The sequence below is a fragment of the Schistocerca cancellata genome, chromosome 2, assembly GCF_023864275.1.
Source record: "Schistocerca cancellata isolate TAMUIC-IGC-003103 chromosome 2, iqSchCanc2.1, whole genome shotgun sequence".
In the NCBI taxonomy this organism is placed as follows: domain Eukaryota; kingdom Metazoa; phylum Arthropoda; class Insecta; order Orthoptera; family Acrididae; genus Schistocerca; species Schistocerca cancellata.
The window spans coordinates 970,834,969-970,895,916 of record NC_064627.1 but is presented as its reverse complement, the minus strand read 5'-3'; the positions used below and the strand labels follow the sequence as shown (position 1 = coordinate 970,895,916).

Genomic DNA, 60,948 nt, shown 5'->3' with positions numbered 1-60,948 from the left:
GTGCCACCCAACGTGCTCTAGAAGGTGTAAGTCAACTACCCTGTCCAGCAAGATCTCCGGATCTGTCCCCCATTGAGCATGTTTGGGACTGGATGAAGCGTCGTCTCACGCGGTCTGCACGTCCAGCACGAACGCTGGTCCAACTGAGGCGCCAGGTGGAAATGGCATGGCAAGCCGTTCCACAGGACTACATCCAGCATCTCTACGATCGTCTCCATGGGAGAATAGCAGCCTGCATTGCTGCGAAAGGTGGATATACACTGTACTAGTGCCGACATTGTGCATGCTCTGTTGCCTGTGTCTATGTGCCTGTGGTTCTGTCAGTGTGATCATGTGATGTATCTGACCCCAGGAATGTGTCAATAAAGTTTCCCCTTCCTGGGACAATGAATTCACGGTGTTCTTATTTCAATTTCCAGGAGTGTATCTAATATAATCATGGCCCAATACCGATCTTCATTATGTTATTTTCCAGTGTGTTGCAAATGGTTTGTCTACATCAGTATAATCAAATGCGATCTTAAGTTTCCTCAATTATTCCACTCTTTTTACGAGAGCGTCGCACGTTGGAGGCTGGTATCTGGCTTGTTACGAGTTTGTTATGGTTCAAGTCTCGTTCACGTCGTGGTCGCTGGCTATGATCTTAGGCCGACGAATGTTTCCGTTTGTCAGTGCCACGACCGATGTGCTCTGCTTCAGGTGAAAGCTCGTAACAGGCTATTGTTTGCATATCTTGTTCCCTCCTCGTTATCGTACTTCGGGCTATCTTATCTGAGCTCTCCTTACGTCACGCAGTCGCAGTCTTAGGGAAGGGCTTTAGTATTCAGCAAGCGGCACAGCAGAAATGACGTGAGTAGACAGCTCTCGGGCTGTAGTGTGAGATTCAGCAGCCAATCTGACAATGTGTGCCTTATTTATCAGCCCGCATCTGCTACGTAAGTTTAAGCTCTTGCCGCGGATGGTTTCAATTGCTGACGTAAGAATGATGACGACGCCCACTCGATTGTTAACGGTATTCAGCAGTCAACTCACCTACTTATAGGTGTGTGAAGGAGCTATCACTCGGTTATGGAACTGAACGAGTTTCGTTACAGTCAGATGAATGACACAACGAGACACTGGAGGAGCTCATTCGTAGATATCATCGAAGCTTTTGTTATCAGAAGAGTGTATCTGAATGCTACTGATTTTCTTTTATCGTTGCTGTCGTTCTCATACCAGGAATAAAATTTCAGATAGCACATGAAGTGATCAACATGCTCTAGCATTTCGGGTCATAAATTTCCAGCGGGCAGTTAATCAAATTAGCAACGGGCAACATTCTGAACGAGGTGCATTGAATGTGTAATGCATCGTATTTTCTATTCTCGGCCAATTTCAGTTGAAAAAACGTGGAATTTGTTGTGAGACGTCGTCTAATGTGCCTGCTTCAGACCCTATAGTTTCGTGAGGTTCCGATAGGTCGTGGCGCTATGCGTATCCTTTAAAAAGGCTTTTGCAATGGAGGTGTGTTCCAAGCAGAGAGCTGCGAGTGAGTTTGTGCTGGCGGAAAACCGGAGCATCGTATATATTCATAGGCGCTTGCAGAAGCAGCAAGGTCGCGCAAACCTGTCGGATCTCCCGCGTACCTGCCAGCCACACACAGCTTCCTCTCCTGCCATGTTGGAACGTGCGGACTGTTGTGGGTTGGCAGGAGAGCCAACACCGCTGTGAGAGGAAGCCGAAAGGCACGCGTTTTAGCGCACTCAGGCTGGCGTGAGGTCTGCAACAGGACAAGGAAATTAGACTTTAGCAAAAAAGGACGTAGCTGTGGAATACTTAACTTTAACCCATATATGGTGAACGTCGCTCTTGACGGTACATGTTTTACAGTATCAAAAGTAAATGGTAATGGCGCCTTGCTAGGTCGTAGCAAATGACGTAGCTGAAGGCTATGCTAACTATCGTCTCGGCAAATGAGAGTGTATTTTGTCAGTGAACCATCGCTAGCAAAGTCGGTTGTACCACAGGGGCGAGTGCTAGGAAGTCTCTCTAGACCTGCCGTATAGCGGCGCTCGGTCTGCAATCACTGATAGTGGCGACACGCAGGTCCGACGTATACGAGGGCAGTTCAATAAGTAATGCAACACATTTTTTTTCTCGGCCAATTTTGGTTGAAAAAACCGGAATTTTCTTGTGGAATATTTTCAAACATTCCCGCTTCGTCTCGTATTGTTTCATTGTCTTCCGACAAGTGGCAGCGCTGTACGGAGCTGTTAAAATGGCGTCTGTAACGGATGTGCGTTGCAAACAACGGGCAGTGATCGAGTTTCTTTTGGCGGAAAACCAGGGCATCTCAGATATTCATAGGCGCTTGCAGAATGTCTACGGTGATCTGGCAGTGGACAAAAGCACGGTGAGTCGTTGGGCAAAGCGTGTGTCATCATCGCCGCAAGGTCAAGCAAGACTGTCTGATCTCCCGCGTGCGGGCCGGCCGTGCACAGCTGTGACTCCTGCAATGGCGGAGCGTGCGAACACACTCGTTCGAGATGATCGACGGATCACCATCAAACAACTCAGTGCTCAACTTGACGTCTCTGTTGGCAGTGCTGTCACAATTGTTCACCAGTTGGGATATTCAAAGGTTTGTTCCCGCTGGGTCCCTCGTTGTCTAACCGAACACCATAAAGAGCAAAGGAGAACCATCTGTGCGGAATTGCTTGCTCGTCATGTGGCTGAGGGTGACAATTTCTTGTCAAAGATTGTTACAGGCGATGAAACATGGGTTCATCAGTTCGAACCTGAAACAAAACGGCAATCAATGGAGTGGCGCCACACCCACTCCCCTACCAAGAAAAAGTTTAAAGCCATACCCTCAGCCGGTAAAGTCATGGTTACAGTCTTCTGGGACGCTGAAGGGGTTATTCTGTTCCATGTCCTTCCCCATGGTCAAACGATCAACTCTGAAGTGTATTGTGCTACTCTTCAGAAATTGAAGAAACGACTTCAGCGTGTTCGTAGGCACAAAAATCTGAACGAACTTCTCCTTCTTCATGACAACGCAAGACCTCACACAAGTCTTCGCACCCGAGAGGAGCTCACAAAACTTCAGTGGACTGTTCTTCCTCATGCACCCTACAGCCCCGATCTCGCACCGTCGGATTTCCATATGTTTGGCCCGATGAAGGACGCAATCCGTGGGAGGCACTACGCGGATGATGAAGAAGTTATTGATGCAGTACGACGTTGGCTCCGACATCGACCAGTGGAATGGTACCGTGCAGGCATAGAGGCCCTCATTTCAAGGTGGCGTAAGGCCGTAGCACTGAATGGAGATTACGTTGAAAAATAGTGTTGTGTAGCTAAAAGATTGGGGAATAACCTGGTGTATTTCAATGCTGAATAAAACAACCCCTGTTTCAGAAAAAAAGTGTGTTGCATTACTTTGAACTGCCCTCGTACTAACGGACCGCGGCCGATTTAAAGGCTACCATCTAGCAAGTGTGGTGTCTGGCGGTGACACCACACGGACACCCACGATTGAGGTGATCGACGCATCAGAATCAAACACCTCGCGCCACAAATGGACGTCTCTGTTGGCAGTGCTGACTTACTCGTCCATGAGTTGGGATCCTCAATGATGTGTAACCGCTGGATTCCTCGCCGCCTAACAGAAGACCATAAAGAACATTACGAGCCCGATCGGGCCAACTTTTTGTCGAACATCGTCAAAGGTGATAAAACATAACCGGAAAAAACTGCAGTCCATGAAGTGGCACCACAATACCCTTCCTCTGAAGGAAAAGTTGAAGGGCGTACCCTCAACTGGTAAAGTCATGACGATGGTCCTCTAGGACCTCGAGTGGGTCATTCTGTGTGATGCCCTCCCTCAATGTGCAACGATCTACTCGGGAGTGTAACGAGCTATCCTCAGAAAATTGAAGAAACGATTTCAGCGTGTTCCTCGCCATAAAATTGCAAACGAACTTCTTCTTCTCCAGAACAACGGACTGACACATGTCTGTGCAACCGAGAGGAGCTCAAAAACCTCCAATGGATATTCGTTCTTCATCCACCCTAAAGCCCTGTTCTCGCATCTTCCCACTCCCATCTCTTTGGCCCAGTGAAAGCCGTAGTCCGTGGGAAGCTGTACGTGGATGATGGGGAGGTTGGTGCTTCAGCAAGACGTTGGCTCCGACGTCGACCAGCAGGGTGCTATCTTGCAGGCATGCAAGCCCTCCCGGTTCCCGAGTTCGATTCCCGGCGGGGTCAGGGATTTTCTCTGCCTCGTGATGACTGGGCGTTGTGTGATGTCCTTAGGTTAGTTAGGTTTAAGTAGTTCTAAGTTCTAGGGGACTGATGACCATAGATGTTAAGTCCCATAGTGCTCAGAGCCATTTGAACCATTTTTTTTGCAAGCCCTCCCAGTAAGATGGCCGTCACACTGAATGGAGATTATGTTGAAAACTACGGTTCTGTAGCCAAAACAGTGTCGTATAATTTGGTGTATTAGAATCATGAATGAAATCAACCTGCTTTCAGGAAACAATGTGTTGCGTTACTCATTCAACGCACCTCGTTAGAAAGAGAATGCCGAGAGAGCAACCTGACTACTACTTGATAGCAATCTTATTAAAAACATTGTTCTTATCACATTTTATCGATAATATTTTAAAATAATTCTCTCTCAATTATCACAACGCCGGTGAAAACAAAAAAGGTTACATGAAGTATTAACGTTTTTTGTAGGCGGTGTTAAATAGCTTTAGTAGAAGTTAGGAACGGCATCGTGAAATAGAATGCTGAATTTTATTCTATTTTGACAATAGAATTCAGTCGCAGTCTGATCGCCCTCGTACCATCTGTACCAAGGTTACAGTTCTGTATTGAATGGTGCAGCTGCTAAAGTTTACGTATTATTTGGAAATTATTTCACACAAATTATGCGATGCGGACCTTTCTCTCTCTGCTGTTTCCTCACTTACATGAATCTGATTCCTTTCAACAATGCTTTCCGACGTCTTAGTTTCCTTTTTTCAGATGGGGCGTAACGCGTTCTTGACAGTGTTCTGTACCGGCGTAAAAAGTTATCACTTTAAAAAGAGCTGTAGTTTCATAACTTACAGTTCTTCGTTCAGTTTTCGTCACATTCGTCTTTGTACCATTCAGACATTACTGTCACAGTAAAAATACATACTGCTGAAGACAACGTTACGTGGCCTATGTATTACGTATCACGGTTTTTCACAATCTCCTGGACGTCGAGCTGTTCCTCAAAAAGCCTCATTTATATTAATGAAGTCTAGCGATAAGTTATTTTTGAACTAGCGAATAGTTACCCCTTCACAAACAAACGAAGTAAATAATGGGGGTTTGAATAACGAAGGCAGAAAGCAAAGAAAGGGGGAGGGTTAGAGGAAAGCTTCTGCCTGGAAAATCTGTACAAAATCTGTTAATATTTGTCTTTAATCTCGTTATAGTCATGGAACCTTAATGAGCAAGAGACCAAAGTGTATAAAGCGCAGAGAAAACTTAAAAAATCGAATTATTTTTAAATATATTATCTACAAATACACAACCCTCGCATCATTGTGTAAGACGTAATCACTTATGGCTCCCTCTCACAACTAGCAGACATTCAAGAAACTCTGAAGGCACAGCAGTACCTCACATACATCCTGCAATCCCCAGGTGTTACCTCCCATGAGACAACCGAGCCGTCCCCGACGGGATCGCGGCTCATCTAGTCTGTGAAGTGCCTGCGAGATGTTGGAAGTACGCCACATCTGTTTTCAATGGGATCTGTGTGCGACCAGCCTGGACGTCAACTCCATCCCTTTGTTAATGACAAGAATAAAGATGGCTAGTTACGAAAACTTACATCAGAAGGGGATGCAACCACTGTATGATCATCTTCCCAATAAGGCCTCTGGGTACATTCAGGCCCAAGAGAGTGAAACATCTCGTTGAAAACAGATCAGCGTTCGTACTGCCAATTTCGATATTCAATTACACTGCAGCGCCAAAGAAACTAGTACAGACAAGCGTATTCAAATACGGAGGTGTGTAAATATACGGCGTCGCGGTCGGCTCACTCATCTGGCGCACTCTTTAGATCGGTTACTGCTGCTGCAATGGCAGGTTATCAAGACTGAAGTGAACCGAACGTGGTGTTATAGTCGGCGCACGAGCGATGGGACACAGCATATCCGAGACAGCGATAAAGTTGGGATTTTTCCGTACGATCATTTAACGAGTTTATCGTGGATATGAGGCATCTGGTAATACAGCAAATCTCTGACATCGCTGCGGTCGGAAAAAAATATTGCAAGAATGGGAGCAACGACGACTGAAGAGAATCGTTCAACGTGATAGAAGTGCAACCCTCCCTCAAACTGCTGCAGATTTCAATGCTGAACCATCAACAATTGTCGGTGTACGAATCATTCAAAGAAATATCATCGATGTGGGCTTTCGGAGCCGAAGGTCCACTCGTATACCCTTGATGATTGCACGACACAAAGTTTTACGCCTCTTCTAGGCCCGTCAACACCGACATTGGACTGTTGGATGACTGGGAACATGCTATCTGGTCGGCCGAGTCTCGTTTCAAATTGTATCGAGCGGATGGAGGTGTACAGGTATGGAGACAACCTCATGGACCCTGTATGTCAGCAGGGGACGCTTCAAGCTGGTGGATGGTCTGTGATGGTGTGTGGCGTGTGCAGATGGAGTAATATGGAACCCCTGATACTTTTAATTATGCCTCTGACAGGTGACACGTACGTAAGCATCCTGTCTGATCACCTGCATCCATTCACGTCCATTGCGCATTCCGACGGACTTGGGGAATTCCAGCAGGACAATTCGACACGCCACAAGTCCAGAATTGCTACAGAGTGGCTCCAGAAACACTCTTACGAGTTTAAAGACTTCCGCTGGCCACCAGATACCCCAGACATGAACATTGTTGAGCTTCTCTGGGATGCCTTGCAACGTGCTGTTAAGATATCTCCACCTCTCGTACTCTTACGGATTTATGGACAGCCGTGCGGGATTCATGGTGTCAATTCCCTCCAGCACTGTTTCAGACATTAGTCGAGCCCATGCCACGTCGTGTTGCGGCACTTCTGCGTGCTCGCGGGGGCCCTGCATGGTATTAATCAGGTATACCAGTTTCCTTGGCTCTTCGATGTGGAAATGTAATGAGAAAGAGACCAAAGTGTATAAAGCAGAGAGAAAAATTTTAAAAAAAGTAGAATTATTCTTAAATATATTATCTGCAAATACACAACCTTCGCATCACTGTGTCAGGCGCCATCACGTATGGCTTCAGTTCAGAGCTAGCAGTCATTCAAGGAACTCTGAAGGCACAGCAGTACGTCACAGCCATCCTGCATTCCCACGTGTTACGTCTCATGACACTATTAAGCCGTCTCCCAAAGGCACCGCGGCACACTTGTCTGTGAAGAGCCTGCGACACGTCGGAAGTACTCCACATCTGTTCTCACTACAACCTGTGTGCGACCAGCTCCGACGTCAACTCCATCCGTGTGTTAATACCGAAGATAAGGATGGCTAGTTACGAAAACTGTGGGCCAGCTTACATCAGAAGGGGTTACGACCGCTGTATGACAATCTTCCCATTAAAATCACTGTGTACGTCCAAGCCCAAGAGATCGATACAGCTCGCTGAAAACAGACCGGCGTTCGTACCGCCAATTTCGATATTCATTTATCCCGATTTTGTGTTCAGTGCAATAAAATTACAAAAGTTCCATTTCACTTCCCCCACTTCCTCCCCTCACTTTATCGGTTATTATCTCCAATTTACATACATCTGACAAAATTACAGTTATCATTATTATTGGGTTGGCGCAAAATTCGTAGTTATTCCATAAGTTTAATCGACACGACAGATACAAGTAACAGAGACTTTCGTAATCAATAATATAGTCTCCTTCAGCATTTACAACCGTCTGCCAACGCTGGGGCAACTTTCCCGAGGCGAACTCGTCGAGACATGCTCTGAGAGCATTTTCATCCGGAAAGGAATGTCGTTGAAGGTTGTTCGACAGACAGCGGGGAACATGAAAATCTGAGGTCGCAAGATCAGGCGAATAAGGTGGGACCGGAATGATTTCCTAAATCATCTCCTATATAGTGACTTTTGTCAGTCTAGCAGGAAGCAGGCGAAAGTTATCGTGAAACAGCATCACTTCATGTGTCTTCCAGCTCGTTGTTCTTGGATTTCGTCTGTAAGTTGTCTCAGCTGCTCACAGTAAATGTCAGCAGTCATAGTTTCAGCACGTCGTCACTGTTCCACCAGATGCGTAACATTATCTTTAGTGTATGCGCGCATGTCTTCGTACAGGGAGTTGCTACTTTGTTTGCGATCAACCATTCCTTTAATTTCGTTACGTTAGCATAAATACACCATTTCTCGTCACCAGTGACGATACAGAGCAGGAATGGTCTGTGTTGTCAGGGGCGAAGTGATGATGAGCGAGCAGAGATGGATATTTGGCCACCTGTTGATCTTTGTAATTTTGACTTATAGCACCGGGTACCCATCAGTCCGATTTCTGTACCTTCCACATTGCACGCAGATGTCATTCGATGGTGGAATGATGATCAGAGTTCGTCACATTTGCCACTTTTCGAGTACACTGATATGGATCATTGTGGTTTAATATGTTTACACGATGTTCATCGAACCCCGAACCTCCTTCAACCGAGAAAACCACTTTCTTGCCGTGCTGCGTCTAATGGCGTTATCGCCACACACGGTGCATTTTTTTCTGACTGTCTTCATTGCTGTCACCCCTCCACTGAACTCAAAGAGAAGAATATGTCGGAATATTCCAATTTCTCTACGTGGCACTCCATTTTTCTAGCGTCCGTTGCTCCACTATCTCCAAAAGACAAACTTACTATATGTAAACTTAAATAGCCTTAGAGAACTACTAATGTAAAACAAAAACGCTATGAACTTATGCACCAACCTATTATTACTATTATTATTATTATTATTATTATTATTATTATTATTATCATTAACACGATCCATTACATAAAGTAATATTAAAAGTGTTGGTTTACTTTATTACAAAAAGAAAGTTTTTTAAGCGTTGCATAATTTCTCTTAAATGAGTGCTGCCTTAAATTAGTACAAATTTTGTTTTACAGTTGGTGATTCAAATTATATACTTATAAATTAGATTGGATTACAAAATTTATAGGACTACTTTAAGAAGCGTAGTATCTGTTCATTCTTGCTTGATGGCAAATTTCCGTCTTTATTATTACACTCTCCAATAGTATGTTCCCTTGCCTGTTCACGTTGCTCCAAGGTGCATCTGAAAAACCGTTGAATGGTCTCAGAGAACAAAGGAAACAAAAGTTACAAGCAAAATACCTTTAATGACTTTCGAAATAATCACCACTATCTGCAACACACTACTGGCTTCGGTTGTAAGGCTTTTGGAAACTGTCAGCATATTCATCTTCTTGAATCGCTCGTAGCACCGTCTGCGAAACTTAAGCTTTTCAGGGTTAATCTAAGGTGGGGAAAGAAAAACAAGTTTGCCAGCGCCAGATGTGGAGGGCAAGAAGGGTACTGAAGAACAGTCCCTTGCACTGACTGAGAAAGGTGAGCACGCAGACGTTGCGGATATACTACTTGTGTCCACGGTGCTTCTAGAGATTCCACAAGATGCGTTTGCTGGCAGTTTCCAACAGCTTTACAACCGACGTCAGAAGTGTACTGTAACTAATGGCGATTACTTTGAGACACAGTAAACGTATTTGTTTTCTGTCTCTTGTTTCCTTTATTTTCTGGGACAATACACAGAACTTTATAGGCGCACCTTGTACATTTCAGTGACGTCTGATTACCCCCAGTCCATGGCCACATGGCGCCTTTAGTTATTCTGAGTCGATGGTAGTAAGCCCGCCTTTAGTTATTCTGAGTCGATGGTAGTAAGCCTTTAGCTATCCTTTTCCCGTTAACATCTCTGTGGAATTAGGAGATATCGGTTATCTGATCGCCAGTCTTTGGTGCACCGTTGGAAAATATTCTTTTGTAATGATTCCTTTTGTAGTCTGTTGCCATTATTTCTCCCAGTCTTCCAGAGCTGCTTTCCGTGACATTTGTTTCACGAATATTTTGGGACGTTTGAGCCTGTGCGAGCTTTAATCCACATGAAGCCTATAACCCAGTTGTTCTTTTGCGACGCCGGCCGAAGTGGCCGTGCGGTTAAAGGCGCTGCAGTCTGGAACCGTAAGACCGCTACGGTCGCAGGTTCGAATCCTGCCGCGGGCATGGATGTTTGTGATGTCCTTAGGTTAGTTAGGTTTAACTAGTTCTAAGTTCTAGGGGACTAATGACCTCAGCAGTTGAGTCCCATAGTGCTCAGAGCCATTTGAACCATTTTTTTTCTTTTGCGACGTTCTCATCTGATTTCTTATTTCTTGAATTAGGCTGTTGTGATGGTTTGGGTTCCTCAAAGAATGCAATGTTTTAATGTCGGTCTCTATTAACGTCGTTCGTTCTAGTCCATTTAATGTCTTTAGCTTTTCTAGAGCCTTTAAAATGGCAAAGTACTCTGCTTGACTGTATCATAATTCATTTCCCAGTTTGTAATTCATAAGGTGTGTTGACTTCTTGTTAATGAAAACTGTAATACCTGATCCTTCGCCTGTCGGTGATTATCAAGCATTGCCTCTGTCTCCTGTTGTTTCTTTCGTTAAGAACCACAATATAATCCGGATGAAGACAGTCTTTTTTAGGAACAATGATTTCCGATATCTGTTAAGAATTTACGCTTTTAATTTCGTTGTGTACATTCACTGTTTCCTTTGATTTAATACTGATTAGTGTCAGTCCCGACAGAACAGAGAGCGCTTCGTTTGATATCGTTCTATAGGCTTTGGCAATCTTGATGTTAATGAAACGTTGAAATCATTTGTACTTTTTGCAGTTATACTGCCTCGTTATAGCGTCAACCCATACTGGAGATGCATATGACAACGTAGTTAATATTGCGCCTCTGAGTCTCGGAACCAAGTTCCGACTTAAGTTTTGACGATACCGATAATGCGTGTATTAACTTTTATATTTTAATTGGTCAACACTCTCTAACTGTTTATTGTTAAAGAAGACGCTGACTTTCTTTTTTATCTTTTTCCTTTCTTGTTATTACTAGGACTTCCGGTTTTTGCTAATTGAAACGAGTTTTGAAGTCATTCTTTGTTTTTTCACATTTCAATATTAGAAACGCTCTCAGTTGCAGAGGCGCTGCTTCCTTTCGTCATTATTACGAAAACATCACCGAACGTGATCGTTTGTTTTTCTGCTGAATAATCTCAGTCAAGCAATGAATTTTACTGTATGTTACACTAACCTGGCCCGCAACAGAAACCTTGGGGACAAAATGGATCTGAGCACTATGGGACTTAACATCTGAGGTCATCAGTCCCCTAGACTTAGAACTACTTAAACCTAAGTAACATAAGGACATCACACACACATCCATGTCCGAGGCAGGATTCGAACCTGCGACCATAGCGGTCGCGCGGTTCCGGACTGAAGCGCCTAGAACCGCTCGGCCACAACGGCCGGCTCCTTGGGGAGATTCTTTTGTTACTTTCATCTCATTCTTGGCACTGGTGACAGAAAAAATGCCATTCGATCATCAAAGTAAGTTTTCTCTTTTTAGGACACTGAATTCTTGTTGCGCAATGGTTGTTGTTGTTGTTGCGGTCTTCAGTCCTGAGACTGGTTTGATGCAGCTCTCTATGCTACTCTATCCTGTGCAAGCTGCTTCATCTCCCAGTACCTACTGCAACCTACATCCTACTGAATCTGCTTAGTGTAATCATCTCTTGGTCTCCCTCTACGATTTTTACCCTCCACGCTGCCCTCCAATACTAAATTGGTGATCCCTTGATGCCTCAGAACATGTCCTACCAACAGGTCCCTTCTTCTGGTCAAGTTGTGCCACAAACTCCTATTCTCCCCAATCCTATTCAATACTTCATCATTAGTTATCTGATCTACCCATCTAATCTTCAGCATTCTTCTGTAGCACCACATTTCGAAAGCTTCTATTCTCTTCTTGTCCAAACTATTTACCGTCCATGTTTCACTTCCATACATGGCTAAACTCCATACAAATACTTTCAGAAATGACTTCCTGACGCTTAAATCAATACTCGATGTTAACAAATTTCTCTTCTTCAGAAACGCTTTCCTTGCCATTGTCAGTCTACATTTTATATCCTCTCTACTTCGACCATCATCAGTTATTTTGCTCCCCAAATAGCAAAACTCCTTTACTACTTTAAGTGTCTCATTTCCTAATCTAATACCCTCAACTTTACCCGACTTAATTCGACTACATTCCATTATCCTCGTTTTGCTTTTGTTGATGTTCATCTTATATCCTCCCTTCAAGACACCATCCATTCCGTTCAACTGCTCTTCCAAGTCCTTTGCTGTCTCTGACAGAATTACAATGTCATCGGCGAACCTCAAAGTTTTTATTTCTTCTCCATGGATTTTAATACCTACTCCGAATTTTTCTTTTGTTTCCTTTACTGCTTGCTCAATATACAGATTGAATAACATCGGGGAGAGGCTACAACCCTGTCTTACTCCCTTCCCAACCACTGCTTCCCTTTCATGTCCCTCGACTCTTATAACTGCCATCTGGTTTCTGTACAAATTATAAATAGCCTTTCGCTCCCTGTATTTTACCCCTGCCACCTTTAGAATTTGAAAGAGAGTATTCCAGTCAACATTGTCAAAAGCTTTCTCTAAGTCTACAAATGCTAGAAACGTAGGTTTGCCTTTCCTTAATCTTTCTTCTAAGATAAGTCGTAAGGTCAGTATTGCCTCAGGTGTTCCAGTGTTTCTACGGAATCCAAACTGATCTTCCCCGAGGTCGGCTTCTACTAGTTTTTCCATTCGTCTGTAAAGAATTCGTGTTAGTATTTTGCAGCTGTGGCTTATTAAACTGATTTTTCGGTAATTTTCACATCTTTCAACACCTGCTTTCTTTGGGATTGGAATTATTATATCCTTCTTGAAGTCTGAGAGTATTTCGCCTGTCTCATACATCTTGCTCACCAGATGGTAGAGTTTTGTCAAGACTGGCTCTCTCAAGGCCGTCACTAGTTCCAATGGAATGTTGTCTACTCCGGGGGCCTTGTTTCGACTCAGGTCTTTCAGTGCTCTGTCAAACTCTTCACGCAGTATCGTATCTCCCATTTCATCTTCATCTACATCCTCTTCCATTTCCATAATATTGTCCTCAAGTATATCGCCCTTGTATAGACCCTCTATATACTCCGTCCACCTTTCTGCTTTCCCTTCTTTGCTTAGAACTGGGTTTCCATCTGAGCTCTTGACTTTCATACAAGTGGTTCTCTTATCTCCAAAGGTCTCTTTAATTTTCCTGTAGGCAGTATCTATCTTACCCCTAGTGAGATAAGCATCTACATCCTTACAGTTGCCTCTAGCCATCCCTGCTTAGCCATTTTGCACTTCCTGTCTATCTCATTTTTGAGACGTTTGTATTCATTTTTGCCTGCTTCATTTACTGCATTTTTAGATCTTCTCCTTACATCAATTAAATTCAATATTTCTTCTGTTACCCAAGGATTTCTACTAGCCCTCGTCTTTTTACCTACTTGATCCTCTGCTGCCTTCACTACTTCATCCCTGAGAGCTACCCATTCTTCTTCTACTGTATTTCTTTCCCCCATTCCTGTCAATTGTTCCCTTATGCTCTCCCTGAAACTCTGTACAACCTCTGGTTCTTTCAGTTTATACAGGTCCCATCTCCTTAAATTCCCACCTTTTTGCAGTTTCTTCAGTTTTAATCTATAGGTCATAACCAATAGATTGTGGTCAGAGTCCACATCTGCCCCTGGAAATGTCTTACAATTTAAAACCTGGTTCCTAAATCTCTGTCTTACCATTATATAGTCTATCTGATACCTTTTAGTATCTCCAGGGTTCTTCCATGTATTGCGCAATGGTTACCAAACGTTTTTATCTGTGCAGATTACGTATTCTGTAAAAAAAGTCTTGGAGGTCCAGTACCGAAATTACACATTAACGGTAAAACCTCGCAACACACAAGCAGGAGTTGTGCGTCACACACGAACGTTGGTGGGTGTATTTCTACATCTGAAAGACGATGTCTGCTCAAACTTCATGCCAGATGCATAAGAGTGGCGCTGGTTGTGCCATCTACAAGGATGCAATATCAGGTTTGCTTTAAATACACACTGTAAAGATCATGTGCGTTACTTACCTTTGAGATTAGAGGTAGTGAGTTGACGTTAAGGAAAGAATGCATATGAGACAATACATTCGCCGTTGTGAATACCTCACTGAGTTTGTATGCTGCCGTGTAATAGCGCTACGAGAATCTGGACATTCCTTCTGCGATACTGCAGAAATACTTGGCAGGAATGTACCCACTGTACGTGATTACTGACAGCGGTGGTCACGAGAATGTACAGCCACAAGAGGACCGGGCTCTGGACGGCTATGTGGCACTACCGAGAGGGAAGGTCACAGTGTTCGGCGTATGGCTCTGGCGCATCGTACTGCGTCTGCAATAACGATCAGAGCATCAGTCAGCACCACAGTGGCACAATGAACTGTAAGAAATCGGTTACTTAAAGCATATCTCCGAGTCAGACATCGTGTAGCATGCATTCCACTGATGCCAAATCACCGCCATTTGCGACTTCAGTGGTGTCAAGCGAGAGTTTATTACGGGGCGCGGTGGAGGTCTATTGTGTTTTCTCACGAAATCTGGTTCTGCCTCGGTGGAAATGATGGCCTTGTGTTGATTAGAAGGAGGTCAGTTGGGGGCCCGCATCCAACCTATCTGCGTGCTGCAAACACTGGTCCAAGGAATAGAAAAGCAACTGGAATCACTCAACAGAGGAAAGTCCACTGGACCTGACGGGATACCAATTCGATTCTACACAGAATACGCGAAAGAACTTGCCCCCCTTCTAACAGCCGTGTACCGCAAGTCTCTAGAGGAACAGAAGGTCCCAAATGATTGGAAAAGAGCACAGGTAGTCCCAGTCTTCAAGAAGGGTCGTCGAGCAGATGCGCAAAACTAGACCTATATCTCTGACGTCGATCTGTTGTAGAATTTTAGAACATGTGTTTTGCTCGAGTATCATGTCGTTTTTGGAAACTGAGAATCTACTATGTAGGAATCAACATGGATTCCGGAAACAGCGATCGTGTGAGACCCAACTCGCTTTATTTGTTCATGAGACCCAGAAAATATTAGATACAGGCTCCCAGGTAGATGCTATTTTTCTTGACTTCCGGAAGGCGTTCGATACAGTTCCGCACTGTCGCCTGATAAACAAAGTAAGAGCCTACGGAATATCAGACCAGCTGTGTGGCTGGATTGAAGAGTTTTTAGCAGACAGAACACAGCATGTTGTTATCAACGGAGAGACGTCTACAGACATTAAAGTAACCTCTGGCGTGCCACAGGGGAGTGTTATGGGACCATTGCTTTTCACAATATATATAAATGACCTAGTAGATAGTGTCGGAAGTTCCATGCGGCTTTTCGCGGATGATGCTGTAGTATACAGAGAAGTTGCAGCATTAGAAAATTGTAGCGAAATGCAGGAAGATCTGCAGCGGATAGGCACTTGGTGCAGGGAGTGGCAACTGACCCTTAACATAGACAAATGTAATGTATTGCGAATACATAGAAAGAAGGATCCTTTATTGTATGATTATATGATAGCAGAACAAACACTCGTAGCAGTTACTTCTGTAAAATATCTGGGAGTATGCGTGCGGAACGATTTGAAGTGGAATGATCATATAAAATTAATTGTTGGTAAGGCGGGTACCAGGTTGAGATTCATTGGGAGAGTCCTTAGAAAATGTAGTCCATCAACAAAGGAGGTGGCTTACAAAACACTCGTTCGACTTATACTTGAGTATTGCTCATCAGTGTGGGATCCGTACCAGGTCGGGTTGACGGAGGAGATAGAGAAGATCCAAAGAAGAGCGGCGCGTTTCGTCACAGGGTTATTTGGTAACCGTGGTGGCGTTACGGAGATGTTTAACAAACTCAAGTGGCAGACTCTGCAAGAGAGGCGCTCTGCATCGCGGTGTAGCTTGCTCGCCAGGTTTCGAGAGGGTGCGTTTCTGGATAAGGTATCGAATATATTGCTTCCCCCTACTTATACCTCCCGAGGAGATCACGAATGTAAAATTAGAGAGATTAGAGCGCGCACAGAGGCTTTCAGACAGTCGTTCTTCCCGCGAACCATACGCGAGTGGAACAGGAAAGGGAGGTAATGACAGTGGCACGTAAAGTGCCCTCCGCCACACACCGTTGGGTGGCTTGCGGAGTATAAATGTAGATGAAATGTAGATGTAGACCTACACCTGGAGCTATGGTCTGGGGTGCGATTTTGTATGACAGCAGGAGCACTCTCGTCGAAGTCCCACACACCATGACTGCAAATCTGTACGTGAGTCTGGTGATTCGACCTGCTGTGCTGCCGTATTTGAACAGCATTCAAGGGGGTGTTTTCCAACAGGATAACTCTAGCCCACATGCCATTGCTGTAACTGAACGTGCTCTACAGTGTTGACATGTTGCCTTGGCCTGAACAATCACCAGATCCGTCTCCAATCGAGCACATATGGGACATCATCGGAGGACAACTGCAGTGCCATCCACAAACAGCATTAACCATCCCTAAATTGAACGACCAAGCGCAACAGACACGGAGCTCCTTCCTACAAACGGACATCCAGCACTTGTTCGACACAAGGCATGCACGTTTGCATCCTTGCGCTCAGTATTCTGGCTGTTACACGGGTTATTAATGTACCAGCATTTCACATTGGCGATGGCTTATCTGGCGCTTACGATAACCTGTAATGCTGCAATGTTAAAGCACGTATATATGTTGCCTAGACAAACATATTCAAAAATTTCGTTACTCTACATCCATTATTTTTTGGCGCTGCGGTTATTTTCGTCAGTTTATACCACACGCACTTATATCAGTGGGCATAATTAGTAAAAGATGCTGTACAAGAAGTATTCAATAATATTGAATTAATTTTAGTCGTATTTTGCAAACGTGGCTGTATTCAATAAACTGGAATTATGATTTAAAAAACGCCTTCAGTCACAAATTTTCGTGTTTTAGTAAATACACGATACATAAGGCATAAGTTGTCTTAACGCACGATTTATTTTTGCTCTTGAACGATATCTGTGAAATGTTTGGAAAAATGTGTATGCAAATGTGCGTCCTGAGTGAAGTGATATGCATGAACAGGTTGGAGAAACCAATAAATGTATGACATGGTTAAAAAGTTAAAATCGCTTTTCTTGAATTATGTGGAACATGCATATCATCTCATTCAACAACAAAAATAAATGATATACACTGCCGTTTGTGAAAAGAGCAACACCGAGAAGGAATTACCCGAATAGCGCCACACTTGGTGGAAGTAGCGGCGGGTGTGCAAGCAATATGTGATACGTTTTGCAGCGAGATGGGGTACACTTAGGCCGAGCAGAGCCCTCTCGTGTCGGTCCGACCGGGTCGGTGTTGCGCCTAGTGTAGTCGGTGCAGAGCTGTCACACAAGGTGGAAGCAATACAGTGAGTGCCAGTATGCCTCGTCGATGTCAAAGGGAGCCACATCGGCATGTAAGAGAGCTCGAATGGGGCAGAATGATCGGTCTCCGGGAAACGGGGTTGTCATACCGTGACATTTTGGCTCGCACGGTGCATGCTGCCACGACAGTGATGCTTGTGTGGAAACAGTGGACACGGGAAGGTCGTACGCAGCGAAGAGCGGGAACGGGACCACGGAACATGATTACAGCATGGGATGACCGTCATCTTGTCCGCATGGCCATTACTGACCGTACAGCGTCGTCCACAGTGTCGGTTCGTCGCTGGGGCACTGCAACAGATGTGAACTTGACTGCATCGGCCGTTCGTCGCCTTCTGCTGCAGGTTGAACTGGTTGCACGCTTGCCATTACGTCGGCTTCCATTGTGCAGAAACCGCAAGCTCCTCCGACTGCAATTGGGCACGTGAACACCGTCACTGGGGTGCTGAGTGGCAGCATGAAACTTTTCGCACGAGTCCCGCTTCGACGTGTCCTACATTGATGGCCGCATACGTACCGTGGCGAGCGCAACCTGGAGGACTGCATTGTGGAGCGGCATTGCGGACAAACACCAGGTGTGATGGTTTGGGGCGCCATTGGTTACAACAACCGACCTCGCCTCGTACTTATTGCGGCCACTTTGAACAGCATGCGGTACCTAACGGAGGTTGTGAAGTCTGAGGTACTCCACCTGCTTCAGGCATCTCTACAGACCACATTTCAACAGGATAATGCCCGGTCACATATTGCGAGGAATGTACAGGCTTTCTTCGAAGAGCGACGCGTACCATTGCTTCCCTGGCCTGCACGTTCGCCCGTCGAACATGTCTGGGATATGGTTGGTCGGCACCTGGTGCATCACGGTTCTCCAGTAACTGGTGTCACGGATTTGTGGACTCAGATACAAACTGCGTGGAGGAAAATCCCTCAGGAACGTATTCAGAACCTTATTGATTCAATGCCACGGCGTATAGCAGCCGTAATCGCAGCGCATGGTGAGCACACGATATACTGAATAGTGGGGCTCAAAGGACATGTACAGATTTGAAAAGGTAATTATTTATTACTTGTCATATACCTAACCTGTGGTATTAAAGTAATTGAATTCATGCGTTTCCTTCTTGGTGTTGCAATTTCCATATATACAGGGTGAGTCACCTCACATTACCGCTGGGTATATTTCGTAAACCACATCAAATACTGACGAATCGATTCCACAGACCGAACGTGAGGAGAGGGGCTAGTGTAATTGGTTAATACAAACCATAAAAAAATGCACGGAAGTATGTTTTTTAACACAAACCTACGTTTTTTTTTAAATGGAACCCCGTTAGTTTTGTTAGCACATCTGAACATATAAACAAATACGTAATCAGTGCCGTTTGTTGCATTGTAAAATGTTAATTACATCCGGAGATATTGTAACCTAAAGTTGACGCTTGAGTACCAATCCTCCGCTGTTCCATCGTGTGTATCGGAGAGCACCAAATTACGTAGGGATCCAAAGGGAACGGTGATGGACTTTCGGTACAGAAGAGACTGGAACAACACATTACGTCCACATGCTAACACCTTTTTATTGGTCTTTTTCACTGACGCACATCTACATTACCATGAGGGGTGGGGTACACGTACACACGTGGTTTCCGTTTTCAACTACGGAGTGGAATAGAGTGTGTCCCGACATGTCAGGCCAATAGATGTTCAATGTGGTGGCCATCATTTGCCGCACACAATTGCAATCTCTGGCGTAATGAATGTCGTACACGCCGCAGTACATCTGCCTGTAACCCCAGAGGATATGAAACAACGCATTGTGGCAGCCTGCGGCGTTATTGCACCAGATGTACTGCGGCGTGTACGACATTCATTACACCAGAGATTGCAATTGTGTACATCAAATGATGGCCACCACATTGAACATCTATTGGCCTGACATGTCGGGACACACTCTATTCCACTCCGTAATTGAAAACGGAAACCACGTGTGTACGTGTACCTCACCCCTCATGGTAATGTACATGTGCGTCAGTGAAAAAGACCAATAAAAAGGTGTTAGCATGTGGCCGTAATGTGCTGTTCCAGTCTCTTCTGTACCTAAGGTCCATCACCGTTCCCTTTGGATCCCTACGTAATTCGGTGCTCTCCGATACACACGATCGAACAGCGGAGGAGTGGTACTCAAGCGTCAACTTTAGGTTACAATATCTCCGGTTGTAATTAACATTTTACAATGCAACAAACGGCATTGATTACGTATTTGTTTATATGTTCAGATGTGCTAACAAAACTAACGAGGTTCCATTTAAAAAAACGTAGGTTTGTGTTAAAAAACATACTACAGTGCATTTTTTTATGGTTTGTATTAACCAATTACACTAGCCCCTCTCCTCACGTTCGGTCTGTGGAATCGATTCGTCAGTATTTGGTGTGGTTTACGAAATATATCCAGCGGTAATGTTAGGTGACTCACCCTGTATATATATATATATATATATATATATATATATATATACAGGATTATTACAAATGATTGAAGCGATTTCACAGCTCTACAATAACTTTATTATTTGAGATATTTTCAAAATGCTTTGCACACACACACAAAAACTCAAAAAGTTTTTTTAGGCAATCACAAATGTTCGATATGTGCCCCTTTAGTGATTCGGCAGACATCAAGCCGATAATCAAGTTCCTCCCACACCCGGCGCAGCATGTCGCCATCAATGAGTTCGAAAGCATCGTTGATGCGAGCTCGCAGTTCTGGCACGTTTCTTGGTAGAGGAGGTTTAAACACTGAATCTTTCACATAACCCCACAGAAAGAAATCGCATGGGGTTAAGTCGGGAGAGCGTGGAGGCCATGACATGAATTGCTGATCATGATCTCCACCACGATCGATCCATCGGTTTTCCAATCTCCTGTTTAAGAAATGCCGAACATCATGATGGAAGTGCGGTGGAGCACCATCCTGTTGAAAGATGAAGTCGGCGCTGTCGGTCTCCAGTTATGGCATGAGCCAATTTTCCGCGGGCTACGCGTGAAACTTGTCCGCACGCGTTCAACCGTTTCTTCGCTCACTGCAGGCCGACCCGTTGATTTCCCCTTACAGAGGCATCCAGAAGCTTTAAACTGCGCATACCATCGCCGAATGGAGTTAGCAGTTGGTGGATCTTTGTTGAACTTCGTCCTGAAGTGTCGTTGCACTGTTATGACTGACTGATGTGAGTGCATTTCAAGCACGATATACGCTTTCTCGGCTCCTGTCACCATTTTGTCTCACTGCGCTCTCGAGCACTCTGACGGCAGAAACCTGAAGTGCGGCTTCAGCCGAACAAAACTTTATGAGTTTTTCTACGTATCTGTAGTGTGTCGTGACCATATGTCAATGAATGGAGCTACAATGAATTTCTGAAATCGCTTCAATCATTTGTAATAGCCCTATATATATATATATATATATATATATATATATATATATATATATATGTGTGTGTGTGTGTGTGTGTGTGTGTGTGTGTGTGGTGTGTAAAAAGGAAAGACTCTTACTGTATTCATTTAGCTGTCACAAGTATATGCGAAAACTCAAAACCGAGTGATCAACGTTAAATAACTCAGTTTGCCCTTTCTTCCCCCCCCCCCCCCCCCTTCCACACACACACACACGAGAGAACCAATATCTGGATTAAGTTTAGCCCCAAATTACTATCTATATTCAGTTTATTCCTGTAACTATTTTAAAAAAGTGAAGCTAGAAAGGCTCACTCCAAAAGAGTGATTTCGAATGCCCATCAAGTGTCTCTGTACAATTATAGCAATTGCTGGATACTCTTGCCGAATATTTACCCAAAATGAGACCAAAGGTGTTGTTCCAAAAAGCGATTTTAAAATCTGGCCACGTGATATTTCAATTAAAGCATCCTTCTTGGGAAGTAGTTCCTAAAAGAGACATGAATAGGCTTATATACTGCTCTAGTAAATCTTGTTAATTGACTGATGGGCATGAAGAATGAAATGCATAATCATAGCTAAAGATAAATAACTAAAATAAATTCTCATTCGTATTAAAAATCGTAGTGTTTGAGAAATTAACTGTTTTAAAATTACTGTTTAAAGGAAATTAGTGTTATTTACACTATTCTTTCTTATATCAGATCTTGCTCCACCTTTTGATCCCATCATTCAAATTTTGTTATCTTTGCTTTTGCTATCGTTGTTTCTACTTTGTCTTGCACAAAAATCTTATGAACGCCTCTAGCCTGCGGGGCTAAGCTGAGGAAGTTGACCTCACCAAAAATATGCACCAAATATGCCAACCGTGTGAACCCGTCTTTATCGGTCACACGCCCTAAGTAGGAAATTGTAAGTTTTACACTGTCTCCACCCATAAGTAAACTCCAGATAATACTTTACACGTCGATACCCACCGAACTTCTAACTCAAGTAGAAGCTGTGTGTGTTCACTGCCAAGTTCATCAAGCAAAGTCACGATTTCTTAGGCCTTGCTTTTAAAAATTTGGCGATTTCAACTGCATCCTCAGGTGCTTTTTGGGACATCCGTCCAAATGTTTAACTGAAAGCGCCTCTCAATGAATGCTGCAATGTGTCCATACCGGCGACTATGCGAGTATGAACAGCAAACACAGAGCGTGTCCCATCAGCGGTCTGATCCACATGCTGTGACCAATCTGCGAGGGCGTGCTGAAAAGTAATGCCTCGGAATTTTTTGTGCGAAATCCAAAGTTTTTTAAATAAAACAAACTTTATTAAAATTCTATAGCTTCGTTCTTCATGTCAATATATTTATTTGTCGACATAGTCATCCGGACGACGAACACATTTCTCCCAGCGTGACACCAGTTTATTGATACCGTAAATGCAAAATTTTTGGCACAGTTGGTGGAGGCACAGCCACATCCTCTGCTTGCACAGCTTCATCACTACCAAAGTGAAGTTCTCGAAGATGATCATTCAGTTTTGGAAACAGACGAAAATCGGATGGTGCCAAGTTGGGCCTGCATGGAGGTTGATCGACGACAGCGCTCATGTGTGGTGCCGCATTGTCATGCTGAAGGAGTGGATGCTTCATTTATGAATAGAAACTCGATTGAGGCTTTCTGTTTCTCATGCACCGACACGCCTCCGTGTTACACGCTACAATTCAGAGCCCTCGAGTTGCAGAGGCTTGGAGCTATCGCCAGCGAAGTGGGAAAGTCGACCGAGTAATATACGTGACATTTAATATCTCAACTGATACTGAGAACAGAATAAAAAAACTCGCAGGCATTACTTTCAGCGCGCCCTCGTATATGTGCATGCCCAAAGTTGAAATTCCCCATTGAGCGCCTGGCCCTTTCTGTGCTGTATGTTTGTTTGGTTTTAGGCTGATTAATCATTACCCATAGTATCTGTACTGTTGTTTTAGTTCTGTCACTGTGCTCTCTGTTGTGGTTGTTCTTCTGTTGAAAAATCATGCACATATCTGCGTTTGCTTTGCATCAGTCTTACATAAGGAAAGAAGTAATATTTGTAGGGAGATACAGAAACTGTTAGGAATGTAATACTGACTGTTTATGACATCTTCTATTCTAAAAGAAAAGGAAGATAAAATGATACACACACGGAAAGCGTCTAGGTATTCCACACGATTACATGTGTACACAATATGTCGAGGTTGAGCAACATTAAACCTATTACTGCTGTGGTTAATTGTGCCGGTATCTTAGTGAAGTTTGACACATATCAGAAAAACAACATTGTACATAAAATCAGCATACTTCTAAACAACAAATTACAAAACAAAAACAATGAAATAAGTTCACGGAAAAACCTGAATGCAAAATTAGTCACAAAACACTAGTCACAAAATCCGAAATATAAATGCGTTACAAGTACTTTATGATGGTCACATCTAGAAGGAATGTGTTTTCTTAGCGCACAAAATAACATCACGGACATGGGACCTAACGAAAATAATTTCTACCGAAAATACAATATATCAGTCTCTTAATATTCACAAAATAAGGAAACTAATATACCAATACATTGTGTTGAACCGTCATACATGTGTTCCCAAATTAGCTCATATCTAATAACAAAGAAATCTCGAACATTACAGTTATATATTAGTAAGTTCAGGAGACTGCCCTACAATTCCCAGTCAGGTTTTATACCAGAACTTCAAGGTAACGTAGGTTTTATGTAAGACCGCAAGTTTAATAAAGACGGTGTATACTTTAGAACAATCAATAAAGATTATTCTAATACTTTTTATTTCAGTCTACTGAAGCACATATTTTACAGCGTTTGGTATTGTCGTCCATCAGGAGCAATATGCTATAGTGAATGTACCCTGGTAATCAGGAACAAGTCCACTGAGTAAAATACAACACACTTCCTTGCTATTTGAGTCTGCACTATTTTGTTTGGCTGAAAGTCAACACAGACATTGCACTGGAATTTTCTTGACTGGAAATCTATCACTGACACAGAAGACCAGTTAGATGTTGAGCTCGTGGACAACTGAAGAGGAACTCCAGTGAGACGATGAACTCGAGGACAGTGAAGAGGTGTGGGCTTGACGATGGCTGAGATCAGATGCAACAGCGAAAGGACTCAAGGATTTCTTAGGCAAAGCCCACTGAGGCCTAGGCATGAGGATGTTTCAGAAGAATGCCAATGAGGCCTGGGCATGAAGACAGTTGAGGCAAGATCCAGCAAGGAGTTGGATCAGTGACTGTTGAGTCAAGGTCCAGTGAGGCCTCCACTCAAGGACAGATGATACAAGTCCAGTGAGGCCTGGGTGAGAGGATGGTTGAGTATAGGTCCAGTGAGGCCTGAGCACAAGGATGGTTGAGGCAGGGTGAAGGAAGCAGTAAGTTCAGTAACTGTTTAGACAAGATCCAACAAGGCCTGGGTGTGAGGACGGTTGAGACATGGACTGAGGATAGTTGATATGAGGTCCAATGAGATGTAGGCTCGAGGACAGCTGAGGCAAAGTCCAGTGAGATGTTGGCTCAAGAACAGTTGACACGAGGTCCACTGAGGCCTGGGTGCGAGCACAGCTGAGATAATGTTTAGTAAGATGTAGGCTTGAGGATAGCTCTGACAATATCCAGTGAGGAATGGGCTTCAGAACTGTAGAGACAAGGTCCTCGCATGTCTGGGAATGAGGTCTGTTGAGACAAGGTCCAGTGAGCCCTGAACAGAAGGATGTTTGAGCCAGGGTCCAATGAGGCCTGGGTGCAAGGACAGCTGAGACGGAGTCTGAAATTACCATAATAAATGCATGCTGTGTTTTACATAATAATGTGCCACAAAGAGACAGCAGTAGATTTGAAATGGAAATTCTCCAGATCCTATGAGCTGTCGAATTTCACCGTGAAATTTGTATCAGGGTGCAAGCAAGGTCTGGTAGCTTCGACAAGTGCACGGACTCTAAAGGTAGCCACATCCATTCTCCACAAGACAGCCTGCTAACAATAGGGAGCGCGGAGCCACAAAATCACAGCTGCGCAGTACGTGGGCTACAGTGCGCGTCATTTTTTATTGACTGTCTCAGACAGTATGCCTAGTGGTTTACAGCCCTTGCACTACCAACTCGGGCCCCTTCAGCTGTTTCTGCACCTACCAATACGTCTCTCCTCGCACTGCTAACGTGGTGCAGGAACTCTACGTAAGCATCTAACGATGAGAATGCAGCCAGCAAGTACTCACAATCGTCAATACCTTTCTTAGATTGCTGACACTGTCAGATATGCGTGTCTCCTTGATATAACTACGCAATTCATAGTTGTAGTGCTACAAAATGAGTGAACCACCAAAAACTCAGTGGTTCCTAACGATTGACAGTGAGTAAGCTTGCCATTAGAATGTGGAATAGTGTTTCGCTTCGACACCTGTCGATGCAGTGACATATAAATTTGAGATTCAAAAATTAAGGAGAGACACTGGTTTCGAGTATATAAGGAATTCGTAGTATTGGAGCACACTTGCAACTTGTGTATCATAAAAGCGTCAAGAGACGACTGGAAGAGATTTTCCGCCTTCCTACAGCAACTGCATTTATTGAAACAAAGTCTTATCCACTATTTAAAAACAAGGACTTCACATCTGTTGCTGTCCATGACCAAGGTAGGCTTACAAACTTCAGACATATAATGGACAAAGAAATGTCAAAGAAATCAGGTCATAAATTTAGAATGACATTATGACATAAAAAGAAAATTTCATTTGAAATATGATTTGAGAAGTGAAGTTCAAGTGGAGTTTCAACGAATTATTTGCCAAAAACTACAGTGGCATTGATTATTTCTCGGTTTTTTCTGAAGAAGGTCGTGAGCTGGAAGTCATACTTCGAAGTCATGATTGAAGCCGAATTTAGGAGTGCACTGCATATCTAGAACTTATTTTCTTTACTGTCACAATGATGAATCTCTGTAAATCAAATAAAGTTTCTGATGACACATTTCAAAAAAAGAGTTGTTCTTCACCTCTGTTGCTGTCCATGACCAAGGTAGGCCTACAAACTTCAGACATATAATGGACTAAGAAATGTCAAAGAAATCAGGTCATAAATTTAGAATGACATTATGACATAAAAAGAAAATTTCATTTGAAATATGATTTGAGAAGTGAAGTTCAAGTGGAGTTTCAACGAATTATTTGCCAAAAACTACAGTGGCATTGATTATTTCTCAGTTTTTTCTGAAGAAGGTCGTGAGCTGGAAGTCATACTTCGAAGTCATGATTAAAGCCGAATTTAGGAGTGCACTGCATATGTAGAACTTATTTTCTTTACTGTCACAATGATGAATCTCTGTAAATCAAATAAAGTTTCTGATGACACATTTCAAAAAAAGAGTTGTTCTGAAAAATAAGCTAAAAGAAACAGAAATTGCATTCGTTTAGTAAATGACAAAGAACTGAAGCATTAAATGCAATAGGTTTTCAAATTTATCTATTACTCTTAACATTTTTTTCGCATAAGATGAATAGGTGTTAGTATTCGTGTAAGTGTATAATGTTCCGCAGAATATTTGTTTTTCACGAATAACGAATAGTAAGTTATATCTGTAATCGTTATTTGTCATTCACATAAATTTCGCTCAAGTCTGGCGCTAAACGAAGCGCATCACGCATGCACTCAATGCAAATTCGCAACCTGTGTGCAAGTGAGTGCAGGGTCGTGAAACCCGCGTGGCTGCAGACAATCTCTCACGCGGCTGCGGTAGCCGCGTAGGGATGGTATACGCGTTCATGGGACTGTCATTAACACCAGTTATCTTCGGCAACTTTCGCCAACGTTCACAAAGCTTATTTATGCTCTTACTTGCACGCCGGAGGTGCATGCGAACCACATGGATAGTCCACGCGGTTGCAGGACTCTGCCTGAAACTGACAATGGTTCCAATACTGACATCAGAGAAACAAAACTGCTTTATCAATCACTGTCTATCTGTGTGAACTCAGAGGCTGCCTTCAGCACCTTGCTAAACAAAACTCATTTCACTTTCCTCGTGAGTAGCTGACAGCTACATCGGGACTCCTGTGATGTGGCCGTGTAGGAGGACGCCTCCACACTCAGTGAAACCCCCAAACGTTACCACGAGGTACGCCCAATCGGCTGACTAACAGCAGTACCGGCCGAGTTGTCCGTCCGTTTTCTGTACTAGCTACTGCCTCGCAGCTCGCCATTCACCCTCAAGGCACTGTGCCGGCGTCGACGTAGCCGTCGCGGAATTCAAATTTGCCCAGCGGGCACTCTCAGAACGGTGCTGTGTCCATCACATCACATGTATCTCAGATATTATCCTTGTTGCCTGCAAATGACATCCTGATTAGACCTACTGCCAGTTACATAGATGGCCTTTGGTATCTGCTAAATCAAAAACTGATTCAGAAAATTAAAAAGTAAATATTTCAGTTATGCTTTGCATATACATTGATGAAATGGTATATACCTTTCTGGAAGTCAGTTCAGCTTTTCCTCATCGGAAGTGAAAAGGTTAGGCTAAGTCAAGTATGGTGACGCAAAACATTATGGATTACTAGCATCAAGTTTAGTAAGAGATTTAGAATTAATTTGCTTCTAATGACTTTCTGAAGTTTTCAAAGTTCATACAAATGGTTCAAATGGCTCTGACCACTATGGAACTTAACATCTACGGTCATCAGTCCCCTAGAACTTAGAACTACTTAAACCTAACTAACCTAAGGACAGCACACAACACCCAGCCATCACGAGGCAGAGAAAATCCCTGACCCCGCCGGGAATCGAACCCGGGAACCCGGGCGTGGGAAGCGAGAACGCTACCGCACGACCACGAGATGCGGGCAAAGTTCATACAGTCACTGTCAACTGGCCTCCCATTTCTCCTGTGTTTCCGAATAGCTTTTAAATATTGAAATAGTTTCTCATGAATAACCCACTTTTTGCATTAGTAATTACTCTTAATTTGTGACTTTTCCATCTAAACACTAAATTAGTGATGACAGGCTCTGAGCACTATGGGACTTAACATCTGTGGTCATCAGTCCCCTAGAACTTAGAACTACTTAAACCTAACTAACCTAAGGACATCACACACATCCATGCCCGAGGCAGGATTCGAACCTGCGACCGTAGCAGTCGCGCGGTTCCGGACTGAGCGCCTAGAACCGCTAGACCACCGCGGCCGGCAGTGATGACAGATCCCAGTAATTGCCCGAAACGTTTACATCCTCCTTTAAAACTGCAAGCAGTTTTATGAAAATGGTATGTCATTTGCCAGTGATACATATACTGAAATAATTAATTTCAGTTTTGAGCGTCTTGCTAGAACGTTTCTTACTTGGTGTTGTAATTCACAGCTTCTTATTCAATCCCATAGCCCCTGCTCACAAAGTAACCAAACTGCCCATTGATAAGTGAGGAGCTTCAGCACTGCATGCTTTTCATATTAATAGACTGGTTTAGATCAGCTACGTTGTTCATGAATTTGTACGCATTTTATACAACTTCACGACTGTATGTATGATTTTCCTCCCATCGGTTTTCTTCGGCACTGAGTTAAGTGCGGTCGCGCTCAAACTTCATTTGATGTGTAGTGAAACAAACAACCTGCCTTTCCAGATAACCAGTGCGTAGAGTTAGCGTACCACCCCCAATTACGTGATCTCACTCACCGTAGCCAGGGGCGGTGGTGCACCTTTTCCTCCGCTGTTGGTTTCCTTTGAGCTACAGCAATACGCACTCTTTGAGTTAACAGTATGGAGTTTGTCGGGTCTGGTCTACAATATGGACGCAAATCGCGTGGTCGCATTTATGATCTGAAAGCGGATACAGCAAGTGAATTAACAGACAAGAGATGAAATTATGCTACGAATGATTTACGCAGAATTCATTTTACGTTGATTATTGCAAGTATCTATAGGAATTATAGCTGGTAATGGGCCTACATGTATCGAAGACAGAACTGTGATTTCAACGATGTTTGTGTGTGTGTGTGTGCGTGTGTGTGTGTGTGCGTGTGCGCCCGCTTAAGAGCTATAAGTAAGAGTGACTGATATTTAATAATAAATTACAGGAGTGTTGTAAAATTTGAACAGTTACTATTCAATGTCAGTAGTAGTACACACTCATGGCAATGACGTTAACAATAATCATATTGTTTCAAGCACATAGCCTTCATTAGAAATGAACACAACCAACGAATGGAAGCTCTACAACTAATTAAACATCTGATTGCTGTGGGTAAAGTGAACTGTTATAACAAGTTACTAATAGAGAGTTTCCAGTAGCTATTGCATATGGTGACATTGTAAATGATTCTGCATCTATCTTATTGAAGACAGTCGATCTCTGCATGAACAGATCGCTCGCACTTCACAGTGAGTATCGATAATAGGCTTACATCAGCATTTCTTCCCTCTGAGTGCTCTTTCTGGGACGTGACAAGCTGACTGGTTAGGTATTAACGTGAACCACAGCAGTTTATTTGGAGGTGAAACGTGAAATGGATAAGGATATAGGGATCTGGATGTTGTAAGCGAGTGAGCCCACTCTTAGAAGAAAACAAAGCTTCACAACTTTATTTAATACAAACAGATTACCTAAGGCACATGTAGGTAAACTAAGCACATTTAATTATTCAATTAACCAAACGTAAATAATTATTAATTTTGTGGCGGCGTTCGTAGCGACAAACACTTCGCTGTAGAAACGGCTTACGAAGTCACCGCCACACTTTTAATAGCGGGCCGACCGGTCCGCTGGAACTGTGAACAGAAAGATGAAAACCCAAACACTCTGATTAAATAAAAGTCGGTACTTATCTTTATTAACGAAGATACAGAAACACAGTAGTGAACTCCGTGTCTACAGAAATCTGTCTAGTTCGAGTCGGAGCGGCTAGGTCAGCGTCGGCTGACGACAAACAACAACTCTGCTGCGATGAACACACAACTGACTAGCAAGTACACAAATCGGTGGCGAGTATACAACTGAGCGGCGAATACAGAACTGTCCTAGCCCTCGCGACTCCAGCGCTTAAGAAGCCAGAAGCCAGCGGTGGCGCGCGCAGACTTGCAGCGATTTCCTGTATCGCTGGCGCTGCTTATGCGGACGGCGTCCGGACTTTGATGCTGCCAACCTTTTGGCAGCGGGCTCGGTTGGCATTACTGGCTAGGATATAACAATTAAACTATCTGCAATACATGAAACAGTATGCACGTACATTTGTCATTGTGTCAATAGTTGGGGCTGATGTGAATTGCTATATTATTCTGAAATATCAGGTACGCCAAGATCACTTGTAAATCATCAGATCCGATGATGACGGCTCAGAACCATCGAACCAGTACTCACTAAAAGATTTGCAAGCGATCCAGGAGTATCTGATATTTCAGAATAATACGGCAAATACATAAGCCACAGTTGCAAAATACTAACGCGAATTCTTTACAGACGAATGGAAAAACTGGTAGAAGCCGACCTCGGGGAAGATCAGTTTGGATTCCGTAGAAATGTTGGAACAAGTGAAGCAATACTGACCATACGACTTATCTTAGAAAATAGATTAAGGAACAGCAAACCTAAGTTTCTAGTACTTGCAGACTTAGAGAAAGCTTTTGACGATGTTGACTGGAATACTCTCTTTCAAATTCTGAAGGTGGCAAGGGTAAAATATGGGGAGCGAAAGCCTATTTACAATTTGTGCAGAAACCGGATTGCACTTATAAGAGTCGAGGGGCATGAAAGGGAAGCAGTACTTGGGAAGGGAGTGAGACAGGGTTGTAGGCTCTCCCTGAAGTTATTCAATCTGTATATTGAGCAAGCAGTAAAGGTAACAAAAGAAAAATTCGGAGTAGGAATTAAAATCCATCGAGAAGAAATAAAGACTTTGAGGTTCGCCGATGACATTGTAATTCTGTCATATACGGCAAGGACCTGGAGAAGCAGCTGAATGGAATGGACAGTGTATTGAAAGGAGGATATAAGATGAACATCAACAAAAGCAAAACGAGGATACTGGAATGTAGTCAAATTAAATCGGGTGATGCTGCAGGAATTAGATTAGGAAATGAGACACTTAAAGTAGTAAATGAATTTTGCTATTTGGGGAGCAAAATAAGTGATGATGGTCGAAGTAGAGAGGATATACAGTGTAGACTGACAATGGCAAGGAAAGCGTTTCTCAAGAACAGAAATTTTTTAACATAGAGTGTAGATTTAAGTGTCAGGAAGTCATTTCTGAAAGTATTTGTATGGAAGTGAAACGTGGACGATAAATAGTTTAGACAAAAGGAGAATAGAAGCTTTCGAAATGTGGTGCTACAGAAGAATGCTCGAGATTAGATAGGTAGTTCACGTGACTAATGAGGAGGTATTGAATAGGATTGGGGAGAAGAGAAATTTGTGGCACAACTTGACTGGAAGGAGGGATCGATTGGTAGGGCATATTCTGAGGCATCAAGGGATCACCAATTTAGCATTGGAGGGCAGCGTGGAGGGTAAAAATCGTAGAGGGAGACCAAGAGATGAATACAATAATCAGATTCAGAACGATGTAGTAGGTACTGGGAGATGAAGAAGCTTGCACAGGATAGAGTAGCATGGAGAGCTGCATCAAACCAGCCTCTGGACTGAAGACAACAACAACAACGGCAAATACTGTTGATAAGAAGAAAGTACGAACAAAAATCTCTGACAGCGTAACACCCTGTACATATTTACAACCTCACTAATAAAGAATTTACAATCGGCATCACTCGCAACAGGTCGTCCCGGCACTTTAACACAAATAGAAAGAAAAGAAACATTTAAGTTCTAGAGTGACGAAACAGAAGCAAATCATCTTACCACACGTAAAACAGCATCTTAAAACAGTTAAATATCATCCAAGAGAAGGAATTAGTTTTACACTTTGTCATCACTTAAAACATAAATGAATTTAGTAAATGAGTGATGAGTTACTAGATAATCGTTTTGACTGAGACGCACACATTTAACCGAGTGCCATCTCAAGCAGTTTATGACAGTATGCCACTCAGGCAACGTAATAAATACAAACGAAATCAAATCTCCCAAAACACACCCAAGTTACCGCTTGCACTCCAAGTGTAATGTGAAATAAAAGGGACATGTAAAGGGGGTGGCAGCAGAACTCCCACAATGACCAGTAAATTCACTCACCTTCGGCGCAACTCAGTTATTTCTCAATGCAGCAGACTGGAACTCACTATTACCTTCCATTACATTGATGGTAATAAATGCTACATTCTCCTGATCGTCTGTAAATTTTGTTCACAAACAGTGCTAATTGTTTCGCTCTCTCGTTGCCAATTGAAAAACGAAATTTGTGGTACCAATGACAGGTCTTCCTCTTGCAATGCTGAATTCCAGATAAAACTTGCGATCCACAATGAGCAGATGCTCATACCCTAATAGCGACACGATCTAAAAACGCTTCTAAACAAAATGCATTTTAGGTGAGATGGACAGTTGCCAACTAACAGGGTAGTATCTTCCTGCACATCTATAAGCAACGCCCTACAATCGGAGCATGTGGCACTTACGTCCCCAACTGTGCCCACGCTGATGTATACCAGCAGACTTAATTGGGTGCCGGACCGAGACTCGAACTCGGGACCTTCGCCTTTCACGGGCTAGTGCTCTACCATCAGAGCTACCCAAGCACGACTCACGGTCTCTTCTCACTGCTTTACTTCCGCCAGTACCTCTTCTCCTACTTTCCAAAGTATGGAAGGTACGAGACGAGGTACTGGCGGGAGAAAAACTTCGAGGACGGGTGTGCTGCGTGCTTGGTAGCTTGTCCTTGAAAGGGGGAAGTCCCAAGTTCGAGTCTCGATCCGGCACACAGTTTTAATCTGCCAGGAAGTTTCATGTCAGAGCACACTCCGCTACAGAGTGAAAATTTCATTCTGAAGACTTAACGCAGTCTGCAGCTGCTGGCATAAATCAGTGATGTTGCCCTACTCAGATTCGTTACGTACCCTTTAACTCATACTGAAAGCAATGTTTTTGGTAATGAGTCAGCTCCAACACACGTCTTGTCTCCATGGACGTATACTCTCCTAAAACAACTAAAACACTAGTTACTGGAAATATCACTTACTCACTACCAGGCGCAACTCCCATTCACCGAATAACCACACTCTGGTAGCAAAAAAATGGTTTACGATGTGGGTATCTCGAAGTGGTAACTCAGTAAACTCGAGCTTAACAGAAAAAAATTCACAGCTTTATTTAACACAAACGATTTACATAAGGCATATGCTGTCAATCTGAATACATTTAATTTTTCCATTAAACAAATGTAAATAATTAATAAACTATCTACAGTAGATCTAACACTGAACATGAAAAGGCGCCACTAAAAAGATCTGATAGTGTTACACCCAAACAAATATTTAAAAGCGGTTCTAATAAAAGCATCCATTTAGCAACAAAATCTATTTAAATCCCCAAGGATTTAAGCATAACATAAAAATTATTTCAAATGGCGCCAATAACACGATTAGATGTCCCTATACTTTACAGGCACCAATAAAAGGACCATTTAGCATTGGAAAAACCTTTAAAAAGACCAAAGGCCAAATAAACAATGCAATATCAAAATTTGTTTTACAGGCGCCAATAATTAGAACCAAAAATGTACCGGACTACATTCCACGAATTTAAATTTAGAACAAACACGCTTGCAATGACGCATCTTAAATTAGAATCTACATTTTATGCAGATGAAGAACATCAAGATCTCACCCTGAAAACTTTGCCTGGAAGCTGCCATTTACATTGGGAATCGATTTTTTTTTCACTAGCTGCTTCATTTTTATAAGCCACCGTGTAATTTCTTATGGTGGGTTGTATGTCGCCACTTAGCCGCAGTGACTGGGTCCGGGGTCTGGTGTGACTCAAAGTAACACCACACCGGCTCCCGTCCTCACTCACAGCGTAGCCCGTGTCCTGCCACGTGGAGGCGGGCTCTATTTGTTTGTAACTATTTAATATTTTTTATGCAGCATTTTAGAATCCTATAACTAATACAAAACAAGTGAGATATTTATAAACAAATACAAGATACAATAACAAAAACAAAACAGTTAAATATTGAAGAAGTAAAGAAAAGAATTGGTTAGAGAAGAGAGAGATATAATGTATTCCCGTCACCTGGTTGTGGGCGGCGGCCCGGGTCTTGGAACGACGCTCAAGACGCTGGCCGTCGCTCACCATTCCTTTACATCTACCATCCTAAAAACTAAATTAATAATAAGAGACAGAGGTATGGATAAACTAAAAACTATAAACTCCATGTATAGCCTGCTAACCTTCTTATGATGTGCAATGTGGAGGTAACTGATTTTATGATTTGGCTCAAATTTGCTAATGAAAGGGTGGTTGTGGTATCAGTAATAGACCTAAGTGAAGCTAACGGTTTATGTTGATCCTACAAGGCTCCTAATGAAGTACAATGCAGGTGCTAGCACCTCCCGGTGCCGCCGACTACACGACCTGAACGGTGGTTTTCCCCAATCTACCATTGGTATCCGTCGGGTTGGGCTCAAAAGAGAGGAACCACAATTAAGATCCTTCCATACAGGCCGTGCGCCGCCTCTTACCAGGAGGCGTAGGTCCCTTGAAGAGGTGCCTAGCTTTAAGCTCTTATTAATGGAGGTTCTGTTAACTATTTACATATCTACATTTGAGGTGCAATTAGTTTTTAGGATTGTATGTGACTTGTGCACCTCTTGTCGATTCTCCGGCTTTCTTTATCATACAGGCTGCCACTCTGGATCATCACTGTCATTGTTCAGGTCCGACTCTATATCTTCTTCTTGGCTGGAGATGTCAGAAGTATCGTCCAACCCGTGGCCACTCTGCCGTCTCTGTGTACCGACTTGCCTTCTGTATGCTCAGTTACGTAGGTATTCCCTGTATTTGGCCTTGGAGATTTCGTCAGTCAATGTATTAAGTTCTGTCCACTGTTGTGGGTCGCGAAGTATGGCATATAGTTCGTTCTGTGCGTTTTCAGATATGGGGTGATCTGTGGTACAATTTGTTTTAGTACTTCAGAGTGAATACCATCTGGACCAGGCGCCTTTTTATTTTTTTATTTCTGAGATCGCTATCGCCATTTCTTCCTGCGCAAAAGGACAGGTGACGGTTGGTGAGTTGTATGCAGTGTCGAGTTCACGTCTCAGTGCTGCTTGTTCTGGCGTATCTGTGAGTGCAATATCGTCAGGTAGGAGTTTGCCCAGCAGGAACTCCGCCGTGCGTCTCCAGCCCTAGGTCATCGCGCCGTCGTCCTGTCGTAGCGTTCCCAAAACCAGTGGGCTCATAATTTTTTCTGTCATGATCTTGCATGGTTCCCCCCAAATGTTTAACTGCGTTTGTGCTGCGACGTGTCTCTTCCAGTGGTCCTTTCTTGTCTTGTTCAGTTCTAGTCTATATCTGTCCTTGGCAAGCCGGTATTCGTTCAGTCGTATTTGTCTTTCTCTATCCGATATTGCTCTTTGATAGAGTTTTCGTTTGTGTTTTGTTTCGCGTTTTAGTCGCGTTAGCTGTGTGGTTCAGGGGGTGGTGTGACGTTTAGTGTTTATAGCTGTTGGTATACAAGTGTTCTGTGTGCGTGCAATCATGTCTGTTATGATGTGTGCTCTGTAATCAATGCTACCATTTATGTCTTGTAGTGCGTATTCTTCTATCTTTTGTCTTACCATGTCCCAATTTGTCTTGCCAAACAGCAGTCTCTTTGGTTGTGTCTCTATGTTGTTGTGGTGTGGGCTGTGTAAAGTTAATGTGATGATATTATGGTCGCTCGTAGTAATATGGTCGTGTATGGTCCAGTCTCGTACGTGTTTAATCGCTACGTTATTGGCGAGGGTGATGTCTATGTTAGATGCTGAGCCGTCATGTCCAGTGTAAGTTGGGTTTTGTCCCTCGGCGTTTAATACATGAAGTCCGTTATCATGAATGATGTTGTTAACCGTTCTACCTCTGTCATCTGTCCTGTCGGACTGCCATAGGGTGGATCTCGCGTTAATATCTGCGCAGATTAGTAATTTCTTATTTCCCGCGTATTGTGCGAGTTCTCTGATGAGATTTGCATATGGCCTTATACAGTGGTGTATTGTGCGTACAAGGACGCAATAATCCAGGGGGGAGGGGGTACACTCATATCACAGGATGTTGAAGCACCCGCTGACTGATGTGGTGGATCATCACACGCTTCCTCTATAGCCCTAATTTTAGTTTTCCTACGTGAGTGTGTGCAGTAGCATTCTCGCTTCCCACGCCCGGGTTCCCGGGTTCGATTCCCGGCGGGGTCAGGGATTTTCTCTGCCTCGTGATGACTGGGTGTTTTGTGTTGTCCTTAGGTTAGTTAGCTTTAAGTAGTTCTAAGTTCTAGGGGACTGATGACCATAGCTGTTAAATCCCATAGTGCTCAGAGCTATTTCAAGTATTTTTTTGAATCCTACGTGAGTGTAGTTTTCCAATAACAGTGATGAATCTGGTGTGTATTTTGCGCGATTTGTCTAGAGTGTGTTGTGGTGAGTTCTCTTTAACTTTACTATTATGTGATATTTGTTGTGTTTTCCTTGTCGACTTGTGGTCATTATTTGCAGCAGCTGTTACGTCACTTTGTTAGACGTTTTCAGTGTCAGCTGGCTTAGCAACTTGTACAGTGTCAACTGGTGTAGTGACCTGTACAGTGTGATCTGGCGTAGTGACGTGTTCAAGGTTGGTATTGATATTTAGGTGGTTATTGTTGTGCACACTGCAGTTGGTGGCGTAAGGGCAGCGGTAGTCATCGTCGTCTTCATCCATGGGTTGGCCACGGTGAGATATTTTGCGTTTTGATTGGTCATGGTCTTGAAGTGATGGGATCATTCAACTGTGTGTTTGTTTTCCTAGCTTGAGTATCGGGTATGTAAGACACCGCCGTATTCAGGGTCTCACCTTGAATGAACTGTACGGGTTTGATGCGTCCTTTGCTCTTACAGGTGTTGTAGGTTCGTCGCCGCACTGGAGAAGATGAACAGTCTGGGTTCCTTGCGACTCTCTTATGTGCAATTGCGGTGATTGGTCGTGTATATTATGATTCCTTTGTATATCAGCGTTTTGGGTGACAGTCTCAGAGTCTAATCTTAACAGTTCGTCTTCGGGCTCATCTCTTTATTCATTAGTGTCGTCTGAAACGTGACCCAGTACAGTATTTGTCTTTTTATGAGTCTAGCCGCGTCAGGTAACATTTGTCCTGTAATTGCAAGTTCGTCGATATATTCGGTTATTACATGGTGGCTATCTTCCAGGTTTGTGTTACGTATCAAGGCTGGAATATGGCCATTGCTGGGATAGTCGTCTGGTAGTAGTTTCTGCCTCTTACGCCATAATATTGCACGCAAATAGTTACGGTTTCTTGTCGAAGGTGACTTGTATGAATTGTACTGTCCGAGGTTGTGGTCTGGGGCATGTCAACTGTCACGTGGGAGCGTTCAGTTACCATAGTCGGTGCTGTCGATTAGTCTGTCGAGCAGTTGTTTATAAGTCTGGCAGGCACCACCTTTACTCTTGTTGCACCTGCAATTTCTGTTTCGACAGGGTATGTAATCAATGGGCTCTGAGGCTCTGCACTCAGCGCGTTTGGGGCTCTTCTTTCCACACCTTGAACAGGTTGCGCCTTTTTCTGTACACCATTTTGTAGCATGGCCTAAGTCGCAGCAGTTGTAACACAAACTAACTGCTGTGAATTCCCTAACAGTTTGGGACTGGTAATCTACGTGGACCCTCCCTTTTATCATCAGATACCAATAGAGTTTGGGCATTACTTCCAAGACTTGGTGGTTATACCCTTTGCCCTTTGGTCCTGTACGAAATCGGATCTTAACTTCTCTGTCGAACTCATCTTTCGTGAAGTCACTGCTTAAATTCTGTTCGTACAGGCACTCCAGAAATTCCTGGTCTGAGATTGAGTCTGTTACACGATATACAGCCAATGGTTTCCTCTTTCTAGGCCCTTCACACGCAATATTGTCAATGTCTTTTGTTTTTTCGATTATTCTACAGCAGTCTTCCTATGTCGCTCCTTCGACTATCGCTGCCGTTTTCGTGTTTCGGATCGACATAATGTGTAAGTTATCCCATCTGGGGTTAATGTGTTGAGTTAGTGTCTGTTTCACCGCTTTAGTGTCCTGGTTACTCGTTGACTTAATAAATAGGGTGGTCGCTTGCTTCTCTTTCGCAACCTCTATCCGTTTGTGTTCTTTGGGAGCAGTCGATAGTGCTGCAGCATATGTCAGGGTTTTGGCTTGCTGTTGCACCTGCTCCGTGACTTTCCCTGTCAACTCCCTAACTTGCTCGCTGAACTCATGGTTAATGTCACTGAGTTTTCTTTCATAGTGCTTCTTTGACGTATAGACTCAACAGCAGGGCGAAAGACTAAATCCCAGTCTTAGACCCTACGTTCTTGGTCTTCCACTCTTATTGTACCATCTTGGTTCACCTGTGTATTGAATTATCCCTCTTTTCCAATTGCTTAACCCTACTTCTCTCAGGACTTCGAACATCTTGTACCATTTTTTGCTGTCGAATGCTTTTTTCCAGATTCTTCAATCTTGCTTCCATTATCAACCATAACGTTAGAACTGCCTCTCTGTCTTCCCTAAAGACTAACTGATCGTCCTCTAACAAATCTTCAATTTTCTTTTCCATTCTCCTGTATATTATTCTGTCAGCCACTTGGATGCATGAGCTGTTAAGCTGACTGTGCGATAATTGTAACACTTGTTGGCTCTTGCAATCTTGGGAATTGTGTGGATGATGTTTTTCCGAAAATCTCGTGGTGTAACGTCAGTCTCAAGGCCCACCAAGTAGCCAAGGAATAAAACCCGTCTCCCTTCTGAACAACATCTACACAGCCCTGCACAACCTTCACATACTCTTAGCTGCTAGAAGACCTCTCCATATCCTGCTTACGCCCATAATCCTCATATCTGGTTTGGCATCGTTTTCAAAGGCGGCACTTTCGAAAATGGCATATCAAGGAAAGAAATGCATTCTAAATTAACAATGAATAGTGATGTATCATTTATTATAATTAGGTTGATATGTAAGTTCGTAGGGTTTTGCAAGTTGGTTCTCTGGTTGCTGTGGGTTTATTCATAGATTGTAATTTTTTATTTTTAGTTCACTGTTGCCATTTAAGTTTACATATTGTCATTTTGTCATTTGGAGATAGTGAGTGGAGCTGTGGATGCTAGAAAATTAAATGTCAAGTGGAGAAATCGGACAAAAAATGGTTCAAATGGCTCTGAGAACTATAGGACTTAACATCTGTGGTCATCAGTCCCCTAGAACTTAGAACTACTTAAACCTAACTAACATAAGAACGTCACACACATCCATGCCCAAGGCAGGATTCGAACCTGCAACCGCAGCAGTCATGCGGTTCCAGACTGAAGCGCCTAGAACCGCATGGCCACACTGGCTGGCAGAAATTGGACATTTCCGACATATTCTTGTGTTTGAGTTCAGTAGAGAGCTGAGAACTGCAGACACAGCCAGAAACATTTGCGCCCTGTACGTAGATAGTGCCATTAGACGGAGCACTGAAAGACAATGGTTTTCTCGTTTTAAGGAGGATCGTTTTGACTTCAGTGACTCTGTTCAGGAAGATCTTCAGCGTTTGATGAAGATCGTTTACATGCATTGATCCACAATTATCCACGTCAGTGTACTCGAGAAATGGTAAATGTGATGAGCCGTGATCATTCCACCATCGTGCAACATTTTCATGCAATGGGAAAGATGCGAAAATCGTGTGTATGGTTACGGCTTGTTCTAAGCCAAAATCACCAAACAAGGATCTCTGCTTGCTTGTCATTGTTTGTCTCGTAGACAATGCTGATCGCCGGCCACGGTGGCCGAGCGGTTCTAGGCGCTTCAGTCCGGAACCGCGTGACTGCTACTGTTGCAGGTTCGAATCCTGCCTTGGGCATGGATGTTTGTGGCATCCATAGGTTAGATAGGTTTAAGTAGTTCTAACTAAGTTCTAGGGGACTGATGACCTGAGATGTTAAGTCCCATACTGCTCAGAGCCATTTGAACGACGCTGATCATTCCCTATGCTGTGTCATGGCTGGTGACAAGAAATGTTGGTTTTTACTGACATAAGGGAAATAAGGCAATGGTTGAACCCATAGAGAACAAGATTTCACACACATTTGAACATTTTTTTGAACAGCGACGGTATTGTATACTAAGAATTGTTTCCCTGAGGTGTAACCATCACTGCTGACAATTGTTGTCAACAACTGAGATGTCTTGCAGATGCAGTCTAAGAACAACGACTCGGAAGACTGTGTGAAACAATGCTTCTCTACAATAACGCCCTCCCACATTCTGCTAGACTGAGATAAAAACCTATAGGATAGTTGGGTTGTGAAGTCATTCCACAGCTGCCTTATTCGCTTGATCTTGCAGGCCTCAAATTTTCACCTTTTCCACTCTCTATCGAACGACCTTGAAGGAATTTCCTTTCCGGATGAAAATGCACTCCGCTCATGGCTCTACGAGTTTTTCGCCTCAAATGGTTCAAATGGCTCTGAGCACTATGCGACTTAACTTCTGAGGGCATCAGTCGCCTAGAACTTAGAACTACTTAAACCTAACTAACCTAAGGACATCACACACATCCATGACCGCGGCAGGATTCGAACCTGCGACCGTAGCGGTCGCGCGGTTCCAGGCTGTAGCGCCTAGAACAGCTCGGCCTTCCGGCCGGCTTTCCGCCTCAAAAACATGTGTTTTCTATAGTCGCGGAATCCAAAAGCTACCCCAGTGAATAGTGAAGGAGAATATGACACCTAAAGTCTCTGTTACGAGTATCTATTGTGTTTACTAAACTTACGAAAAATCGCCATGAACTTATGCTGAAACCTAATACATTTCAGGAATTCCGGCGTGATGGAAGTGCTGGAGAAGAAGCTGCCGACCAAAGAGATACTGAAGTGGAGTCCACTGCGCTTCGCCGAAGAAACTCACGCTTGGGGATGGGTGGAAATTCTGCTGCAAGGAGGCTTACCTCGGAAGCACCTGGAAGTTACGAGAGCCAAGCTGAGTGACCCCGAGCACGCCGCCGGCATCATGGAGCAGCTGTGCGAGTGCGGGCACCTGCAGCTGCTGCAGTTCGCCATCTCCGTGGACCCGGCCCTGGCGAACGTCACGCTGCAGGGGGGCGGCCGCAGCCCGCTGCACGTGGCGGCGGCGCGCCGGCGCGACGCGGCGGTGCGGCTGCTGGTGGAGGCGGGGGCCGACGTGGGCGCCAGGGACGGCCGCGGCCGCACCGCGCTGCACGCCGCCGTGGCGCACGGCGCCGTCGACGCCACGCGCATCCTGCTGCACGCCGGCGCCGACGCCTGCGTGCGCGACGCCGACGGCAGGACGGCGCGCGAGCTGGCGCGCAGGAACGAGCAGGTGGCGACGGTGCAGGTTCTCGAGGAGCTGGCCGGCGACGTGCACTGGCCGCTGCGGCGCCTCATCCTGGCGGCCGAGGCCTCCAACGTGCCCGCGGTGCGCCAGCTGCTGGCCGCCAGGCGCGGGCCTCCGAAGGGCAGGTGGACGCACCTGCACTGGGCGTCGCTCAAGGGCACCGCCACGGTTGTCAGGTAGAGGCGCCAAACTTGACTGTAGTATTTTTGCAATACGCGAGGGGCATTCAGCAAGTAATTCAACATCTTTCCTACAGAAATCTCGACGGTTTCATTAAGAATTCGAATACATTATATTATTCCGCACTCTTTCGGTTAAAAAACTCCATTTTTCCTCAAAGTCTCCGTTCAATGCGACGACCTTACGTCGCCTTATAGGCAGAGTCTGCATGCGTGATACCACTCTACTGGTCGACATCAGAGCCAACGCCTTGCTGCATCAATGACCTCCCCATCATCCACATGCTCCTTCCCCCGGACATACGGCGGTAGGGTGCATCAACATCTACGTCCACATCCATACTACGCAAGCCACCTGACGGTGTGTGGCGGAGGGTACATTGAGTACCTTTATCGGTTCTCCCTTCTATTCCAGTCTCATATTGTTCGTGGAAAGAAAGATTGTCGGTATGCCTCTGTGTGGGCTCTAATCTGATTTCATCCACGTGGTCTCTTCGTGAGATATGCTTTGGAGGAAGCAATATACTGCTTGACTCCTCGGTGAGGGAATGTTCTCGAAACTTCAACAAAAGCTACTGAGCATCTCTCCTGCAGAGTGTTCCACTGGAGTTTATGTCTCATCTCCTTTACACTTTCGCAATTACTAAATGATTCTGTAACTAAGCGCACTGCTCTCCGTTGGTTCTTCCCTATCACTTCTATCAACCCTATCTGGTACAGATCCCACACCGGTCAACAGTATTCAAGCAGTGGGCGAAAAAGTTTACTGTAACCTACTTCTTTTGTTTTTGGACTGCATTTCCTTAGGATTCTTCCAATGAATCTCAGTCTGGCATCTGCTTTACTGGCTATTGATTTTACATGGTCATTCCATTTTAAATCACTCGTAATGCCTACTCCCAGATAATTTATGGAATTAACCACTTCTAGTTGCTGACCTCCTATATTGTAGCTAAATGATAAAGGATCTTTCTTTCTATGTATTTGCAGCACATTACACTTGTCTACATTGAGATTCAATTGCCATTCCCTGCACCACGCGTCAATTAGTTGCAGATCCTCCTGCATTTAGGACAATTTTCCATTGTTACAACCTCTTGATACACTACAGCATCATCCGCAAAAAGCCTCAGTGAACTTCCGATGTTATCCACAAGGCCATTTATGTATATTTTGAATAGCAACGATCCTACGACACTCCCCTGCGGCACACCTGAAATCACTCTTACTTCAGAAGACTTCTCTCCATTGAGAATGACATACTGCTTTCTGTTATCGAGGAACTCTTCAATCCAATCACACAATTGGTCTGATAGTCCTTATGCTCTTACTTTGTTCATTAAACAACTGTGGGGAACTGTACCAAACGCCTTGTGGAAGTCAAGAAACACAGCATCTACTTGGGAACCCATGTCTATGGCCCTCTGAGTCTCGTGGAGAATAGCGCGAGCTGGGTTTCATACGATTGTCTTTTTTGACACCCATGCTGATTCCTACAGAGTAGGTTTCCTGACTCCAGAAAAGTTATTATACTCGATCATAAAACGTGTTCCAAAATTCTGTAACTGATCGACGTTAGAGATATAGGTCTATAGTTCTGCACATCTGTTTGATGTCCCTTCTTGAAGACGGCGATGACCTGTGCCCTTTTCCAATCTTTTGGAACGCTACGCTCTTCTAGGGACCTACGGTCACTGCTGCAAGAAGGGGGGCAAGTTCCTTCGTGTACTCTGTGTAAAATCGAACTGCTATCCCATCAGGTCCAGCGGCCTTTCCTCTTTTGAGCGATTTTAATTGTTTTTCTATCCCTCTGTCGTCTATGTCGATATCTACCATTTTGTCATCTGTGCAACAATCTAGAGAAGGAACTACAGTGCAGTCTTCCTCTGTGAAACAGATTTGCATGAGGAAGAACTATCCAATGAAGATTTATGAGCTCTTCTCGAGTGCACGAGGCCTTATGTTGTCACAGAGAAGGAGACGTTCGTTGGCATTATGGTGGCGACGAACTCACTAAAGCCGTTTCTTCAGTTTTGCGAGGGTAGCACAATACACCTCACAGTTTATCACTGCACCTTGTGGGAGGACATCGAACAGAATAACCCCTTCAGAGTCTCAAAGACCGTCACCATGACCTTACAGGGTGAGGTTGCGGCTTTGAGCTTATACTTCAGAGGTGAGGTGGTGTGGAGCCACTCCATGGATTACCATTTAGTTTACGGTTTGAAATGATGAACCCTTGTTTCAGCGCCTGTGAAGATTTTCGATAAAATATTGACACAGAAGCAATTCTGCGCAGATGGTCCTTCCTTGCCTTTACGGTCTTCTGTTAGGCTGTTAGGCAGTGAGGAACGAAGAGGGTAGCCAAATTCATGGATAAGTGTCTCAGCACTATCAGTAGAGTGTCCAGTTGAGCAGCAAGCTGCCTGATTGTGATCCGTCTATCACCTCGATTAAGAGGTGCCTACATCTACGAGGGTGAGTCAAATAAAAACCTTAAATATTTTTTAAATACTATTTATTGTGCAGAAGTGGTACAAAGCTGTATCACCTTTCACCATAATCTCCCCCAGGCTCAATGCAAGTCCTCCAGCCCTTACAAAGTGCATCAACTCCCTTAGAAAAAAATTCTTTTGGTAGTCCGTGCAACCACTCATGCACCGCGTGGCGTACCTCTTCATCAGAACGGAACTTCTACCCTCCCATTGCATCTTGGAGTGGGCCAAACATATGGAAATCACTTGCGGCAAGGTCTGGTGAGTATGGTGGATGAGGAAGACACTCAAATTGCAGGTCTGTGATTGTTGCAACTGTTGTATGGGCAGTGTGGGACCTTACATTGTCATGTTGCAAAAGGACACCTGCTGACAGCAGTCCACGTCGCTTTGGTTTGATTGCAGGCCGCAGATGATTTTTTAGGAGATGTGTGTATGATTCACTGGTGACAGTGGTCCCTCTAGGCATGTAATGCTCCAAAATGACACCTTTTTCATCCCAAAAGAGAGTGAGCATAACCTTCCCTGCAGATGGTTCTGTTCGAAACTTCTATGTTTTTGGTGATGAGGAATGGCGCCATTCCTTGCTCGCTCTCTTCATTTCCGGTTGGCGGGAGTGAACCCAGGTTTCGCCCCCGGTAACGATTCTTGCAAGGAAGCCATCACCTTCTCGTTCAAAGCGCTGAAGAAGTTCTTCACAAGCATCAACACGTCGTTCTCTCATTTCAGGAGTAAGCTGCCGTGGCACCCATCTGCAGACACTTTGTGAAACTGGAGAACATCATGCACAATGTGGTGTGCTGGCCCATGACTAAACTGTAAACATGCTGCAATGTCATTCCGTGTCAGTCAGCGGTTTTCCTTCACTATGGCTTCAACTGGTGCAATGTTCTGTGGAGTCACAACTCGTTGTGCCTGACCTGGACGAGGAGCATCTTCCACTGAAGTCACACCATTTGCGAACTTCCTACTCCATTCGTAGACATGCTGCTGTGACAAACATGCATCACGCATCAACCTTCATTCGTCGATGAATTTCGATAGGTTTCACACCTTCACTACGCAAAAACCGAATAACACAATGCTGTTCTTCCCTGGTGCAAGTCGCAAGTGGGGCGGCCATCTTTGTACTGATACTGCGAAGGTATGTGTGCGCCTGCACTGTGCTGCCACCTACAGGCCATTCTGCACGCTGTTTGTAGCACACTTACCAACTTACAGGATAATGACGCGAAATTTCAATTTGTTATTACAGATTTAAGGTTTTCATTTGACCCACCCTCCTACATACACACTCTGCAAGCCACTGTATGGTGCGTGGCAGAGGATACCCTGTTCCACTACTGGTTGTTCCAGTAGTGTTGGCTGAAGAGTCAACACCATGTTACTAAAGGAGGCCGAAATGCACGCGTTTTAGCTCACGCACGCTGGCATGAGGAGGGAAGAACTATACTCACGTGAGGTCTGGAACATGAAAAGGAATTAGAAATCAGAAAGCGGACGGAATTTGATACTTAACTTTAATCCATTAATGATGAACGTCGCTCTTGACGGTACATGATTCACAATATTGTCTGTTCAGAATTCATTCTAATTACTGAATATGGCGCTTTGCTAAGTCGTAGCAAATGACGTCTCGGCAATTGAGAGCGTATGTAGACAGTGAACCATCGCCAGCAAAGTCGGCTGTCCAACTGGGGCGAGTGCTAGGGAGTCTCTCTAGACTAGACCTGCCTTGTGGTGTCGCTCGGTCTGCAATCACTGATAGTGGTGACACGCGGGTCCGACGTATACTAACGGACTGCGCCTGATTTAAAGGCTACCACCTAGCAAGAGTGGTGTCTGGCAGTGACACCACAGTGTCCTTCCCTCTTCCACTGTAGATAGAGCAAGGGAAAAACAGCTGCCTATATCCCTCCATATTAGTGCTTATTTCTCGTATCTTATCTTCATGGTCTTTACGCGAAATTTATGATGGTGGCAGTAGGATCGTTCTGCATTCAGCTTCAAATGCGAATTCTCTAAATCTTCACACTACTGTCCCTCAAAAAGAACGTTGCCTTCTTTGCAAGGATTCCCATTTGAGTTCCCAAAGCATCTCTGCAGCACTTGGGTGTTGTTTGCACCTACCGGTAACATATTTAGCAGACTACCTCTGAACTGCTTCGATGTCCTCCTTTAATCAGACCTGGTGTGGATGTCAAACATTCCAACACTACTTAAGAACAGGGAGCACTAGAATCCTATATGTGGTCATCTTTACAGGTGACCACTTTTTCCTAAAATTCCCCCCGTAAACTGAAGTCGACAATTCGCCTTCCCCACCTCTCACTCTCGTTCCATTTGAATCACAGCTGTGTTCAACGGGCCGGCACGTGGGACACCGCAAACGTGTCTCGATGAGGCAGACGCCTTGGCCAACGACTCATCACGCTTCTGTTCACTGCCAGATCTCCGTAGACATTCTGCAAGCGCCTATGAATATCAGCCATGCTCCTGTTTTCCGCCAAAAGAAACTCAATGACAGCTCTCTGCTTGGAACGCACCTCCGTTACAGACGCCATTCTGAAGGTTACATATGGCGCTGCAACCTACCGGAAGTTCGTGAAACTATAATGGCTGATGCAAGAATATCCCACGATGTCCCACAACAAATTATACATTTTTCAACTGGAATTTCCCGAACAAAAAAAGTTTTGCGTTACTTCATGAGGGCTCGTAGTACATACAGAGAGCCCATAATTAAACTTCAAAGACTGTAAGAAAACGACCAGTGCTCAGAATGACGTCAGAGTTGAACTGCCTATTATTTAGGACTCATCCTCTCGGGAAAGCTGACGAACTGCAGCATTGTACCCAGCGTGGACCGGGGTCTTCTGGTTTGGAGTCGAGTGGAGAATCTAAACCAGAGGCTTCATCGACTCTGTGACGAAAATGGTTGTAGATTCCTCAACCTACGCTATAGGGTGGAAGGTTGTAGGACGCTCCTCGATAGATCAGGGGTGCACTACACACAGGAATCAGCTGCATGGGTAGCACAGTACTTGTGGCATGCCATGGGGTTCATTTAGATTGGGTTCCTCCCCATGGGAAACAAACCACTGGCCTGAAAAATTACCAGCCCATGACACTGATGTGGGTGTGCCAACTGTAAAAATTGTTAGTTCGCCTAAACAGGCCATTCCAAAGGATTTAATTATGCTTAGTCTCATGTTAGTAAATTGTCGAAGTGTCTGTAGCAAGATCCCCGAGTTAATCTCCGAAATAAACAGTAGCAATGCCAATATTGTATTAGGTAACGAAAGCTGCTTGAAACCAGACATAAAAAGCAATGAAATTTTGAACTCTGATTGGACAATGTTTAGGAAGGATAGGACTGATGCTATGAGAGGTGGTGTGTTCATTGTAGTTGAAAGCTGTTTAAACACAGTTGAGATCGATACTGCGTCGGACTGTGAAATAGTCTGGATAAAGCTGTCAATCAGACAAGGATTGACCATTGTATTAGGATGTTTTTATAGACCACCAGCATCCGCAACAAACGATGCAGAACGTTTCCGACATAGTCTTGAGTACATAGGAAATAAATATCCAAATTATCCATCAGCTATAGGTGGAGACTTTAATCTGGCATCAGTTGACTGGGAAAATTACACGTTTATCACAGGGGACAGAAGCAAAGATCCGTGTGAAATTATTCTTGAGCGCTCTCAACATACAACCTTGAGCAATTGGCTAGAAAACCAACTCGAGATGGGAGCATACTAGATACCTTGGTGACAAACAGACCTGATCTTTTTGAGGAAGGTAATATAGAAGAAGGTATTAGCGACCATAATGTCGTTGTGGCTTCCATGTCAGTGGAAGTTGCAAAAAAACCAAAGAAACAGCGTAGAGTTTTCTCGTTTGCGAAAGCAAATAAAAGTGTCATTAATAAATATCTTCATGGTCAGCTCCAAGCAACACCGCGGGACGCAAAGATATTGAGTATCTTTGATCGGAATTTAAAGGTATTGTCCACCATGTACTAGAGAAGTATGTAGGGAGGAACAGGATCCACCTTGGTACAACAAACATATTAGGAAGTTGCTGAGAAAGCAGAGAATTTTGCACAGTCGTTTTAAACGTAGTTACTGCCACGCTGACAAACAGAAATTATGCTAAATGAAAGCAGCTGTCAGAAGGACAATAAGAGACTCTGTTAACGAATTTGAAAGCAATATTTTATCTGCAGATTCTAAGAATGACCCCAAAAAATTTTGGTCGTATGTAAAATCTATGAACGCTACAAATAATTCAATACCAACTCTTGCTGACCGTATGAGTAATATAACTGATGATGATAAACAGAAGGCCGAAATTCTAAACCTAGCTTTCCAAAACTCGTTTAAGGTAGAGGACTGCAGCACCATTCCCCCTTTCAGTTATTGAACAAACGCAAGGATGGCTGACGTAGTGTTTAGTGTATGTGGGATTATAAAACAGTTAAGATCCTTAGAGGCCAGGAAGGCATCTGCCCCAAACGGTGTCCCCATAAGATTTTATGTTGACTATATTACAAAATAGCACCATTCTTATACGTCATCTACCAGAGATCATTAGAACGGCGGAAAGTTCCACGGGCCTGGAAGAAGGCCCAAGTCATAGCAATCTATAAAAAGGGTAGAAAATCGGATGCACATAATTACTAGCCAATTTCACTGACATCGATTTGTTGTAGAGTCATGGAACATATTTTGTGTTCAGACATAATGACCTTTCTAGACTCTGAGAAGCTCATCTGCAGAAACCAGCACGGTTTTAGGAAACAGCGGTGATGTGAGATACAGCTATCCCTCTTTGTGCATGATATACAGCAGGCTCTAGATACCAGCTCCCAGGTTGATGCCATATTTCTCGACTTTCGAAAGGCGTTCGACTCAGTTCCGCACTGTCGCTTACTACAAAACCTGCGCGCTTACTGTCTATCTGATGACATATGCGGTTGGATAGAAAGTTTTCTAACAGACAGGCAGCAGCATGTCGTCCTGAATGAGGTAAATTCAACAGAAACAAGAGTAACTTCAGGTGCGCCGCCAGGCCGCATAATAGGTCCTCTGCTTTTTATGATTTACATAAACGATCTGGTTGATGGTATTGACAGCGACCTTAGACTGTTTGCTGATGATGCTGTAGTCTACAGGAAAGTAGTATCACATGAAAGTTGTGAACAAATCAATGAGGATTTGCAGAAAATAAATGCGTGGTGTAATGACTGGCAATTATCTCTCAATATTAGTGAGTGTAACCTACTGCGTATAACAAGGCAAAAATCCCCATTAAGGTATGAGTACAAAATAAATGACCAGTCTTTGGAAGCGGTAACATCAGCCAAGTATCTGGGTGTGACTATTCGAAATGATCTCAAATGTAATGATCCGATTACACAAGTAACGGGTAAGAGTATTGTTCGCCTGTATGGGACCCTTACCAGTTGGGTCTGCTTCAAGAGATTGAGAAGGTCCAAAGAAGAGCGGCAACATTCGTGACTGGTACATTTAGCTATCGAGAGAGCGTTACAAATCTCACAGAAAGTTTGAAGTGGGACTTGCAGGTAGACGACACGCTAAACAGAAGGTGCTCCTCACTAAATTCCGAAATCTGATCTTCAACGAGGATGTAGAGTATATATTATTACCACCAACTTTCAAATCGCATAATGATCACCATTCAAAGATAAGGGAAACTAGAGCCCTTACTGAGGCGTTCAGTCAGTCGTTTTTCCCTCGCACGATCCGCGAATGGAACAGGGGGGGGGGAATATGACTTCGGTGCGAATTGTGCCCTCCACCACACACCGCTTGGTGGCTAGCGGAGTATATATGTAGATGTAGATGTAGAAAATGTGGCCGTACGATAAATGATGCTGTCACCCCGCACCACACAGTCACCTTCCTTTTGGCATGTCCTCCAAGATGGAAATGGACTCCGTCTGTCCACAGAATGTTCCATGGCCATTCATTATCCACTTCCATGCGAACAAGAAATTCAAAGCGAACGTTTGTCTTGCTGGTAGGTCAGCAGGAAGCAGGCCCTGAAGACGGTTCATCTTGTGTAGGTAGCAATGCATGATGTTTAGTAGGATTTTGTGCACCGTTCCCTTAGGCATATCCTACGTTTTAACAAGTCCTCGTACATTACATGTGCCATACATGCGTCATTGCAATTCTGTGGCCACATAGAATGAAATTCGAATTAAATGAAATTTTCACTCTACAGCGGAGTGTGCGCTGATTTGAAACTTCCTGGCAGATTAAAACTGTGTGCTGGACCAAGACTCGAACTCGGGACATTTGCCTTTCGCGGGCAAGTGCTCTACCAACTGAGCTACCCAAGTACGACTCACGCCCCGTCCTGTGCCAGGAAGTTTCCGGTGGCCACATCTTCGACAGATGTCGGATCAACTGCTTTCCGCCCACTGCCACATTCCACTTTAAAAGAACCTCTCTTTCCGAATTTTATTTAATTTTCTCCTGAATCTTAGTACACATGATATCAATGCTTTTTTTCATACCCTTGACTGTCCGGAATTTCTGCAGGGCTAGTGGTGCAGTCACTGTCCTTGTAAAAGAGTTTTACCAGCAGCGCGCGATTCTTTATGGAGACAGTCATTTTGGGCGTCTAGGCGTCTCGGACGCATTTTGAGGAACAGTCATATGCCGCACATCTGTTGATATGCATATTCTTATGCTTATGACTTTTTCAAAAAAAAAAAAAAAAAAAAAAGATTCAAATGGCTCTGAGCACTATGGGACTTAACTTCAGAGGTCATCAGTCCCCTAGAACTTAGAACTACTTAAACCTAACTAACCTAAAGACATCACACATATCCATGCCAGACGCAGGATTCGACCTGCGACAGTGGTGGTCGCGCGGTTCCAGACTGCAGCGCCTTGAACCGCTCGGCCATCAAGGTCGGCTACGACTTTTTGATAAATCATTATGCGTGTCCTACATAAAAACCTGTGTGGTTTTGGGATAGAGAACATAAAAGCCACAGTTGATCCCAATTGTCCCAGCCAAAGAACTGAACTCGTACTCCACATTACCTACCATCACAACTGAAACGCAAACGAAACAGAGACTTATTGTTTCTTTCAGGGGTACAAACGAGTATAGCCATGAGAAATTCTATATAAAGCATGTTACTTGCAATACCATCATAAAGGCCGTCTTGCCTGCCTGATCAGCATCTACTGGACGTCGTCTAAACGATGAAGCTTATAACTAAACCACAATTGCCCACTACAACAGAGTCAACCTCTCGTTAACCATAAGTGTTTTCCCTGACACCTAGAAATGGAGACTAGTTAAGCCACTACCTAAATAGGACGTTGCCGTAGCACCTTCTGCTGAGCCACCTATTCGCATTCTTCCTATGCTCTCCGAGGTTTTAGAACATATACATGTTGTAGTATATCGAGAGGTTGTAACAATGGAAAATTGTACTGAAATGTAGGAGGATCTGCAACGAATTGACGCATGGTGCAGGGAATGGCAATTGAATCTCAATGTAGACAAGTGTAATGTGCTGAGAATACATAGAAAGAAAGATCCTTTATCATTTAGTTACAATATAGGAGGTCAGCAACTAGAAGCAGTTAATTCCATAAATTATCTGGGAGTAGGCAGTAGGAGTGATTCAAAATGGAATGACCATGTAAAATCAATAGACAGTAAAGCAGATGCCGCCCTGGTAGCTGAGTGGTCAGCGTGACAGACTGTCAATCCTAAGGGCCCGGGTTCGATTCCCGGCTGGGTCGGAAATTTTCTCCGCTCAGGGACTGGGTGTTGTGTTGTCCTAACCATCATCATTTCATCCCCATCGACGTGCAGGTCGCCGAAGTGGCGTCAATTGAAAGACCTCCACCAGGCGAACGGTCTACCCGACGGGAGGCCCTAGCCACACGACATTTCCATTTTTCCAGACGCCAGACTGAGATTCATTGGAAGAATCCTAAGGAAATGCAGTCCGAAAACAAAGGAAGTAGGTTACAGTAAACTTGTTCACCCACTGCTTGAATACTGTTGACCGGTGTGGGATCCGTACCAGATAGGGTTGATAGAAGAGATAGAGAAGATCCAACAGAGAGCAGCACGCTTCGTTACGGAATCATTTAGTAATCGCGAAAGCGTTACAGAGACGGTAGATAAACTCCAGTGGAAGACTCTGCAAGAGAGACGCTCAGTAGCTCGGCACGGGCTTTTGTTGAAGTTTCGAGACCATACCTTCACCGACGAGTCAGGCAGTATATTGCTCCCTCCTACATATATCTCGCGAAGAGACCATGGGGATAAAATCAGAGAGATCAGAGCCCAGACAGAGGCATACCGACAATCTTTCTTTCCACAAACAATACGAGACTGGAATGGAAGGGAGGGCAGATAGAGGTACTCAAGGTACCCTCCGCCACACGCCGGTCAGGTGGCTTGCGGAGTTTGGAAGTAGATGGAGATGTAATGCTTCGTCAGCTTAGAAATTACCTAACTACAAGTTGAAACAACCAACTAGACGAGTACCAATCCCTTAATGTCGCAGCACAACATGTTCCTCAATAAAGGCAAGAGACGACCTGAAGTTTGCAATGGATGCACAAGAGGTGAATACCATGTGCTTCTTAGACTTCAGCAGAGCCTTTGACGATGTCGACTTTTACATTTGTCTTGCCGAACTTAACAGCCTAAATTTCTCACAAAGTGCATTGCAGTGCTTTCACTCATACCTCACCAGCAAAGCGTCATTTCCGGCACCAGAAAGTCACATTGGAGGCAGGCAATAATAGGTATTATGTCTTATACTCTTATCATTGTATGTCACCGAGCAAGGTGGCACAGTGGTTAGCACACTGGACTCGCATTCGGGAGGACGATGGTTCAAACCCGCGTCCGGTCATTATGATTCCCCTGAGCTGCTTTAGGCAAATGCCGGGGTGGCTCCTTTGAAAAGGCACGGCCGACTTCCTTCGCCATCCTTCCCTAATCCGATGGGACCAATGACTTAGCTGTTTGGTCCCCTCACTCAGAATCAACATATCAACCATTGTACGTAAATAATGTGTCACCATTTTCGTCCTATTTCAAACACCACATGAACGCTGATGACTTGTATCTAAGTGCAAGACCAATAAACCTGAAGACAGCTGTCGCGAATCTCAGTACCGAACTGTGCTCACTATCAAAATGGGCACATGATATACGGTTATAGCTCAACCCACCCAAAACCCAAGCGGTCGTTTCAGGTCCATTAGCCCGAAATATCGGGACTCACTACTATCTTTAATCCTAAATTGGACAAATATCAACTTCTCTCCCTCAGCAAAGTTAGGAGCAATAATAGATGAAAATCTAGCTTGTATTGCGTAGGTAACCGGCAAAGTGTATTACCACTGCCCTTTACTCACTCGTTACACCTATACACCCATTCCCCAGTCTGGAAACTGTGTCGGCAATATGCAAAGGCATAAGGCTTTGTGTGAAACAGCATGCAGATCACTTATCATGACACTGCCGAAAATGATGCCAGTCAGTCCTCACTGCTCTCTAACTGATTGCTACCCACCATGCTCATAGATTGCCCCTTACTTATTGGTCTCACTGCTGCCTCCGCTTGGCAGTTTTGTTCATTTTCTTCCACTCTGTCCTTCACGGCGCTGGATTCCACATCTTTGTCAGTTTGCAATGTCAGACAATGAACGATCGACATTGGGAAACCACACATACCTGTCTTTGTGCAGGCTGGTTAAATTTCCAATCCTACGATAGCTCTCGTAACCTGGGAACCCCCACGCCGCTCTCACTCTGTGCCACTTTCCACCGTTACTGCGTGCTCCCTAGTTCCTGCACGTGCCGATTTTTCTTGCGAATACCGCTAAGAATTCGTCTGGGCGTTTCCCTGAATTCCCGAGTCGTCATCAGTGCTGCAGTCGGACAACAAGCCTGCTTGTTTGTAACTGGAATGCTGGTAAGCCAGAACCGGCAACTGTGTGCCAAACACCACCCGTGCAGGTTATGCGGGTCACACAGCGTACGGGCCGAACCAAGGTCTGCTTCGACTTTGCTCAGCCCTTCTCCGAAGGCAGTTTACCTTCGCTATTTGTTCGTGATATAAAGGACGTGGAATGGGTCTGGAGACACTGAAAAGTTTCAGATAGATTATATAATGGTAAGACAGAGTTTTAGGAACCAGATTTTAAACTGTAAGACATTTCCAGCGGCAGATGTGGACTCTGACCACAATCTGTTGGTTATGGACTGTAGATTAAAACTGAAGAAACGGCAAAAAGTTGAGAATTTAAGGAGATGGGACCTGGATAAAGTGAAAGAACGAGAAGTTGTGGCCGGCCAGAGTGGCCGAGCGGTTCTAGGCGCTAAAGTCTGGAGCCGCGCGACCGCTACAGACGCAGGTTCGAATCCTCCCTCGGTCATGGAGGTGTGTGATGTCCTTAGGTTAGTTAGGTTTAAGTAGTTCTAAGTTCTAGGGGACTGATGACCTCAGAAGTTAAGTCCCATAGTGCTCAGAGCCATTTGCAACAGAAGTTGTGTAGAATTTCCGAGGGAGTATTAGGGAACGATTGCCAAGAAATAGTGAAGGCAGCAGAGGATCAAGTAGGTAAAAAGTAGAAATCCTTGGTAACAGAAGAGATACTGAATTTAATTGACGAAAACAGAAAATATAAAAAAGCAGTGAATGAAGCAGGCAAAAAGAAACACAAACGTCTCAAAAATGAGATCGACAGGAAGTGCAAAATGGCTAAGCAGGGATGGCTGGAGGACAAATGTAAGGATGAAGAGGCATATATCACTAGAGGTAAGATAGATACTGCCAACAGGAAAATTAAAGAGACCTTTGGCGAAAAGAGAACCACTTGCATGAATATCAAGAGCTCAGATGGAAACCCAATTCTAAGCAAAGAGGGTAAAGCAGAAAGGTGGAAGGATTATACAGAGGGTCAATGTAAGGGCGATGTTCTCGAGGACAATATTATGAAAATGGAAGAGAATGTAGATGAAGATGAAATAGAAGATATGATACTGCGTGAAGAGTTTGATAGAACACTGAAAGACCTAAGTCGAAACAAGGCCCCGGGAAAACATTCCATTAGAACTAGTGATAGCCTTAGGAGAGAAAGGTCTATCAGTCACAGGACTGAAGACCACAACAACAACAACAACCTGGCTTTATAGCAGCAGTAACCGATCTAACAACAGTGCCAGATACTTGTCGTCTTATATAGGCGTTGCTGACTGCAGCACTATATTCTGCCTGTTTACATATATCTGTATTTGAATACTCATGCCTATACCAGTTTCTTTGACACTTCTGTGTATATTACTGGAAAGTATGTTGTTTAAGCCAGGGGCATGCCTGGAACGACTTTTCAAATCAAAACCCGCTATTGTTGAATTTATGAAAAAAAGGAACGCAGGAACGAAAATTAGAACATACACATTCACAAAGAAAGACACTGTAAGACATAAAACAATTTCTTCCTGATTCTAAGGGGGTTGCATTTAAAAAGAAAATAGCGCTATAGAAGGGACACATTCTGACAGACACATTCCAGTTCCCTAAGCTCACTAGCTTTAAAGAAAACGCAAGGTGTGAAAAATTCAAATACAGGGATAGCTTCCTAAACATTTTGAAGACACTGCCAAACTTACATCTATTTTCGAGACCGTTTGCCGATTAGGTTGAAAGTACCCATGCGCATGTACAGATTTAATTGACTGATCTGAAAGGTAACTCTCATTTTAAAGACAAATCTCTTTAACGTTAAAACTGTCCAGGATGTTTGAATTGCTGTCTTCAGGTAACTTTCAATTTCTCCATAATAAGGTTGCAGAAGCTTTACAATATTTTGGTCAACATATGTGTGTGTGTGTGTGTGTGTGTGTGTGTGTGTGTGTGTGTGTGTGTGTGTATGAAACTAAACCAGCGGAGAAATAGTAGTATTGGAGCACAAAAAATATGAATATGTTCCTGCTTATTACAATACTGACTGAAAAGTTGGGTACCAGCTGCCTCATTCTATCTCCCTCAGTATCTTAAAGATATGAGTCAGAACCTTTTAAATACACAAGAACGTAAAATCCAGTGTCAGGCAGAAACGTAGTTTATGAAGTGACGTAACACAGAGAAACATCCCGTAAAGTGTCTCGATAGAAGAATTTATATGCTGGTTCCCTTCTTTTGCCAGTTGCAGCAGGGCATGTAACGCGTATAAAAACAAACATATTGCTCGGTAAAATTTAGATAGGTTACTTATATGAAATTGAAATAGCCAAAATTAATCTTAAACCTCATACCGTATTTTACGTGTTAAAAATTTTTGCATCTGCCTCAATTCAAAACTGGTTCAAATGGCTCTGAGCACTATGGGACTTAACAGCTGAGGTCATCAGTCGCCTAGAACTTAGAACTACTTAAACCTAACGAACCTAAGGACATCACACACATCCATGCCCGAGGCAGAATTCTAACCTGTGACCGTAGCGGTCGCGCGGTTCCAGACTGAAGCGCCTACAACCGCTCGGCCACTCCGGCCAGCTGTGCCTCAGTACTACGAGTTCCCAGATGATAACGGAGACACCTTTACAGCACGTTTCTCCGTGTTACGTCACTACATAAACTACGTTTTCTCCTCATATAGGATACTTTACGTGTATAAGTAGGGTAGCTTTTAACTTCTGTATCCCGGAAACGCAAAAATTTTCTAGGTTGTTACGAGATCGGGAACTTTAGAACACAACATAAAAATTATAGCCGTTTCCTGTGCATAGCCGTCTCGCAATCCGCGTCTGGGTTTTGGAACACAAAAACAAGTCTTTATGGTGTTTATCAATAACGGATATCTATTTTTGAAAATGGGGAGATGGCTCTTGTAGATAAATGCCTAAAATCTGCGCAATTTACTGCAATTATTTATTATTAAGATTTCAGCTGCACTGGACTTTACATATAGAAGTAGAATAACTTTGAATCTATGTATATTGGAAACGGATAAAGATATCAAGAAAATTCTCAAGGCTGGTCGAGATCGGGATCTTAGGAATATAACGTAAAATTTTTATCCATTTCGTGGGAATAGCCATCTTGGAATCCTCGGCTTGGTTTTGATCTCCTAGTAACGGCGAAAACACAGTTAAAAATCCTTTTTTGGGGTTTTCAAAAGAACTGCCCATGAAATAAAGTTTCCTTCGTAACTCCCATCAAGCAAACCGTAGACCACATCAAATGCAGAAGTACCAACCAATTTGTTCCGTTTGTCTAAGCAATATTCATACTGTGAGCCTGTACTATAGGATAGTAACATTAAAACGTTCGTTCTGTTGGATACACAAATGGTCCCTAGCCCAAGGGTTATCCAGACCACTTGACCCAACCTTTTTACTGAGGTATAAGCACTGTAAAATCCCATTTTTGTACGCAACGTTTCGGAACATGTTAGATATGCATGCTGTCGCTCGCATACCGATAAGCCACAATTACATGCCAGCAGTTTGTATCAGGCTCAAATGATACACTGAAGCTCCAAAGAAACTGGTATAGACCTGCGTAATCAAATACTGAGAAATGTGACCAAGCAGAACACGGCGCTGCGGTCGGCAAACCCTATGTAAGACAACAAGTATCTGGCGCAGTTGTTAGATCGGTTACTGCTGCTACAATGGCTGGTTATCAAAATTCTTCATATAGATAACGGTTGCCGGCCAATGATCTTCTTCAGTGTGGATGCATTCACATTGCCCAAACTCTTAAGGGAAAAGGTGGATTGATTGCCGCGAGTAATGAGTACAGTGGACAGGGGAACTACAAATGTAGTGTGTGGACAGCAAGTTGACAATGTGGGTCTCACGGGGAGTGTGCCAGAGATAAGTCCCTGCAGTTGCACTATCCTCTGTGTCCTCGGTGGCTCAGACGGACAGAGCATCTGCCATAAAAGCAGGAGATCCTGGGTCCGAGTCCCGGTCGGGGAACACATTTATAACTGTCTCCGTTAATATTTATCAACGCCTGTAAGCAGCTAAAGGTCTGGATTTCATCGTAATTTCATACCTTACGGCTGTTGATCATGACTGGTCTGTCGCAGCTGGTATAATCATCGCACCTGGTGTAACCATTTTACAATTTAAGTGACCTTTGCCTGAAATAACCTTTACAGTTAAAAACCAAGTGCTTACTAATGCCCTCTGCCAATAACATGACTGATATGAGCAAACAATAATTCCGTTTAACTGATGTCCTTTCCAGTCCCTGGCAACATTTCATCTGCAGACCTATAAGTTTTTATTTATTCTTCCCTTTCTAAATTTCTCATTGGCGTCCTTTTCTAATTGCTTAATATACAGATTCAAAAAAAAAGTTTGGATAAGCTTCATCCTTATCTCACTGCCTTCTCAACTACTAGTTCGCTTTCACATCCACCGTGTCTGAAGCATCGAATGTAAAAATCAGTAATTTCGATAAACAGCAAAGAATGATTCTAAATTGAGCCAAGGTCTGAGTATGGAAGAGGGAACTGTTGTTACTTAAATTTCTTTTACGACAGGTCTGTCACTGTAGGCAACTACTTGTTTTGTCAAGAATTTTTACAAAGATATTCAGCTTTTTGTTGATTCTACATTAAACGTCATTCACAGAGATTCAGGAATGAATCTTTCACTCTGCTTCCTCTGCCTCGGAGTGTACATTGTTTTGAAGCTATCTGTCAGATCAAAACCACATGCCCGATCAAGACTAGAGCCCAGAACCTTGCATTTCACGGTCAGTGCTCTTACGAGAGAAGTACTGGCTGACGTAAGGTTTGAGTGTGCTTCTCGATTCGTGCTTGAATAATTCAGTCAGTAAGAGGATTGCCTGCAAAAAAGCAAGGTTGTAGATTTTATCTGCCGGATTTGTGTTTGTAGAGCTGGTTAGTTACACTTACCTCATACAATGTGAACTCGAACTGCAATGACAAAATTCCGGGGTAGTTCACGCAAATATTCGAGTATTCTGGTATAGGGGACCTCCTTGTCTCCAGCGGCTCGGTACAGGGTAGTTGCATTTCGTTTGATTTACTATCTACATTTACTTTTTTATCTGTTTTGCAGTGAAAATAACAGCGAAAACTGCAAATGGTGCCAGTATCCGCTGTCTGTCATGTTTGCAAACAAATTAGGGTTATGTGAGGTGCTCGCTGTACGACTCAATACTGAATATGAATCTGGTTAGTATGGTTGTCGAATCAACAGAAGCGGTACGCAAAACTCCTGAAGTTCCTGAGTCTCTTGAAACAGTCGATGGTGCGTCGCTGCAAGCTCAGCCATGATCACGGCGATGGAAATTTTGGTCAATACCTGCAAGGGAACAGATCTGTATTCTTTTCATACCGTACTGTTCACTGACAAAACAGATTGAACACCGGAACTTCTCTGAATAAAAATAAATAAATGTTGTGAACTAAAACGAATGCCTCATCAATATGCTGCCGATATGGTTGCACTATCGGTCGGAGGATGACAATCACATATCGTACAGCCGTTACAGCGTCTTCCATGACCAACTGCGGCGTACGTCAGCCCCACACAATGCCCCCCCCCCCCAAAAAAAAACAGCAGGGAACCTCCACCTTGCTGCACTCGCTGGACAGTGTGTCTAAGGCTTTCAGCCTGATCGGGTGTCTGGTTGAAGGCATATGTGACACTCGTCGGTGAAGAGAACGTGATGCCAATCCTGAGCTGTTCATTCGACATGTTGTTGGGCCCATCTGTACCGCACTGCATGGTGTCGTGGTTGCAAAGATTGACCTCGCCATGGACGTCGGGAGTGAAGTTGCGCATCATGTAGCCTACTGCGCACAGTTTGAGTCGTAACACGACGTCCTGTGGCCGCACAAAAAGAATTATTCAACATGGTGGCGTTGCTGTCAGGGTTCCTCTGAGCCATAATCCGTAGGTAGCAGTCATCCACTGAAGTAGTAGCCCTTGGGCGGCATGAGCGAGAAATGTCATCGACAGTTCCTGTCTCTCTCTGTATGTGCGAACAATATCGCTTTGGGTCATTCCGAGACTCCTGGACACTTCCCTTGTTGAGAGCCCTTCCTGGCACAAAGTAACAATGCCCACGCGTTCGAGCGTGGTATTGACCGTCTAGGCACAGTTGAAATACAGACAACACGAGCCGTGTACTTCCTTCCTGATGGAATGACTGGAATTGATCGACTGTCAGACTCCCTACGTCCAATAGGGCACTGCCCATGCATGGTTGTTTACATCTTTGGGCGGGTTTAGTGACAACTCTGAACAGATAAAGGGACTGTGTCTGTGATACAGTACCCACAGTCAACGTCTATCTTCAGGAGTTCTGGGAACTGGGGTGAGGAAAACTTTTTTTTGATGTGTGTATTTGCAATAGCTAATCACATTGTCATGAAATACATTCTTCCTCTGTTATAGTCATCACATATAGGTGAAAAGAAACAAAAAGTACACATTATAAGGTGCCAGTCCCCATCATTAGCAATTCTCATCTATCATGTAAACAACCATCTAGTATTCTCCACTCCATAAACGTC

The 60,948-nt window shown here is 43.9% G+C and overlaps 1 protein-coding gene across 1 annotated transcript; it reads left to right on the top strand.

Annotated features, from left to right (window-relative positions):
• The first annotated feature begins 839 nt into the window (after nucleotides 1-839).
• LOC126160248 (delta-latroinsectotoxin-Lt1a-like) lies at nucleotides 840-41,859 on the top strand. Its single transcript, XM_049916894.1, has 2 exons — nucleotides 840-849; nucleotides 41,142-41,859. The coding sequence occupies exons 1-2, from the start codon at nucleotides 845-847 to the stop codon at nucleotides 41,857-41,859; spliced, it is 723 nt and encodes a 240-aa protein (XP_049772851.1). The 5' UTR covers nucleotides 840-844.
• The last annotated feature ends 19,089 nt before the right edge of the window (nucleotides 41,860-60,948 follow it).